The following is a 55104-nucleotide window of genomic DNA, read 5'->3' as shown; positions in this document are numbered from 1 at the left end:
GGGTATTATAATTATATTATTATATTATATTATTTAGGAGACATTTCCGACCCTATATTGATCAGCATCACCAGGAGAGTCGATCTAGCCATGTCCGTCTGTCCGTTCGTCTGTCCGTCCGTCTGTCCGTTTCTTCGCAAACTAGTCCCTCAGTTTTAAAGCTATCTGCTTGAAACTTTTCCAAAAGTTGCCTTTCTATTGCAGTTAGTATACAAGTCGGAATGAGCCGGATCGGGCGACTATATCATATATGTAGCTGCAATATAACTGAACGATCGGAAATGCCACGACTTTGGCGTTTTTAAAGTTAGGAAGTTGGGATTTTCTAAGGGTTTTATTTTTGGCCAACCGATCCCATTTTGGAAAATATAATTTACAGAATATTCTCCAAGGGTATATCAACTTCGGCTCCGCCCGAAGTTCGCTTACCTTTCTTGTTGATATAAAAATCAAAACTTCTTCATAAAAAGGGTTCCCATTAAAAACAAGAAACATTACCATAGAATTTTCTTAACAGGTGAATGAACTTTAATTAACGAATTATGTATATGTTAAAAAAAAACATTCTTAAAATAGGGAGTTAATTTTTTAATTCAAATGGAATGGATTCAAATAAAATATAATAATTTATTTGGTTAAAAACTACATACACTATTTTTTTATCAAACTTATTTACAGGCAGGTATTGATTTATTTAATGTAAATTTAATCACCAATGCTAGTGTCTTGTTAGAAATATCTAGATATTCCCTTGGCTCGACTAATTACATTCAATGCGCGTTTAGCGGCAGTGAAATCACAAGAACCTGCCATGAAAATAGAAAGCGTAATTAAATGATTTGTCTTTTCCATAATTTATGCCACCAATGCCAGGTGTAGCTGCTGCATTATACACACAGCACTTGCAGGTGACTTAACTGTAAGTCCCGGTACGTGGTCCATTTTCCAATGTTTTTGTTCGCAGTAACCTGTAAATTGCTTTTCCGACCAATCGATTCCCTGGTGGTTTATTTTTGGCTCGATTTGGCGCATCCCCAATTAATGCCAGCATTTGATGACCCAAACCCAAAACTGGAACCCAATGCATGTGAAGACGCGGTCTTGAGTGTTTTTAGTGGCTCATTTCGTAACCGTCTCGATAAACCGGACTGGAATCACCGATTCGATACGATCCGATCCGATCCCAAGTTGCAGTAAAAACCTTGAATTGCCAAATCTTTAACTGCTTTTTGCTCCAGGCTGACAAATTGGCGCTGAGTCCAAGATCTTGCATATGGGAGTTGCCAAACCGATGAGCGGCATTATACTTATATTTTTATACCCTTGCAGAGGGTATTATAATTTTGGTCAGAAGTTTGTAACGCAGTGAAGGAGACGTTTCCGACCCCATAAAGTATATATATTCTTGATCAGGATCAATAGGGGAGTCGATATAGCCATGTCCGTCTGTCCGTCTGTCCGTCTGTCCGTCTGTCCGTCTGTCCGTCTGTCCGTCTGTCCGTCTGTTTCAATACCGTTTGCGAGCTCAGTTTAAAAGCTAGCGATCTGAAATTTTCACAATCGTCCTAAAACATGTGTACGCAGATCAAGTTTGAAAATCGCCCCGATCGGACGTCTATATCCTATAGCTCCCATAGGAACAATTGGATATATCTTGCAAGAATTTATGATATTTCGCGCAGTGTAAAAGCTATTGACATTAATCTTTACAAATCGTATTTTTTTATGCATACCTTGATCAGGGTAAAAGCGCGTGGCGATCGGACGTCTATATCCTATAGCTCCCATAGGAACAATAGGGTAAAATCGGTTAAAATTTAATGATTTTTAGGATATTTCGCGCAGTGTAAAATCTATTGACATAAATCTTTCCAATTCTTATTTTTTTATGCGTACCTTGATCAGGGTAAAAGCGCGTGACGATCGGACGTCTATATCCTATAGCTCCCATAGGAACAATAGGGTAAAATCGGTCCAAATTTAATGTTTTTCAGAATATTTCGCGATGTGTAAAAGCTATTGCTGTACATTTTTTCAAATCGTATTTTTTTATGCATTCCTTCATCAAGGTAAAAGCGCGTGCTGATCGGACGTCTATATCCTATAGCTCCCATAGGAACAATACGGTGAAATCGGTCAAAATTTCATGTTTCTTAGAATATTTCGCGCAGTGTATAAGCTATTGACATACGTCTATATCCTATAGCTCCCATAAGAACAATAGGGTGAAATCGGTCCAAATTTGATGATTATCAGAATATTTCGCGCAGTGTGTAAGCTACTAACATAAAATTTTCCAATTCTTATTTATTTACGCATATCTTGATTAGGGTAAAAGCGCTTGCCGCTCGGAAGTCTATATCTTAAAGGAGATAGTAAAAATTGTTAAAGGCTGCGAAAGTATCCCTTTTGTATATGACATTTTTGCAGTATAAAAGCAATTGACTTGAAACGATGCAAATCTAGTTTACTTATGTATACCTTATTCCTTTCGCTACTTTTTCACTTTTAGCAATTTCGTCAAAGTCTGCAAGGGTATTAAAACTTCGGCTTGCCGAAGTTAGCTTCCGTCCTCGTTTTCTTTTGATATTCGCTAATTGCAGCCAAACCAGTCACACACCGCACGGCTGGGACTTAATCGTGATTAGTTTACAAACTAATTTGCCAATTGAATTTTAGATTCGGATTTGTGAGCTTCCAAGAACCACCTCTAGACGAGAGTAAAAGTGTATTTTTAATTAGCCACGCCACGCCGCGAACCTAAACTAGTTTTCCAGCCCGTCTGGTTTTGCCGCATCTCTGATCGGATTGAATCGCATCTCCCAAGGACAGCGGCTTTTGGGTCATTGCGTGGTGTGTTTAGCATATTTATGCATATATTATGTACATATATTACCGGCATCGCTCCGCTCTTTCGGTTTCCATTCCACCTGGGGATGTGACACAGTTTTCCATCCCGATTGTGATGGGTCCGGAGTCCCATGGGCGTAGCCGAATCATTTCGTGCGGCTGATAACTGTGCTTCACCCAAATCCCTTGTATGTTCTGCAAATATTTATCCCGAAACAGGAACCACCTAAAGATTCTTCAAGCTATCTAGTCACTCTTAAGCTGGAGTACCATGTGGAGAGCTTTGATTATGATAGTTTAATCTCAACTCAAACTCTCTTACACTTTTAAATATAAATATTTTTGAAAACATTTCATCAACATTTCAAATTAATTTTTATTATCTGATCTTTGAATTATTATTAGTATTTTTATTTATATTTCGTATTGTGAAGTTATTCTACACTCCGTTTAACAGCTGTTCAATAAGCAATTATTACAATACTTTATTTAATTACTATAAAAATCATATTTGCTTACTTTTTTAATTTGCTTACAAGAATATTGAGTTCGAATTTGTGCAGCTTATATATATATATTTAGTATGTTTTGTATATTTAAGTAATAGGTCAAAAACATCTGATATTGGTCTTACAGCCTAGTCTTAGCTTTTGAGTCTTTTTCCAGAGCGTTAACAAAAGTAAAAAATCAAAACATCCATCAAAACAATTTTCGATTTGCGGCAGTCGAGTATACAAAAAATGCATCAACAAAGAGGCCAAACTTAAAATATTACTTAAATAAATGTATATTTCAGTTATTTTTTAAAGTTTTTTCCTTAATTAGGGAACTGATGGCGAGTCCTTGAAGCCTTGCTCTGCCAACTTTTGGCTTTTTTGGCTGAATTTTTGAACAAAAGGAAGGCGGCACCTCCCGTCTTTCACTTTATCTCATCGCCGATGTTGTTGTACAATTTTCGGCTTAATTTGTTATGGTCTTTTTGAGCTGGCCTTTTATCGCTGTAATGCCATTTGCATGCGCCCCATCAACTCAACCTCACCTCAACTGGCAATCGGCCCCGGGGACCGTTGCCGCATATGAATTTGTTTATGTTCACTTTGGAGTCGTTTTCGGCCACATCGACACACTGATCGCAGGGAACGGGCACTGGCACCCGATCGAGATCGGGAATACCCTTCTCGACCGGGAGCCATTGGACACTCGGTGCAACTTCAACTAAAATTTATAGATCAATAGTATAATAGTTTTAACCCCTTTTTTAAATCAAATATAGTTAACGTTAAAGAGTTATTGAGTTAAATAATTAATCTAACTCTCTTAATAGCGGAGTGCTTCAGAAATCTGTTCCAACCAAATTCAATCCGAGTTTTTTTTGATTTTTATTAAATAAGATCTATGGTTTTGGCGTATGATTTATAAAGCGAAGTATGTATGTGCTTAAGAATTCGCGACTTATTTTTGAGACCACTTTTCTCATCTCTTGGTAAGGTAAAAGTAGGTTTTAATCTGAGAAAATGTGTGGAATCTGGCAGCTTTTGTTTTAAATGAGTACATTGGGTATTTGAAATTAAGATTTTATTAAATGTATAAAAATTCATTTACTTTTTAAAAATATGGTGAAATGTTCCCGTTTCATAGGCGGAAATAAGCCGCACCTTGCTAAACAAAATCAAATCTTGTCGGTATCAGATTTGGAAATGGGTTATTTCAAAGCAAGGGCATTTGGCCAGCGGTTTTCCGGAAATCGTCACTGGAACTTTCTTGTTTTTGTGCCATTACATCTCCGGCTCGCCTTTCTTCGCCGCCTGTGGAGCTCCAGCTCGTTCGGTTTGGCTGGGCTTGGTGGAAGTGGCAGTGGCAGTGGCGGGGGCGGTGGTGGCCCCGCCCATTGGCATCGCTCTGCCGCGGCTGACGCCGGCGTTGCAGTCGACGTCGACGTCGCCGGTAAAAAGTCTTGAAAAGTGCGCCTCTTTGGCGTTCCGTTGTTAGTTTAGTTTAACCATCGCAGCGCTTGAGTCGCGATAAGTTGCTCAGGCCCAGTACCAAGTTCCCAGGATCGTCTCCAACTTGTTTCTTTTTTTTTCCTACTCAGCACCAAGTCGAAAATGAAGTTATTTTTATGTGCCATTGCTGTGACGCTGTGTGTGGCGACAAGTGAGTGTTAACTGGAATATCAATGGATGTGGATCCGTGAGATGTGCCTTAAGTGCCCATTCGAAGTGATTTCTGGTCAATCCGATCCAACCCGATCCAACCCGATCCGACCCGACCCAACCCGATCCGATCCGATCCGTCTGTTTACCTGTAGAAGTCGCAGCTTGTTGCTAATTGCTTTGACACTGACACCAAAACCAAGATTATTTCGGACCGCTGTGTATTTTGCATATCGAGAGTTTTTGGGCAGCTAAGCCAAATGACATTTAGACGTCTCGCAAGATTGCGACCCAACCTAAAATCGAGTCGCGGTTGCGGGTCCGTAAACGAGATAGAGAACCGGCTGGTTTTTCCGTCTGGAAAAACTGGATGGCTGGCCAAGCCCAAGTGCCGCTGGTTATGCAACTCTTGCAGTTTGTTGGCCAAGAGCTGCGCAAAGTCGTGACTGTGAAAAGTTACTCCTCTGAGCCGTTAAGAGCGCTCATCTCTATGGCCAACGGTAGCCACAGGAGTGCATTGAACTCGGACTGGACATCTTGACCTGATGCCATATTGAACATGCGTTCTTAACTGTGGTTATCGGTAAAGACGCCTCCAAAATCTGTCAGTTCTCTTTTAAGACTATAAAAATTTCTGAACACCAAAATATATTTTTTTTTATTTTTTTTTACATTTGCATTTTAACACCAAAATATAATATCAAGGAAGCGAAATAACGCCTTGTTTAACCTATAAAAGGATTCTTGAAGTATGCTGGAAAAAAAAACCGTTATCTTTCGAGATTTATCCATCTGACTTTCGGTTAGCGCAGCATACTTTTCGATAAATAATATACATAATGGTATCTAGATGATGGTACACATAATGGTATCGTTTTCCTGATAATGTATAAGGAACTAATGCTGTTACTTGTTTCAATTTTTTATAACTTGCAATAAACCGGTGTTCAGTTATGAGGGAAGACAGAAGTTGTTCGACGTGATTACCGATTTAATCCTGAATTATAGAGTGGTTGTGCCACAAAAACTCACACGGCCTTTAAATCACTAATTAAGGTGTCTAAAAATATGCATATAAAATAAACGTCGTCTTTCTAAAAAAAAATCCATCGAACTTTCCGAATTCAAACCACATTGTTGTATAAAATTGATATCAACATCCTATTGGTTTTTAAATCATCGTCAAAGGTCTTCGATTTTAGCTCAGAATATAGTTACCCCATATCTTTACTATTGATAATGGCTTACACGTCAATTACTATCTGGTACTGTATTGTGCAGTAGTTCCTTGAAATACCGTTACTCATTTCATATGCATCTCGGTGGCAAGCAGGAAACCGCAGATGCGGAATTGCCATCGACAAATCGACTGTTTGATCTCGATACACTTTCGTGTGTGACTGCGGGGCACCAGGGGCTCCAGAAAAGTGAAAGTGGGAAAAACAGGTTGACTCAAGCTTTTCTGTTTCTGTTTACTCCCCTTAGCCGTAACCGCCGCCAACTTCGAGTGCCCGAAGGCTAATGGCCAGTTTGCCGACGAAGTGCAGTGCGACAAGTTCTACGTCTGCGACGATGGAGTGGCCAAGGCGAAGCTCTGTCCCGATGGCCTGGTCTTCGATCCGCTCAACCGCAAGTTCAACAAGTGCGACCAGCCCTTCAATGTAGACTGCGAGGACCGTACGGAGCTGCGTAAGTAAACTACACGGAAAAAACCATCAGGGCTTGAAAACTCTTGAAAAAGTCTTTTAGAGACAAATGTATCAATCGAACTTCCTGTGATTAGTGCAAATTTATGAGGTTCAATCTCTAGTGATTTAGGTACCAAGCCCGGAAACAATAAAATATTTTTTTACTATTTTTTATATAAATATAAACTATTTATTTAACAAAATAATTTGATTATTATCAGGGTTTGCAATGAAATATTTTGATAATTCATTAAAAATTTACATAACATGGCCTGCGAATATCAAAGCTACCTATTTTTTTGTTTATAATTACTATTAACCATCATTATTACTGAGCCTTCGAGACGAAGAAAAATGATGTGACATCTTACATATCGAAAGAAATATGTCAAGGTAAAGTAGGCAGTAGATATACATATGTATAGCAAATCACGTGTGGTATGAATGTTTAAAATTAATGCATATTCGTCGTTTGGACATTACTTTCACTGCATTTTTTTAGCTTATGTATGGATTATTATAAAGATACGATTAAAAGGCTTTTTTTCGGTGAAATAAATATGAATATAAAACTTAAGCTTAAAGTAACTTAATAATAACTTGGCATGCTTGGATAAATTTTATTCACTTTTTGATCAGACTAGTGGATTCAGTCTCGTTTGTTTGTCTGTATAATGTCCGTACTCAGATGAAGTTTGTTTTCAACTTAGCCGCTCCGTTATTAGTTCCGGTTTTTTTTAACAAAAAAAAAAGATTAGTTTTGATATTTTCTACTCAGATAAATAGTATGGAACTAACAGATAAGAGAGATTTTCGTTAGTGACTTAATTTCGGCCAAATTAAATTGTGGCTTGTTTTTAATAAATGAAAAAACTGGGTAGGTCTTCTTAAAATCATTTTACCACATCAAATTTAAAACTCACAAAAGAAAAAGAAGTAGTTTTAGGTAAGATACGGAAAAATAAGGAAACGATTCTGAAATCTTCAGATAAAACGCTGGATCCTCTAAACAAAAAAGTCTTCTTTAATAGTGAAATAAAGAATTCCTTTCGGTACTTTTGCTAAGCTAGTTGTAGACAATGAATCGGCTGTGTCATCTCCCTAACTCCATTTGGTTTCCATTTACAGAGGAGCCCAAGTCCAGCAAGTACTGCCCGCGCAAGAACGGATTCTTCGCGCATCCCGACCCCGCCGTCTGCAACATCTTCTACAACTGCATCGAAGGCGACGCCCTAGAGACCAAGTGCACCGTGGGCCTCCACTTTGATGAGTACTCGGGCACCTGCGTGTGGCCCGATACCGCCAAGCGCGAGGGCTGCAACCCGGAGCAGAGTACGTACCCGAAACGAGTCTTGAAGCGGTTCCGAGATTAAATATATTTCTCATATTTATAGGAACTTCCGAGACCGGCTTCGTGTGCCCCAAGGATCAGCCCAAGAGCGACGACCGCGGCCAGGTGGTGACCCACCCCAAGTACCCGCATCCCACCGACTGCCAGAAGTTCTACGTGTGCCTGAACGGCGAAGATCCGCGGGACTTGGGCTGCCAGCTGGGCGAGGTCTACAACGATGCCACCGAGATGTGCGATGCCCCGGAGAACGTGCCCGGCTGCGAGGACTGGTACAAGGACGACAAGAAGGACTAAGCCACTTCCGGGTGCCCTTTCTCATCCCATCTACACTCACACTCATGCACACAGCCACACTGAACAAACAAAAACAAAACACGGATTCGCGTCTTAGTCACTTAAAGTTAGTAGTTCTAGCCCATTTCCTATAGAACGTATGCGTAGCAGTTAAACTTCAATATTCTGTTTACTCTCTGACCATCTGACTTTCTATCTCTGTACTTTCCTTTCCTTTCCCTTATAATCTGGCCTATTTTAAAACACTTCCTTCCTTACTCTCTATCTCTGCCTATCTCTGTGCCCAACTGAATTCCACCAAACTGTTGTGTATATATTTCCTATTTTCAGACTTTCACCTAATTATTAAACAAAAGAATAAAATGAATTTTTTATAAACTATACTTACTAAAAGATCTATCTTTCCCACTCCTCTGACTATGATCTCTTTTATCTGTATTTTATTTCAGCTATCCTCTGTGCTTTTCTTTAAAAAGTCTTTGTTATCTTTTAATCCTCGCAACATCAATATTATCTACCTTACTGTTTTTATTTTTAATAATTCCAAGGAATCCTCTGCTCTTTAAATTTTTTATTATGTACGTACTTTTATCAGGACCAATCTGAAATATGACTTTCTGAAATTGTTGGCTATTTTTCCCTTTTCCTATAACTCCGTCCACATTTTTTTATATTTTTTATAATCTGTCATTTTACAATATTACACTCTGTATTCAGACTTCTTCTTTTTCATATATATCTTACGTTATTACTATCATATTTTTATATGCTTAAAATTCTTATTTTCTGCTTGGCCTTCTTACTTTGCAGACCACCGTTTCTTACCTACCTATAAAATCGAAATCTTTTCTATATCTTTATTTTTTCAATACTTGATTTAATATTTTCTAATTCACGATAATTTGGACATACAGGTTGAATGTTAACTTATTGACTTGTCCGATATTTTGTATTATTTCAAGTGCTATGTGTACAAAGCCGTCAACAAATGTCCCAATCTAGTTTCTACATGCACGTTTCACCTATTTTATTAATTAAGTCATCACACATTCGACTTTAAATATCTTACTGTTAGGCAATACTCCTCGGTAACCAATTCCATCCCAGTAATTTTCACTTGGTTTTTAATAAAAGACACTATTTCAAATCTATACATCTCGTTTGGAAATAATAATAATCGCTTTCCGTACCCATCGAAGGGTGTGATCGACTAATCAAGCAAACCTTTCACTCCACACGCAACCCTGGGAAACGAAATATCGGATAATGGCGGTGGGTCCTCCATTATCCATTATAGCCCTTTGTCAATCCAGCGGACACAAAGAGTCGTTAATTACCATTACCAGAGTGGCCAAAGAAAAGCAAGCAAAAGAGCAGCAACCCCACATGTAAATAAAACAAAAAAGCAGTCAAGAGGTGTTATGCAATCGACGCAGCAGCAAAGCAAGGCAAAAGCAAAATCAAAAGTTTTGCAATAGTTAACAATGTAACGGCAATCGGCAAACGGCAAACGGGACCCAATCATGAATGAAGCTTATAGTCTGCGCGAGCTTTACCTTTTACTTTCAATCACACATGTTGGCAGAGAAGCTTGATTTCCTCCTCAGTCATCCAGTGCTGTCGGCTGTTCGGGAGTGAACTAGCTATTTTAGTTGATGGGAAATGGCCAGATGCTGATCCATCTATGCATACATGTAGGGCAGGGTGGGTCCAAGTTGACCGCGCTGAAAACTAGATAATTTGTTCCGATCCTTATCACAAATATCAAATAAAGCGATTCGCTCAAAACGATACAGGAAGTCATTTAAATTAACTCCAAACCAAATTTTAATATTATTCACCGAAAACAACCGACCAAAAAACCAACTAGTCTGCAAATTCAACCCCAATCGTTATGATTTATAGTTCCCGAGATTTCGAAGATCATACCTTTATTAACTACATCAACTCAGATGCTGATTAAAAATATTCATATATACTGTATATAGTCAAAACCGATTACAATAATTATTTACAGTTACCCATGGAAGTTGTCTTTGTGATCAAAAACCGTTAAATATCTTCGTTAAAATCTCTGCATACCTTCTGGCGAAAGTCAATGTCATTATACCCTTGCAGAGGGTATTATAATTTCAGTCAAAAGTTTGCAACGCAGTGAAGGAGACATTTCCGACCCTATAAAGTATATATATTCTTGATCAGCATCACCAGGAGAGTCGATCTAGCCATGTCCGTCTGTCCGTCCGTCCGTCCGTTTCTAAAGATATGTGCTTGAAACTTTCCCAAAAGTTGTCTTTCTTATGCAGGTAGTATATAAGTCGGAACGAGCCGGATCGGCCGACTATATCCTATAGCTGCCATATAACTGAACGATCGGAAAAGCCATAACGTTGGTGTTTTTAAAGTTAGGAAGTTGGGATTTTCTATGAGTTTTATTTTTGGCCAATTCGACCTACCAAATTTCATAAGGATCGGTCGACTATATCCTATAGCTGCCATATAACTGATTTATCGGAAATGCCATAACTTTTGTGTTTGTAAAGTTAGGAAGTTGGGATTTTCTATGGGTTTTATTTTTGGCCAATCAATCCGACCTTCTAAGTTTCATAAGGATCGGCCGACTATATCCTATAGCTGCCATATAACTGAACGATTGGAAATGCCATTACTTTGGTGTTTTTACTGTTAGGAAGTTGGGATTTTTTATGAGTATTAAGAATGCATCATATGAATAATTTTGAGAATATAATTTACAGAATATTCTGCAAGGGTATATCAACTTTGGCTCCGCCCGAAGTTAGCTTTCCTTTCTTGTTTTTGATTGATATATTGGTCCGATTGATATAAAATTTGTTACGTGGAAGGGAATGAGAAAAACTCCTTTCTTTCGAGACTTGGCTGCTACAGTATTTTTAGTTTCGACTAGCGGGCGATTTGACAGAAAAAATAGCTGCATTGGCAACACTCCACAACCCAAATCCCGTTTTGCATTCACACAACAACAATGATAGCTGTGACAACACAGCACCATCCACCATCCACCACCCACCGCCCATCGTCGCAATCCCCCATCCACGCCCCCAAACGATCAAAGGCAGACAAAAAACAAGAAACCCAAAAAATATACAAAATTTTAGTTTTGCAAACCTTTGGTTTTCGTTTGTGGGACTTTGTTTTTGTTTGGTTCGGCTTGGTTTGGTTTGGCTATGTCGGTTTTGACCACGTTTCTTCTGTTTTTCTGTTTTTTGCTGCCAACGCCGCGCAGTCGCTGCTCCGCCGCTTCTTCTTCTTCTTCTTGGAGCGCGGTATAAATCTTTTCAGTTGAGTTTGGAACGCGTAACCGTTAAAACGTACAGACCTCTTGCAGCGGAAGTTTGAAGCTTTTCTGGGGGATATTGAATATTTTTGCGCGTATTGAATATTTGAATTTATTTTTTTGCGGTGCGTGTGTGTGCTTTTGTTTGTGGTTGCTCATTTTGCATTTCCGTTATTACACATTGCTACACTTGTATATCCACACATTAGGAACCATGCAGCGACTCCAAGTGTGCAGTGTCCTAATCCTGGCCTGGATTGTCTGTGGTAAGTAGCTTAATTCCCGATACTTTTTTTCAATGCGCATACATATTGGTTAGGGCCTTGGTTTACCACTCCCGCTTACAATTAGCGCAACCTTTCAATTACTTGCGTGTGTGTGCCTCCAAATGGAAGCTTTTACTTTCAAAAATTCCATTGCAATCGCGTGGAGTGACCAAATGCGATAGGTGTATATAGTATGTGCACAGCCCCTTCGAATCGGCGACCGTTAGCTCTTTTGTTCTCACCTCGAAAATCGAGTTCGAATCTTAATATATTTTAATTACTGGTTTCTGAGCCGAAGGCTAGGCCTCAGATTAGCAGCAACCCGCCTGCTCCACTGAGCCCGCGATACACCCCGATCTATGGCCATATCTATATGGCTATAGCTGATTTGGCATGCAGATCGTGTGCAAACGGGGCTTGATCACTTGATCACTTTTGCTTTTGTTTCCACCGCTGAGTCACTTGGCCGATCGGCAATCTTGGTGCTGGGCGCGGATTATACACCATATATCAGGCATCCGATCCGATCCGACAAGTTAATGAACTAAATAAAACAAATGCCAAACCCAGGCCAAAGTAGAACTTGGGCTCGTCAAACCAGTTGACAATTAAGTGCGAAAGCGATCACATTTAACGATCTAGTGCTGGGTTAACCAAGGCAACCAGTTTCGACCAACAGAAAGGTTGATAGATCAGATCAAATCGCATCGCATAGGATCGAAAAATTTGCCACACGCGTAAGCTTATCGATAAGCGATCGATTTCACTTACGTCACAATTACGTTCTTTTGGGAAATAACGTCGTTTGAAAAGTAAGAAACGGTTTTATTATCGACTGTTAAGGGTTTCTTGGGAACATTTTCAAAAAAGCTTATCTAGTACACCCCTAATAAGACAATCTATGAAATGTTTAAGATCTACTGTATATGAATTTAATTGATGACAATCTAACGATCGTTACATTATAAACGATCAATTAAATAATCAAAGTTTCCAAATGTCCTATTTAACGATCGTTGCCGATTATATAAAAATAATAACCTGATGCCTAGCGCAGTAACGAGTTATTTCAATTTATTCTATTTAAAGTTGATGATAATGATTTAATTAGTTTAAAAAGATGATGAAATCCTCTAAGAAAACGAGGACAACAACCAAACGATAACGGATCGATAAAATTTCCACCTCGAACTTAGTATTTGTCCGCGACCGAGACAAATTACCGGAAATCTTTAGAGATTTAACTATATGCATGTGTGTCTGCGCTTGGGGTTTAATTTTCGGCTGTGGGCTTCGAGAAAATTGTCAGCAGACAGGCACGCAGTGGACAATCAACAGTCAGCAGGCAACAGACAACAGACAACAGACTACAGACAACAATCCACAATCAACAATCAACCTGTAGCCCGATCTCGATGGCATCGGCACTTCGAGCTTACGTCACACCAGCTCCAAAGCTATTACGATCGCGTTGCCGCTAGACGCGGTGCGAAGATGCGCGAAAGTGTCGTGGTCGTGGCGTCACTTGCACTTGCATCAAAAACAAAATCCAAAACCAGTTGGGCAGGTGGAAAGCAGGGGCTCCGGGTGGAGCGGAATGGGGGCTAACAAATAGACGGACTGGCGGACAGGAAGGAAGTTGACGCCACTGCGATTCGGGTTTGACAATGGTGGGAACAGTGGGTACCGCCTTTAAAGCCCGATGAGATATATCTGTTTAATGGCGTCGCTTACAGCCCATTCAGCCCTTCCAAAGGCTTAGTTCCCAGCCAAATCATTTCACACTTTGACATCATACCCTTCCAGGTGTTACAAAAAATAAATATTCTATATTTCGATTTTATGAGATTATCTAGATAGTTTTAAAATTGAGAGACTTATTTTCGTAAAATTCTACAGAAGGGCGAAAGGTTGAGTAGATCGACTCTCCTGGAGATGCTGGCCAACAACATAAATAACAATTTTTTTCTTAAGCTGCAAAACTGCAATACAATCGGAACAGGTTGACAAACCCTTGTTGTTTTTAAAACCTATAGCAGATAAATCGAAATATTCGGATTCATTGAAAATGCTATAAGTAAATTTCTAACTTCCCAAAGTTATCTTTCTTTCTTGATTAGGTCCTTCTAAGGAAAAAGTCAAGCATAAACTTTTTTACATCACCATCATGGTGATCTTTAATAGGTCTTTAAAGTTTCATTTAGCATGCTATGACTTTTTAATGGTTTAAGTGCACCTGTGATATTAAAGTGATACAATTAAATACAATTTTTCTCAATATTTATTTTAATCATTTAAACATCCAGAGATATCCCAAATTTTTAGAAAAGAAAAACCCAAAATCTCAAATTGTATCCGATGGTTTCTATTAAAGCCATAATATCTACGAGGCTTTCTATATTGATTTCCATACATATATACAAATATACTTCTGACCAAAATTATAATACCCCCTGCAAGGGTATCGTTATAAAAAGGTATCCTCTAACTCATCGCCGTTTCATTCTTTCCGACTCCCAGGACATGCCCTGGCCGTGAGTTCACCGGAGTGCCCGGAGAAGTACGGCGAGCAGGCGTACGCCCACACGGAGAACTGCGACCAGTTCTTCCTCTGCACCAACGGAACTCTGACCCTGGAGACCTGCGAGAACGGCCTGCTCTTCGACGGGAAGGGCGCGGTGCACAACCACTGCAACTACAACTGGGCGGTGGACTGCAAGGGTCGCCAGTGGGATCGTGAGTGGAGGTCCTGCGCCACGGCGAATAGCTTACTGAACAGGTGTCCTTTATTCCCCCAGCCACTCCCATCTCGACGCCGGCCTGCGAGTACCAGTTCGGTCTGTACGCGGTTTCCAAGGACTGTTCCACCACGTACATCAAGTGCGCCCACGGCGAGCCCCATGAGCAGGACTGCGACGCAGGATTGGCCTACGACGAACGCATCCACGGCTGCAACTGGCCGGATCAGCTGCTGGACCATTGCAATCCCGAGGGTAAGGCTTTAAGTCAAACTATGGGGGATGCCACTAGAGATTTTCTAGAATTTTTAGACTGCCAAGAAACACAACGTTATCTTTTGACCATATTCCATAATAGTTCCGGTTTCAAAATGATTGTACAAATTCTATAATTGACACTCTTACAAAAGATTTCACCCTCGTACATCTTAAAGCGAGAACTGCTCAAAGCCATCAAAAATAGTGTAAAAGTCAATATATTGCCAACAACAACCATGTTTGGTAGGTTTCCTGAAAAAATGTATTAAACATTAACACCCAAACGAAATTAAAATTCATATTTTTATAAGAAGTAATTATTTTGTCTCGCTTAGAATACTACCTTGAACTTTTAAGCTTATCAGAAGCTAAGGCTAACATAGAAACATACAGGCCTGTTCCTGTTAGAACGATTAAGTCGATTTCGATTTGCACAAATGATAAAATGTACTTTTGTAGGGAAATGTTATTTTCTTGTTAACTTTCTGATGACATAACGATACTGACCAAATCGCCTTAAAAACTTATGCAAACATCCGCAAGTGAACCAACATGACCTAACTTAAGCAAAAGATCCTTTTCGATTATATTCAATAAAATATCATGTTGGGTCTATTACGACTAGAACTGAAGATGGGGCCTTTACTGTGTATCCATTTCTCACGATCTCTAACCGTCTACCTATTCTCCCCAGCTGTCGTCGGCTTCAAGTGCCCCACCAAGGTGGATCCGAACTCGGTGGCCGCCCGCTTCTGGCCCTTCCCCCGCTTCCCGGTCTCTGGCGACTGCCACCGCCTGATCACCTGCGTCGAGGGACATCCCCGCCTGATCAGCTGCGGCGAGGACAAGGTCTTCGACGAGCACACGTTGACCTGCGAGGAGCCGGAGTACGCCAGCGGAAGCTGCGCCAACTACGGCAAATAGGGATCGCCGATCGCTCTGTATATACATATACTCACGAACATGCTACAGTGAAAGCTCGAAAGAGTAAAAACACGATTATGTGAACGTAAAAATTAAAGAAAAAATGTTTGCTGTAAGACACGAGCTGTTGTTTAAAAGTTTTCGCTGTTTTCGAGTGTGCACTGTATGTGTGTAAAGATGGATGCTCCGACTAACTACTTCTACCCCTCTGTATATCGCATGCACTGTAAAAAACTTCCCAGCCCAACCGCTTGTTAACCGCTACCCTTTTATTGTCAACTTTTCTGTATTATTAACTTGTTTGTTGTTTGGTCTCTTTTGTATATGAATCGCAATAAAGTTAATTTTATTTATTGTACATTTTTTCAAGGCGTAATTGCTTACTAAAAAACAGTTTTTTGGCCAAGGGGAATTGGTCCTTAAACTTTTCGGGCACAATTTTGTAGTTCCTTTCCGGCCTTCAAGGTTTGCGATTTCCGTTTTGGCATATTTATTATTGCTAGGGTAATCTTCGAATAGTTAATAAAACAATTTCGTTTGTAATTATTGAAAGCGCTATATTCAAAATATACTTATCAATTAAACCCTAATAACTATTAAAGTAATAGCAGAATTAAATCTCCCCTATATACTTTTGTAAATAAAATATTTTCCAATAAAAACGAAAGACTTAGTGGTGTACATTAACCTATTAAATATGTTTTTATTAATAGAAATATATAAATTTCGTGCTGTGTAAATCTTAAAATATTAGATTTCTGATTTAAAAAACACTATGTTAAAAAAATTATTCTTGGGAGTAAAAATTCAAGTGAAGTGTGTCAAAATTACTCTTTACAAAGTCATTATCGTTCGGCAGCTGAAATAAAGCACGCGGCAAAATAAATGCAGAATTGGCTACAGCTTACCGATACTAACTGATTTCGGCAAAACAAAAATAGTAAAAGGAATATTAAAACATATCTAATGACAATTTTACATTGCTGGTCAAGCAAACTCATTTTTGTTTAATTGCTACTATGAAATTTCTAAATAATTCAATGTATTATGCCAATTCAAATAAGGAACACAAACAATCCAAAAAGACGTTAAATAAAGAAACTCTCTTTAAATATCCAATGTAATCCGATGTATAAAACAATGCAGAATTAGTTCCCAGTTTGTAAATATTAAATGGGAACAAATTCAGCGTACAGATCAATCAATTTCCATGGCCAAAGATGCCAACCTAAGCCTATCACATCGAAAATACAAAAAATCAGCTAAACTAATTATTGCTCCGGATTCAGTCGACCAGGTGTCGGCCATGGTCCTGCGGCGTGGAGAAGATGATTGCGTAGATGAGGCCGTCCCGAACGGATTCCGTGGGATTGCCTACGTTAAACATAAACTTGACGCGATGGCAGTTCGCGTCGGGCGCACAAGAGTACATAGGATACCAACCGGTCTTGTTGAACACCACATAGATCTTGTAGATCTGATTCCTGTAGATGTATACAGGTCGGTCGAACGTGATGTCCAGCAGGGAGTCGTAGCGCACTCGCGCCGTGCAGTGGGTGTACGTGATCCTTGAGCCATGCATGTCCTGGATGTGAGCGTACAGCACTTCGGTGTATCGCTCCGTGAAGCCGGCGGAGGTCATCAGCTCACCGCACAGCACGCGCGTAGGCACCTGCACGCCCAGGATCCAGATGTTAGTGTCCACCTGGAAGGTCACGCCCGCATCTGTGACGCTGGTGTTGCGGAAGTCAAACTGGCGGGTGAGGGAGCGCATGCAGTATGCGCGCACCATGTCGTTGTGCGAGTTTCCAGCGGCGGATCCGGCTCCACCAGCTGGCGCTCCACCCGCGGGCGCTGGCCCCCCTCTATCGCCGCCTTCGTCCTCGTTGGCGGGCGCAGGAACACTTGCTCCGCCCTCATAGCCCTCGCCGAAACAACGCAGTGTGGCTGGCGCTGGAGCTGGCGCAGCATCGGAAGTAACACCCACTGGTTCCGGGGCGCGCATGACCAGCTCCTCGCCCGCAAAGCCGAATCCCGCGCTGATGGACCCAAAGCGCGGTGCATTTCCCATCATCATCCCGCCGCAGCCAGGCCGGACTGCCGGACCCGGTCCCGGAAAGCACACACCGCCGGTGGGAGCAGCCCCGGTACGGTACGAGGAGGACTGCTCCCGCTGGCCGTGACGGTGACCCGATTCGTAGAAGTTGCGCGTACTGCGGGACACGCAGAAGCCCTCTGGCATGTGGCAGTCGTTGAGCGTGGGACTGGAGATCTTGATGAGGATGGACAGGGCCTCGTGCTGCTGCAGCAGCTTGGAACGGGCGGGACCCTCGGCGAACTGCTGAGGCGTCATGGTGAGGAACCGGATCTTCTTCACGGCCTGGCGAAGCATGGCGCCGTCGAGAATGGTGCGCTGGGCGTCCATGATGTTGATCATGTTAGCGGCGGCATCGGCGGAGCCGTCGCTATCAATGATCACCAGGTCGTCGGAGCCTGAGGCCACGTCCAGTGGCGGAGAACCTGCTGTAGAAGCAGCAGCAGCAGCCGCAGCAGTGGAGGAAGTTGAAGCCATGCCGGCGTCCGTTTCAAAGCTGTCGCCCTCGTCGTCCTGGTGCATGTGCTGCACCATGGCCGCCACATCGGGCTCCATCTTAATCTCCTCCACCAGGACATGGCCGCCGGTGTTGTCGGGCGACTCCTTGGTCAGGACCTGCCCCCCACCAGCGGTCTCTTCCTGGCCAGATTCGTTGAGGATACCCCGCTCACTGGCGAACTTCAGCAGGCAGTTGAACAGATCCAGTTCGGAGTCGATGTTAAGCCGGTTCTGGTCGAGAATGGCCATCAGAGTGGAGACCTCGATGTCCAGGAAGCTGGGGTCGGACAGGACCTCGCGCGTATTTGCCGCGATCAAGTCCATGCTGCTCTGCATGAGCCGGGGCTCATCGAATAGCTTGGCGAACTCGTACGCCCGACAGGCGTTCTTCGGACTAAGGTCCGCCCACAGGAAGTGGGTGCAGCGGGTAACCACATGGGGCAGCATGTACTTTTTGGCCACGTAGCACAGCTCGCAGGCCTTGTCGAAGGATCCGATGGTGATGCGGTCCGTGTAGATGTACTCCAGCATTGCCTCGAAGGCCTCCGGCTGAACGTCTGGTATGACAATCGGGTCCGTCTTGTCCGGCAAATTGCCGTAGAACATGCGCTCAAACACTGGCGAGGCCATGGCTAGTAGCAGCTTGTGGCCGGCGATGAGGCGCTGGTTAGGCGAGGATCCCGATCCCACTAAGAATCGGCAGTCGGCCCATTTTTCCGAGTGCAGCAAGTACTGTCCGCGATCCTTCAGCTCGGTGAGGCTGTTCTGCCAGTCGAGATCCATTTCCTGCGGGTTTGATGGTCTAACAGGGATCTTGGTCACTAAAAGTCAGGCCTTTGCTTACCTGTTTTGTGCGAAACTCCTCCTTTTTTGCGAGTTGAGTTGCGGATTTGCGAATATTGTATTGCCGCCAGTGTTGCACACGGCGCACTTTGCGTGCTGTTTTTACTCGCCAGGGTTGGACAGAGCTGGCCGATACGGGCTGCCACATCGTGCAAAATAGGGCTGTCACAATTTATGAAATATCGTTTGGTGACTTCGCTTTTTAGTCCAATCGTTGCCAACATTTTTGTTTATTTATATGTAGCAGAATATGTCAAAATATTTCCGAATAAGTCGGATAAAGTTAAATTTTTTTTTGGAAATTTAAAAAAATATTGTTTGTTCCTGCGAAGAAAATAAGAATATTAATCAAATAAGTATGAAAAGGCACCACTCAAACTATCTCTCAAAAAAGATAACTATGGAAATTTTAAAAAATTAATAATTTTGTATAATTTATGTATAATTTTAATTTATGTATAGTTTTGTTTGAACTAAGTTTGCTGTAATGGAAAATGCCAACCAAAAATATATCATTTTTAGAACATGACAACATACAATACATATGATAATTTATTAAAGCCTTCTTACTGCTCAGTTTAATACGCGTATACTTTCTTAGACTCAAAATAGAGAAAAAATGTATACAAAATTAAATTTTGTTTAATGGGAGTGGCACAGAAATTGGTTAAAGTGTGCACATCATGCCATCCGATTGGCCCTAGAATATAACTATATTAATAAAAAATATTTATTAAATAAATAAGGTTTTAGACGTAATCAAAGATTGCGAGCTAAGTTAAAGCAAATGTTTCAATAATCAGAATGTTAATGGTTGTTCCTTAAAATAATTTTCCTAATGTAAAAAAATTAAATTTTTTTCTTGAAAGTTTGGATATGTAACGTTTTTAACAAATCCCGGGAAAACAGTCGATGGCCGCAGGAAAACCACGATATTGCCAAATTCTGGCAACTTCGCTACTATCGAATAAACACAGATTGTGGTTCCAGCTCTATCTAATAGCAACAATTGCCAGCGAAAATAAAAATTTATTCGGCGCATTTAATACCGGGGACAGCAGAGTTTTAGACCCATAATATAAGTACCCAAAAAGAAGAAAAAGTGCGGGAAAAAATAAGTTTGGATAATATCGCTTGTCACCTACGTGCGTTTGTGTGAGTGAGTGTGCGCGTGTGTTTGTGCTTTGTTCTGCGAGCGTTTCGTTTCGTTTTTAGAAATGGCAAAGAAAACCTACGATTTGCTCTTCAAACTGTTGCTGATCGGCGACTCGGGAGTGGGAAAGACGTGCATATTGTTCCGATTCTCGGATGATGCCTTCACGTCCACCTTTATTTCGACCATAGGTGAGTAACGGGAGCTTACATACATACATATATCAGCTGTACAGCCAGGACATGTGCGAAAGTGTGTGTGAGGGACTGGGCGTGGCACTGCCTTATCGACTGGCGGACGCACTGCTTGCTTCGATCGCCTTTTGACTTCACCTACAAAACAACAAAAACCCAAAATGTGACTATACATAACTCCCTAAACTAAAGTACCAAACCAAAATTGATACACGTAATACAGACGTGCAAACATTTTGTGTGTTCTATGTGCAATGAATCATCGTAATATCACTGGGGACTTTAGTTTCCAAAATAGCGAACTTCAAGCTCCGCGTTCCGCTAACATAATCGATAACACCAATGTGACGTCATTGGTCTTCTTTTGCGTTTGTTTTTCCGCACTATCATTGTGATTTCGGATCCATTTTTCAGGCATCGATTTCAAAATCAAAACAGTAGAGCTGCGCGGCAAGAAGATCAAGCTGCAAATATGGGACACCGCCGGTCAGGAGCGGTTCCACACGATAACCACCTCGTATTATCGAGGGGCCATGGGCATAATGTTGGTCTATGACATAACGAACGAGAAGAGCTTCGAGAATATAGTCAAATGGTTGCGGAATATCGACGAGGTGAGTGACCCGACCCCAGCGAAAGATGTATGAACCCCTTTGCGACTTAATAACCCTGTATTAACCCATTTCCAGCACGCCAACGAGGACGTAGAAAAGATGATTCTGGGTAACAAGTGCGACATGACGGACAAGCGGGTAGTCAACAAGGAGCGCGGCGAAGCGGTGAGTATCCTCCAATAGGGGTATCACCCCCACCCGTGCAGATAGTGGATCAGTTGACACAGCGTTATTTCCCCTATCGTACTTCGTATTCTTTCTTATTCCCTTAGAGGAACTTGCCTTGGATACCGAAATTAAACAAATTATTTTTATTTATAACATTTTTCAATTGTTGACCTCGAGCCGGAAAAACTCAAAAAATTCAAATTATTTAAAATGTAAATAAGAATAAGCCAGAGATCAGAGATCGGTATTCTGCGAATATTCTTATGATTCATCATTCATGTTTTATTTTACCTTTTGTGCTTATAACACTGTCCCAAAACATTAACAACTACAATTACAGATTCTTACACAAATTGCTTTTATAAGTAAGAGAAAAGTACCATTAATTGCATATTAAATGGTATTCCAATGGACGTCGCAGATAGTAAATGTTAATGTTTCTTTAAGACCATTAACATACAAATTTATTGAGTTGAATTCGCTCATATATGAATCATTATCCCGACTAAAAGTGGTCTTAATATAAATAAATGCAACAAATCCTGATGGTTGCTTTATTTTCAAGTTAACAAATCTATTGAATAGACAATTAAACTCACAGTTTAGGGTAAAACACACCAGGCTATTTATTATGATTGCTTTTCAATGATCAAATATGCCCGATGCTTGATCGATCAATTTGTTTACAAAGTCTAAAACCCTCTCTCTCTTTTCCATGTCGCCCAACTTGTAGATTGCCCGTGAACACGGCATTCGGTTTATGGAAACATCCGCCAAGTCGAATATAAACATCGAGCGGGCCTTCTGCGAGCTGGCCGAGGCCATTCTGGACAAGACATCGGGGCGCGAGTCGGCGGAGAATCCGGAGCGTGTGATTATCGATCGCCGGAACAACGAGAAGGCGCCGGGCTACAGCAAGTGCTGCGCGTAAAACGGCGTTAAGGGCAAACGGGGCGTGGTTTGGCCCGGTTTGTGCTTAGATGTGCGTGGGGAAGGCGAAGGATGGAATTGGATCGGATTGGATTGAATTGGAATGCGGTGGGGATCGGTTTCTGAAACTGCTCCGCACAAACGAAGGGAAACAAAGCAATAAACCCGGGGTCACTCGCACGGAGGAAACTTACTTATTACGAGGATACGCAGATGGAACAAGCAACAGAAACAACCTACCTAAAGTTTAACAACAGATATTGTAATACAAACATTTGGAAGCAACTTTACAAAAACCCCGGACGATGGTGGTCAGATAAAATAGGCTACGTTAGTTAACGCACACTCGGCACTTGGACACAGCTCCGTTAGGAGGAGCCACTAATTGCATTTCGGGCCAAATTGTTCAGTTAGCTAGCGTGGACAGAAGATCAGTTCCAGGGACTATCCAGCCACATGACACGATAAAGATAAAGATAACAAAGACGCAGACATAAGCAACTTTTGTAACGTAACTTTTGATATATACATAGTCTTACGATTCCTGTACTCAGCCGTTCGTTCGTTCGCCATCACTCGCACTCCCCTGCCGCCCCACTTAGTGTTTTGTTTTGTTTTGCGTTTCAGCCTAGATATAAATAACACTTATACATATTATACATCGGATAGTATATAGCATATATCTAGCTTGCTTTCGCTTTGTTTGTCGATACTAAGCCAGTGAAGAGTTCGATGGGAAGGTAGGGGGTAGACACTCTGCAGTCACTCATCAAGCCAGAGTTAGAGTTTGAGCTGTTCCGAAATTGTTTTCTGATTATTGCCTATATATATATTTATACACCATAATATTGCATCGTTTTTATGTGCGTTCGCGCCCGTACACCCATTATATATATATGTGTACACTTAAGGGGGCGTGGGTGTGCGCGCGTGTATATCTCCATGTATGTATGTAAGGACGTTGCACGCCATGTAGCATCCGCAAGGAGGAGCGCCCAACCCCAACGCACCATCAAGCGCTTTCCTCCTGTCTCTTGTAATTTTATTTAATATTTTTTTTCGTGTAAACCTATTATTTGTAACTGTATATGGATTTAGTTTAGTTGTCCACACCAAATGATTTACCGATTAAAAATTATAAAGAACAACCTAAACCATGTCAAATAAATCGAATGACTTTTTTTGGGTGGTAAGGAAGTTACGGAAATAATTAGCCAAGCTCTGGTCTGGATACCTAGGAATTTTTTGATTACAAAATGGGGAATCCTTGATTTGTTTAACATATTGATGTATGTATTATTAACAATGTATAAATTATTAACAAGAAAGGAAGCTAACTTTGAAAAGCGGACGTTAATATACCCTTGCAGCTTTAACAAAAATGTGGTGTTCTTTATAACTACTACATCGTTAGTAAAGACTAAATATCTCGAGCTAGATACCTAATTGATTCATGTATAAATATTAAATGGTCGGAAATGTCTCCTTCTCTGCGTTGCAAACTTTTGCCTCAAATTTTAATACCATCTACAAGGGTGTACAAATAGATCAAATTGTTCGTGTCCAATAAATTTATTATTGTTATTGCTCCATCTGATTTTAATTAGATTTAATTGGCTGTGAAGTAAAATAAATTGAAATTAATTAGTCAGTACATATACCTTTTATTTTTGTAGATGCGGTTCATCCTTTACAATAGTATATATAGCCATGAAGTGAATTCATTATCAACATGATCGGACTTTCCAAAAAGAAAATTATTTTTTCATTAATTATGCTGAAATATGCTTCAGCTACTACTGTTAATAATTAATGATGTTAAACTGACTTTTTCCATTTATGGAATGTATAAATTTAACAATTTATTTGGAGAAACTTGGGTATAAAATACATCCTTAAAAAAAAAAAATAATATTTTTGCGAGTTGTACATTTGATGTACTACTTGACAGTCTGATAAACACATGTCCCTGCTATCCAGGTGGATAGCACCCGGAGATTGTCGTCCAGGAGAACAAAGTCCGCATCGGAACCAAAGTCCAATGTTCCCTTCTGCTTTTCGATTTTCAGGCACTGTGCGGGATGCAAGGTGGCCGCTTCAATGGCGTAGACAACGGAGCAATCTGCAAAAATCAAGACGTGGTGCTCAACAATAATTCCAGCTATGATCACTCCTGATCCCACTCACCTGTGGCCTTCTGGAAGATCCGCACGCACTCGTCCATGGGTGCGATGCTGCCGCATAGGGTTTCCGTGCCCGCGATAAATGCCTTACCCTGTTTAACCTGCAGGGGCAGCTGTCCTATGTGGTGCACACCCTCCTCCAGCCCCAAGGCCGAGATGGCGTCCGTGACCAGGATCAGGCCTTGCGGATGCGTGCGGTAGGCGATCCGCAGGGCAGCCGGATGCGTGTGCACTCCGTCCGAGATGATGCCAAAGTACACGGTCCTTCCGTGAGGCACTGCGTCCGAGGCGAGCAGTCCCACCAGGCCAGGGTCGCGGTGGTGGAACGGCAGCATGGCGTTGAACAAATGCGTGATCAGCGTGGCGCCCTGCTGCACGGCACGCTCTCCATCGCTCAGCGAGGCCATCGAGTGGCCCAGGGACACTGTGATCCCCCGGTCCACCAGCTGGCCAATCACCTCCGGGTCAGTGACCTTCTCCGGTGCCAGGGTGATGATCTTGATGCGCTCCAAGGATCCGTACGTGCCCTCCAGCGTGGTCAGTCCCTGTGGTTGGACAAAAGGAGAAAATCTAAGAACGAAGGGTCGATTTATAGAACGGAGTTTTTATAGCCCTGAAGAGATCTAAAACACTTGTGTTTTACTCTATTAACTCTTAATTTGTATTTTAGTAAAAAATTAAAATTTTTCTTATTTTTATACATATATTGGAAGGTACAAAACTACTGAACTAATATCAAACAACGGAATTTTCAGAACGTTTTTCGACTTACCATAATTGTGAAATTACACCCAAGTGTACCTCGAATTCATATAAAAACAAGAGAGAATATATAGTCGGGTGTCCCGACTATCAGATACCCGTTACTCAGGTAAAGGGAGTGCGAGGGAGATGGAGATAGAAACTTTGATCACGCATAACTTTTTAACGAATGGTCCGATTTGATAGGTATTGATAAACACAATAAAACTGCATTTTTACTTTTCCGAAATATTTAAATTTTTGAAATCGTATATAAGCGATTGTGGGCGTTAAAGGGGGCGTGGCACCTTTTTGAAACAAACTTGCGCTGCGTAGGAACTCCTAGAATGTGCATGCAAAATGCCAATCTTCTAGCTTTTATAGTTTCCGAGATCTCAGCGTTCATACGGACAGACAGACAGACAGACAGACGGACAGACAGACGGACAGACGGACATGGCTAGATCGACTCGGCTAGTGATCCTGATCAAGAAAATATATACTTTATAGGGTCGGAAACGCTTCCTTCTACCTGTTACATACTTTTGCACGAATACAATATACCCTTTTACTCTACGAGTAACGGGTATAACAAGAGAGAACGCTATAGTCGAGTGCCTCGACTATTAGATACCCGTTACTCAGCTAAACAACTTAATATAAATATGCCTTCTTGTATGTTTTTCGCCGCTCGAATTAGCACCTTGGCCAGCTGTTCCAAAGTCATCTGTTAGATGGCGCTATTGCATTGCGCCATCTATCCCAAGACATTGGTTCCACGGGCCATGAAAGGCGGAAATGTAGGGGCTAGCTAGGCTTAAGCCTTTAATGGGTTTTTGGGCGTTAGAGTGGGCGTGGCAAACTTTTATTAGGCCAATCGATAGGTATTGACGAAACAAATACATATCAATTAAAATTTTCATAATAGCATCAACACTGTGAAACAAACTTGCGCTGCGTAAGAACTCCTAAAATCTACATGCAAAATGCCAATCTTATAGCTTTTATAGTTTCCCAGATCTCAGCGTCCATACGGACAGACAGACAGACGGACAGACGGACAGACGGACATGGCTAGATCGACTCGGCTAGTGATCCTGAACAAGAATATATGTATATACTTTATAGGGTCGGAAGCGCTTCCTTCTACCTGTTACATACTTTTGCACGAATACAATATACCCTTTTACTCTACGAGTAACGGGTATAAATAGTTCAATCAATAGTTGAATTTAAAATGAAAACTAGATTATAAAAAAGGATGCCGTATCAATAATTTCCCACCTTATCAATAGTCTGTATGCAGTTCTCCGGATGCGCACCCTTCTTCTGCGGATTGATGAAAGGACCCTCGGCATGGATGCCCAGGATTCCAGCACCCTTTGGGACATCTGTGGGAATGCGTGGCAATATTGTATGGTAGCTGTCGCTGGGCGAGGTCACCAGCGTGGGACAGAAGGAGGTGACCCCGCTTTTGACCAGACCGCGAGCCACCGTGGTCACGCCCTCCTCGATTGTGTCGGTGTCGTAAGAGAAGTCCACTCCATAGCCACCTGTAAAACATATAAATAAATTTCAAAAATTACATTCTTATAAAAAATAATCTAATAATCTAATGCCAAAATCAGGGAGTAAAGATAAGAGTTATTTGAAACAATTTGAATCAAAAAGTCATCCCAAAAAATTCTTATAAGAATTAAAATTGCACCCAGGACACTATTGTTAATAATATTTTCTATCAAAATAATAAAACAATATTTATATATTATTGTTATCCTATCTCTTAAAAATAAGCGTTTAGCTTTTTCTTGCCTTTATTATTTAACAGTTATTCCGGATTTTTAAAAATAAAAATCAAAAAATAAAAGTCTTCCAAAGACTATTTTTATGACATTCTGTAAATAAAAGTTATTTTTTTTGCTTCTTAAATAAAAGTTATGCTGGATGAAATAATGGCTAAGCCTACCACAATAATAACTATCTATTTTTATGTTATGCCCAGGTTCCAGGAACCTTAATGTTTTAAAAGAATGTTAACAGCGAATAGTAGAGTAATTATAAATAATGATTTTCATCGTCGCCTAAAACCCGTTTTACGTTTTCTTTCATAACGACCCAGTACATTTCCAACCCTATAAAGTATACGTACTCTTGATCAGCATCACCAGGCGATGTATCGCAAAATTGAAGTAGTGTCATATAGAATATTTTATTTTGGTAACCACTTTCTTGTTTATATTATTAGGGTGGGGTATGGTCTTAAAATGATCATTGAAATGTAGTAAATGTACATACAATTTCCAAATGAATTTGGAAAAAATTTCTGTGACCCCAATAACTTATCCGAAAAGATTTCTGAATCTTTGCTTAGACTTTGCCTAACAAATTACTAGTTACATTTTAATGAATATTCCTTTGGGCTTAAAGATTTTAACACAATTCGAATTGATATACCCTTATATAAAAAATTACAAAAAGTTCGAAGTGTTTCAACAATTTTTTTTGGCACGGGCTTAATGATTAATAATCTTTATCAAAAAAATGCTCTAAAATTAAGAAAACGATCTTTAGATTAAATAAAGATAAAAAAAAATAAATAATGTTTTTTACTTAAAATTATTTATAAATTAAATTCGATTCGGAACAGAAGACCAAACCGTTTTCTAGCCAGTGTTTGAAACCGGCACGAAAGAGAGCAGCTTAGTAACTTTAAAAGTTATGAATTTTAAAAGAATAAACTGATAATGGAAATCAACTGACAATTGAAATAAATCTATTGGTCTTTTTAAGACAAAGAACCCGCTTATCGCGACATTAAAGGCTCAACCACAGTGCATTTTACCTAGACCCACTGTGGTTAAGCTGCTGCCTGGGGCCTGTGAAGTCACGATAAGATTAACTCGCTCCGATTACGAGTGCTCCATATTGAGGCTCATCAACGGGTAAACAGAACTGCGGTGCCTACGACCTTGGCGACTAATTGAACTGCGAAAGAGGCAATTATTGGCATCACAAAGAGAAAAATAACAGCCCATTTCTCTAGTAATAAACTCTCCTAACTTTCACTTTTTTTAACTTTGATATGTATAAATTATATTCATGAGTTTAAAAACATCGCTTTGTAATGAGCTCTTTATATGTCTATTTTGATGTTAATTTAAAAAGTTGTCTATAGAAACGGCAATTGATTTCAAAAATTGGTGTATAAATTAATACATTTTTAGAATTAACAAAACACAAGCACATAAGCTATCTTATCTCCTTTTTATATTAAAAATTGTAAGATAAATTTTTAAATTGAGAATAATACTCATATTATGCATTGATGTTGTAGGGTGTCTTGAAAATCTCCGATGACTGATTTAAAATTCCACCAAAAAATCAAATCCTGCGGTGTCACAAAATCTATAGTTTTTGATGTGTTTCTGTGTACATTTTTAAAGATTTAAATAAAAATGTTTTTAGTCTACTCTTAAGTTTGACTTGAATATTTCAGTTGAAAATTGAAGTGGTTTCTGCGACACCGGGATTGAAATTAGGGTTGAAACATGATTGAAAAAACTCCTGATTTTCTTCAGTGTAATGGGAAAGTGATGGGATGGTGAAGTCGGGACTCAGCTCACCGTTGATCTGGAGGTCGATGTAGCCGGGGGCGACGATGGCGCCTCCGCAGTCGATCCGACAGTGGGCCTTGGCCTGTTCATCGAAGAAGACGGGCTCCGGATTCACTATTCGGCCGTCACGCACCCACAAGTCGTCGTGAATGAGCCGGTGGCCTCGAACTAGGCGGCAGTTTGTGAACTGCAGCAGGCGGTGGCTCCTCTCCTGGTTTTCCTTGCAGGTGCACATCATCCGGGTGTCCATTGGGGGTGGGAGGCGGGGGGCGGGGCAGGCGATCCGAGCGGAATGAGCGATTGATCGCAAATAAACAAGCAAAATGTAAACTAAACGAAACGGCAAAAAAAATGAACTTAATCTGCCATAGTGTGGGACATGTCAGATATTTTGTAGCTAGATTTGGCTCTCGGCATTTTGGCTATTTTTATTTTATGGCTTTATTTAGCCATTTTTGACATTATATTCTAATCACTCGTAGAAAAATACATATCAAAAAGAGAATATACATCTTTTAGTAGTTACTGTTGACATATTTTTTTTTCGACAGCGCAGTTGGAAACACTGATCAGCTGGCGTGTGTGCCACAGCAGGCAGCTTTGAGACGGGTGCATTCGATTGGCGCCAATCGTTATCGATTGAATTCAAATTAAAATAACGCAAGCTAACAGATTATTAAGTGCAACAACAAGGCCCTGGGTAACTGCATGTAGCACCATAGCGCCCACGACCCCGTCCAATTTGTTTTTATAGCCAAAGTTCATGAGGGGCAACCTGTCCTCTCGCCTCGCCACTTTTTACACTCCTTGTCGCCTCCTTCGATGGCATCTCGTGGACGCTGCATAAAATGGCAATATTTACCCAACCAGCCGACAGTGAGCAGGCCGAAAATGCAAATGCAAATGATAATGACGACACGGCACCCAAATAGCAACAGCAAAAAGCTTCAGGTAACTATGTTCACTCGCAAAAAATTCGTATAATAAAACTTACTATTAAAATTTATCTTTGGCTACAAGAAACGTACGTTATGTGGTCCTAATTTTAGTTATATATTAGTATGTTATTTATACATTTAATTCTATATTACTAGTTTACACAAAATATTTTTAATTTCTTGCACAATCATGTCATGGAGAAAAAGAACAATGAGCTGGGAATTGGCACACCTGTATTAAAATATAATAGATTATTGGTACACCACCTTCAGATCGTATAAAGTTTTCGGCCGTATATTTATGCACTCATATAAATACTTCTCCAAAACCGCTGTATAAACGAAAAATGACAAACTTTTAAAAATATGGTTATATTTTTTCCATTTTGTAAGCTAAATTAGACCTGAGCCGTAGGAATAACTTTCATTTTAGTGTTAATTTTCTCCAATGTTGTTAATATTTTTCTACTTTCAAAGGAAAATCGCAATTCCAATTCAAAAAAAATCATGTGTGGAAATATTGGCTAGATTTTGGCGAACAAATTTATTAAAGCTAGCTTTTACAAAATGGATTTTTAATATACGATATAAATTTTAGAAAAAATTGGTTACGAGTGGGGTTTCTTGATAATCGATGGGATATTTTTTCAAGTGTCGTGTTTTTGACATGCTCCTGGCTGCTTCTCTGTCTCAGCTAATCCACAATGGCCGACATTTTAAATACAAATTGCAGCGCTGTTGCTGTTGCGCCCATCCAGTCCATCCAGTCCATCTAGTCCATCTAGCCCATGCAGCCCATCCAGAACAGGACACCTTCCCACTTCCAAATGAGTTGCAGTTTCTGCACACACCCTGGCACACACGTACACCCGGGAACATGAATTGCACTCGAGGTGGGATAGGTTCGTTCTTTTTTGTCTATTGGCAACTGATTAGCATTTAAATTAAAATGTCGCAAAGTGGCCTTACCAAAATGTTCTACTCTTTGTGTGCTCGCCCCATGTTGCCCTTTTATGGTCACAGAAATCTCTAGTGATTTGAAATCACTTGAAAGTGTGTATAAACTAATGCTTTAAGCATTCCACTACGACTTTTAATATACAAATAAAATTTGTAATTTCAAAAACAACATTGTACACTTTCTGAAAACAATATTATTAATTTAAAATTTAAAAGATTTTATATCTCTTGCTCGGTAAGGTAGATTCATATATGGTATTCATAAAAAGTATGTAACGGGAATAGAAAGCAGTTCCGACCCTACAAAGTAAGATATGTATATCATTTATCCCACAGTCTGGGCACTCGAATATAGAGCTATTCCTTGTTGGGCATATTCTTCACTATTTAGAGAAGAAGTTTTGGTTAATTTTTTCCAAATTCAGATAAGTTTGCTGGGGATTTGGTGTTTTGATAGATATGTGGACTACTCAATAACTGGTCTCTAACATATTAACATACGTTTCAACGGGTATCAAAAATTGCATCATTACATTTCGTAAATAGGTGATATTAGACCCTACTTTTATTGCCCAGCATTACCAGAAGGGTCAATCTCTCATTTTCCAAAAGTCGTATTTTTATTGCATTTTAAATATTATTAATAATAATAATAAAGTAATTATTTTTAATTTCAGAATTACAGTTCATATTTTATAAAAATTTGGAAGACTATACCAAATAGCTATCGAAAAAAGTACCCGAAAATCGACACACCCTTACTGTTTTTAGCGCAAGGATATATAAATTTCGGTTTGCCAAAGTTTTCATACTTTCGTGTTAATTCATCCTTTAATATTTGTAGCAGAACGATTGTGTTTGCCTTTATTATTTTTGTGACACTTCAAAGAGCTAACAGCATACAAGCTTAATTATGACAATTTATTATTTTTGAATGAATAATGTTAATTGATTTGTTTCGCAAATGACATCATATACTCGTATGTATGTACACTTTATGTACTTTTGTATACGCATAAGCATATGCCTATCTATTAATGTCGTTAAATTCTCCTTACCAAAATCTTCATCTGTATGTGTATTCGCTGAAAATCACTAAATAATTAGTCCATTTCATTGCTGTTGGCGAGCACAGAAATCACATGAAAAATAATAATTGCGATTTTAAATAGGTAGGTAAACAAGTTTTTGATGGAATGTTTTGACTTGAGGTAAGTGGAACCCAAACATTTGCTTAAATATGTATGCAATTTGTTCATAAATACAATTGGGAACATTTTTTCAAAGTAAAATTCCCATAAATCTATTCAAACCAACAGCACAAAGGTTATTTGCATACATTTTTACGTTCCCGTAAAAAAATTCGTTAAGTCGAGGTTTTGGTATATTACAAGTGAGTGCATCTCCATATAGCAATAAGGCATAGCTGTTCCTAGAATGAATTGTAATCCTTCTGGAATATATATTAACCGGTACAACATCCTTGAATAACTTGGAGTAAAACAAATACGTATTTTTAAATCATTACTATGAACACCATCATATTTATTAAAAATTGAAAATACATTTAAAATCGTCGCAACATATTTCTTAAGCTGGCTTTTAAAGTATATGAATTTCATATTTATGGCACATTGTTTCAAGGGGTGATGGCTCCCTCCTCGGGTTTTTCAAGCTGCAAGGAGAAAGGTATATTGAGATGGTTATTTTCTTTTGTAACTTGTCAAGATTGAACCAACCAAATCGGTGAATTTATCCTGGCAGGCCATTCGAATGTGGGCCGAGGTGGCAGGTGCCTCCAGCTGAAGGTCTCCACTCAAGCCCTGATCCTGGCGAGCAGCTCCAATGGCCTCCTTGATGGCAAAGAAAGCCGATGCTCCTATGAAGAGAGGGGGCTCCCCTACTGCCTGTTGAAAGATTAAAGATATAATATGCAGTTGCAATTTTTTTTTGGGCACAGTGCTCTAAAAACAGACACCAGACAAAAGAAACAGTTCCATTTAATTGGGCTAAGAGCTCCACACAAAAATGAATAAACAAAAACATCCATGTTTCTAATTAACATTCAAAACGAGTGTGTTTTTTCTTTTTTTAATCTATTTTAAAACTTACCTTAGAGGAGTACACAGCCCGTGGATTGGGGGCACCTGTCAGAAGGCTTACATTGAACTCTCCGGGGATATCGGCAAATCCTGGAACCTTGTACATGCCCGGACCCTTGGTGCAGAGCATCCCTTGCGGTGAGTAGACCAGTTCCTCCATGGTAAACAGGCCATAGCCCTGCATGAACGCCCCTTCTATCTGGCCAATGTCAATCGCCGGATTCAGACTCGACCCGATGTCCATGACGATGTCTGTGCTGAGCACCTGATGGTCGCCAGTCAGGCAGTCGATCTCCACCACGGTGACGCCCACTCCGTTCGTGTAGTAGCTGTAGGTGCGGCCACTGGGATTCGTCTCCGGGTGGTAGCCGATGTGCGGCATCGAGTAGAATCCGGTGGCCGAGAGGCTGATCCTGTCGAGGTACGCCCTTCGAATCCACTCCTGCCAGGTGCCGCCGGGCAGGGCCGCCCTGATCGGCGCCAGTCGTCGGCTCAACTTGTCACAAGCCTCCAGGACAGCCATGCCGTTCAGATCCGATCCCACACTGGCCGCCGTGGCCGAGGTGTTGGGCACCTTGTCGGTGGCCGTCTCCGAGATGTGGATCAGCTCGGCCGGAATGGCCAGGGCCCTGGCAGCGCACTGGATCATCTTGGTGTTCAGTCCCTGGCCAATCTCCACGCCTCCGTGGGACAGCAGGACGGATCCGTCGGCATAGATATTGACCAGGGCACCCGACTGGTTCAGGTGCGGCACTCCAAACGCGACGCCGTACTTGGTGGGCACCACTGCCATCCCACGCTTCCTCCAGCGATTCTCCCGATTGAATCGAGCGATCTCCGAGCGCCTTTCGTGGTATCGCGACTGGTTGAGACAGTTTTCCAGACACCGCTCGATGGGGAAGTGCTCCAGCTTCTGCTCGTAGTGCGTGTAGTAACCCGTCTTATAGAAATTCAGCCGCATCACGTCCACCAGATCGCGACCCACGACCCGGGCCACATCCCGGATGATGTGCTCTCCGGCGAACATGCCCTGCGGTCCCCCGAAGCCGCGGAAGGCCGTGTTTGTAGCCAGATTGGTCCTGCACATCCGTCCAAACACACGGATGTTGGGTATTCGGTAGCAGTTCTCAAAGTGGCACATTGCTCGCTCCATAACCTAAAAAGTTACGTAAGTCAGAGGAACTTAGTTTATGGCTTGAAATGGACGGATTGCGACGGTTTTCAAACGTCTAGATTTTAAATATACATTCTGAATTAATTGAAGGTGGGATTTCACTTCTAGTGAATCAAACTTAAAGAGGTAAAAAAGTCGGGTCGAACGAGAAAATATTAGAATGTTTAGTGTAATGTTATATCATTCTTCGTCACAAAATTATATAAGAAGTTTTGCATGTTAAAAATTCGATTTTTATACCCTTGCAGAGGGTATTATAATTTCAGTCAAAAGTTTGCAACGCAGTGAAGGAGACATTCCCTTCAGCATCACCAGGAGAGTCGATCTAGCCATGTCCGTCTGTACGTCTGTCCGTCCGTCCGTTTCTACGCAAACTAGTTCCTCAGTTTTAAAGATATGTGCTTGAAACTTTCCCAAAAGTTGTCTTTCTTATGCAGGTAGTATATAAGTTGGAACGAGCCGGATCGGGCGATTATATCATATAGAAGCCATATAATTGAACGATCGGAAAAGCCCTAACTTTGATGTTTGTAAAGTTAAGAAGTTGGGATTTTCTATGGGTTTTATTTTTGCCCAATTAATCCGACCTATCAAATTTCATAAGGATCGGCCGCCTATATCTTGTAGCTGCCATATAACTGAACGATTGGAAATTCCATAACTTTGGTGTTTTTAAAGTTAGGAAGTTTGGATTTTTATGAGTATTAAGAATGCATCATATGAATAATTTTGGAGAATATAATTTACAGAATAATCTGCAAGGGTATATCAACTTCGGCTCCGCCCGAAGTTAGCTTTCCTTTCTTGTTTTACTACGTTTTGATTTTAGATAGACATACTTCTCATAAAAAGGAAAATACATTTCCTTGCTATTAAGGGGCTAAGAAGACCTATCCCTCTTTTTGATCAAGGTGAAAATCTTAGTTCTTTTTGGAGTATTTGTTAAATTAAAATTTGTTATTTTATATTTTCCTGATCAACTAAACTATGTAAGAACACTAGTAGTTGGCCAGTATATTTAATTAGGAGGAATTAGAATAATAATAAGATATTTTTATAAATTACATTTTGTTCGTACTTGCTTTGTTTAATTTTAAATTCTGAAATTCTGTATATAAAGTTTTGGATACCATGGTTTTAAATATTAGAACTCAGTTAGTCAGGAAAGTCTTATATGTTGGCATTTTGGCAAATTTATCAAAGACCTAGCCATTGACTTCAAATGGTCAGGCTTTTCTTTAATTATAGCTGCGATGTCCAACCAAACTTTTTAAACTATCCTACTCGCCTCTTCCCAAATTTGCACAAAACCTAATTGATATTATTCACTGAGATAAAATGTTCAAAATACAAATAATTTGTATTTTATGTTAGCCACATTTTCTGATCTCGTCTATTGATTTCTGAAATATTAAGCAAAATTGACTGCAAATTAAAAAGCTAATATTATGCGTATAATCGTACATATGAAATACATGTATGATATAGTCATTTCAAGGGGTCTTTTAAGGAAAAATCATTGAGAAATTCGCATAGTTCTTCGAAAACCACGGAATTTTAATACAGCTCCAATTCTCGGAAATATTTGTTATATGTTTGTATATAAAAAGAGGGAAAATCTGAAAAGCTGTAAGAGACTAGAAAGAATCGGCGGTGGCGATCGGACCATCACAACAGATTTTCTACTCTGCTGCTTTATGTTGGTAGTCGCTTTGTACACTCTCGCGGTGCGCATCATCACTAGGTTTACTGCCGTCCACAGTGATAAGTGGGTTTATCTTGAAACTTTTTAATTTTTGTGATGAATACAAATTAAAAATGAAGCAAATAACTACAGCAAGCCCACAATAAAGTGCGAAGCCCAAAAGACAATACAAATAATAGATAACGGTTTATGAGCTATACTTGGCAAGTCGGTTTCGTCTCACCAACCCTATTTATTGGCAGAAAGGCCTTGAGAAATTAAGAAGGACTTACCGCCAAGGACACGTCCAAGGAATAGCCGGCGTTGCTGTAACACTTTATGTCGCAGGCAGTGAGTAGGCCCTCCTTGGTGAAGCCCACCTTGTATTTGAACAGGAAGGGGTGGCGGGCGCCGGTGATAAGCATGTCCTCATCCCGGTCCAGCATACAGCGCACAGGACGACCCATCCGGTGGGCGGCCAAGGCCACCGGGAGGGCGACCGAGATGCCTCTGGACTCCTTGCCGCCAAAGCCACCACCCAAGCGCTTGGCTCGACAGACGACGCGGTGGGCAGGAAGCGAGGTGACTCGCGCCACCAGCTTCTGAATCTCGGAGGGATTCTGGGTGGAACAGAAGACCTCCAACTCGTCGCTATCCTGCGGAACAGCAAAAGCCGCGTGGGTCTCCAAGTAGAAGTGCTCCTGTCCACCCATTCGACAGGTGCCTTCAAAGGTATGATCCGCCCGAGCCAGGGCCTCCTCCACATTTCCCTTGGTCAGAGTTCGAGGATGATTCGGGAAGAAGGAGTTGTGTTCGATGGCCTGTTCTATGGTCACGATAACTGGGCTCAGATCCTGGTACTCCACCTTCACCATCCGTGAGGCTCGTTGAGCCAATGCCTTGTTATCCGCAACAATGGCGCCCAGGATCTGACCACAGCAGTTGACCACACCGACGGCAAACACGTGCTCATCCTGACGCAGACGACCGACTTCATTTTCATACTCTGTTAAGTCCTCGCTCGAAAAGAACCGATGAACTCCCTGAAGAGCTAAGGCTTCACTGGCATCCAACTTGGTGACCTTCGCCCGAGGTCTGGTGCTTAACACCAATGCCAGGTAGACTTCCCCGTCCATTCGAGGAATGTCGTCTGTGTAGATGGCTTCTCCAGTGGTTTGTTTCAGAGCAGCGACGTGGACTTTGGGTCTGCCAATGGGATCACAGAGGGGCTGATCGCTGCACACGCGCTCGAAGAGCTGGGCGCTCTTTAAGACGGGAGTCTCGAAGACAAGGGCACCACTTCGCTCCTCGGGGGCTACTCCATTGGAGGATATAATACCAGCCTTGCTCAGCCTTTGGGAGATGACCAGGAAGGCCTTAAAAAACAAGCTCATGACCAAGGCTCGTCGATAGGCGATCATTCCCCCGGGAGCAGAGCTGGACAAAGGTAGTTCCGTACACAAACTCTCGGCCACGAGCTCCACTAAGTGGTGATTCCACTCCCGACCAGTCATCAACTGAGAGGTCTTGGGTGCCAGCACTGTTGTAGGAGCCATTCCACCAAAGGCCATCGAAATCTCCGCTACCACGTTTGACTTCTCCTCAAATCGAACGTTGAAAGCTGCATTCACGATGGCTATGTCATCCACCCTTCGCCTGGCCTGCTTGAAGGCCACATAATGCTGATCCGGGGTAGTCCTCGGAAAGTGGATGCCCAGAAGGACCTCCTGGGCTCCGATAATGTTGCTGCGATAGCCGGTGAAGAAGCCAGTTCCCATGTGGACGGTCCTCCTTCGGAACACTCCGTCCACAAAACTAGCCACCTCCAGTTGAGCTCCTGCAGCGGAGAGCAGCGGATTCATGTCGGAGATGGGGCTTCCGGTCATGATGTTTCCGCCCAAACAGGCGACATTTCGAATCTGCTTTCCGGCAAAATAATGGAGCGTATCCACGGCGCATTGGAAGAAACGTGTCTCCGTTTCTGCCAACTGCTCTATTCTCTGTCGGAGATGCAAGTCGATCTCCATTAAACTGACCGCGGCCCCGAAATAAATGCCCTCCTGGGATTCCCTCACCTCCAGCAGCTCTTCCACCCGGGTTGGGTTGATCAGGTGAGGGTACAGGAAGTGCTTGAACTTAACCTCGATGCCCACCTCCGTATTGCCCACCACCAGCCTGGCTTCCGGATGCTGGGCCTTTAGTTGGAGGAGCTCCACCAGATGGGAGGGACGATACCAGGTCACCCGTTCGGAGCTGAAGATCAGGCTCTGGGAGTCGAAGGCGTCACTTAGCTGGAGTTCGGGTGGAAAGATGGGTTCCTGGGTGGGATCCAATGGCTGGAACTCGCTGGGTTGGTAGAGCTCGGTGTCGGTGCATCCATCGCCACCAGCCCTGCAGCACTTCTCACCCAGGCCGCAGGCGAACTCCTTGGTGAAGGTCCTGAAGCCCTCGAGGATGGGTCGGTAGCCGGTGCAGCGGCACAGGTTGCCCTGAAAGGCCACCTCCAAGTCCCGCATGGAGGGCTGATCCTGATTGCGAAGGAGGGCGTACATGGACATCACGACGCCCGGAGTGCAGAAGCCGCACTGGGAGCCATGTGCTTTGGCCAGCCGCTCCTGCACTGGATGCAGCCGCGTCCTGGTGCTCCCGATGCCCTCCACCGTGGTCACCGCGCATCCATGCATCGCGCACACGGGCGTGAGGCAGGCGTTGACGGCCAGGTGGCGGATCCGGTGAGCACGGCGGTCCAGGCGGGACACCATCACCGTGCAGGCGCCGCAACCCCCCTCCGCGCATCCCAACTTGGTGCCGCACAGGTGAAGCCGCTCCCGCAGGAACGTTAGAAGCGTACATTCCGGATCCGGAGAGGTTTCCGTGACCTGGAATAGGGCAATAAACCGTTCAGGATGGTAGTGGTATTCAGGCCAATAAAAGTGTGTAAAAGTAAAAGTTAATTTAAGTATTTTTAGGTACCTTTTTTCCATTCACAAAAAACACTAGTAACGAGGTGGATGTACATACATATGTACTTCCAGACATGATTAAAACTCGTATACTAACCGAAAATTGAAAGACACCGTTCAGGGTGTTAGTGGTATACAGGCCAAAAAAAGTGTGCAAAAGTAAAAGTGAAGTGCACACTGTTCCCTGTAAGGTATATAAATTCTTGATCAGCATTTTCAGGCGAGCCGATCTCGCCATCTTTGTGCTAAAAGTATTGATGCTGCGAATTAAAATGTGCACTGGTTTTTCAAAATATATTGGGAACTTAAAACTTAGTGATTTAGGTTACGTTATTGTTTTTTTCAGCGATTTCAGAAATAAGGTTTTAATTTCATTAAAATCGGAGACCCGCAAAATATGCTGCCATAGGAACAATCGGGAAAAAGGGAAATAAAACTTTGACTTCGTTGTTTTTTTAAATTTATACCCATATATTTCGAGACATAGTAATTTTTAACGATTTTAAAGTTATGTTTTTACTTTTATAAAAATCGAAAGACTATATTTTATTTCTAGAGGGAACAATTAAAAAATGTAGAAAAAAAATCGAAGTAGCTTAATATAGAATATATAATTTTGGAAGAAGGGTATATAAGCTTCGGTTTGCTTTTTTTCTCGTTAACTTTGTTTTTGAAGTGAAACTTCTTTAGGCGCGTTACGGATTTTCGGGGACGGAGTAAATGACCGTCACGAAAAAAGCGGGATCCCCTGACCCTCTCTCACCGCTGACGAACGATCTCTCTCTCCTCTTCTATCCTCTCTCGCTCTCAGCGCGCTCGTACAAATTCGAGAGCTTAAGGCAGGCTTGCACCTTGTTGGCGCCCGAAACCTGATTTTTTTCTGAAATTTATTTCTTGGAAAGTATGGTAGGTGTGGGAATAAAATTTTAGCCAGTTGTAGGGTACAGTTTATTGAAGCTACACAATTTTTTTGAGTGCGATCCAAGGGAAGGGGGAAGGGGGAGTACCCAACAATGGCGGCATGTCCGCGAAAAACTCGTCCTCATGGCGGATTTTTTGGAATTTTAAGAAATAATCTGAAACGCAAAAAACGAATATATTCTTAATCTGTACACTTGCTCGCATGGCTTGAACTAGGATAATTGAAAAAACATAAAAAATTCAAAAATTATGAGCTTTTGAAAAAAAAATCGGTTTTTTCTTCATTTTTTCGTTACTCATTATTTTTTTAAATAAACAATTTTTAATATTTTCAAAAGATCCTAGTCTATGCCATGCACATACTTCTGAGGAACATGTATAAAAAATTTCATGACGATTGCTCAATTTTTGCGGCTTGTACGACTTCCGCCAACTCGGAAAACATGGTTTCGAGAAAAACGCGTTTGAAAATTTGCACTTTAATGGCAACGCGCTTGACACCGGTCCACCAAACGGCCGATAACTTTCGTAAATCAAGAGATTTCGACTGAAATTTTAGGAGAGTAAAATTGAAACATGTATGTATCCGAAACTGCAAAAAAAAAGAAAGTTTTTTTTGACCTCACAAGGTGCAAGCCTGCCTTAAAAATCTAAAAATAGAATGCCCGAAAAGACGATTTTAAGCCGAAATCATTTCTGTGCCAAAACGAATTCATTTACAGCAGTAGAAAAAAGGGTGAGAGGTTTCACTTCTGTCCTGCGTAGGCTGGACACACCCCTTTTTTTCTTTTTGAATCAAAATTAAATTTTTATTGCAGCTTTAAAAAAAAAATATTTGAATTTTCGGTTACCTTTATTTGCTAGTTCTTCTTTTTACCTTTCTGATTTTTTTTTGTTTTTTATTACAGACGTATTTTGAAAAAAGGTCCTCACAGCACAAATGTCAAAAAAACAAAATAAATTTTTTATTCTTAAAAGAAAATTAAAGAGAGAGGATGAAGTGAATCTGACTTGCCCCATATGTATATCGCAAAATGTGGCTGCCGACAGAATTGTCAGTAATACCAATAAAAAGATCTCGTTATATTATAAAGTGCCATCCAACATCGTTATCTGCATTGCATATGTTTATAAGTTATCGTCTTTATTGTGGTGTTATTCAAGGCTCTTGGGCTTTAAAAAAAGTAAAGCAAGCGATTATTTGCAAATTATAATGCTCAGTATAAACTAAGCCATTTGCTGTATAAGTGTACGCTGAAGGTTAGTAAAAATCGACCTGCTATAAAAAGATACTTTAAAAAACACTTGGCACTCGCTTAACACGGGGATTACGTTCCTTGAAATCCTCGTGTTAACCGAAATCGTGATAAGTGAAACATGGATTCAGTACAAAATAAGGGGTTAAGTTCCCAAAATTCAAAATCGGCAGCAAAAAAATTTTTTTATTGTTCAAATTTGGTCTGTTTTTATTAAAATTTCATACATTTGTTCAAAATTAACCGAAAGTTATTATGAGTATGCCTTTAATAAATGCATAACATTCATATTTTCAAAATTAAAAGTTGGTATGAAATGAAAAAGTTGTTTCCTATAATTAATTAACAGGTTAAACTTTATAGAAACTTAAAAATGTTAAAAAGTAAGGAGATCATATATTTCTATTCATATCATATTTGAAATGCATTTGGTGGCATATATAGTTTAAGCCAGTTTGTTTCAACATGTTTTCTTTTTTTGTGGCTCCTTATAAAAAAAATCAGTAATTTTCGATTGTTTGGTGGATTTTAAAGCTTCTTTAAGGGGGTCTTCTAGTCTAGAGGCTTGAATTTCGAGCTTTTTTTTAACAATTAATAAAAAAAGCAATATATATTTTTACTATCCGTCTTTTTCTCATTTGTTTATTAAACTTAATGGAGTACACAAAATAAATTTAAAAAAAAAAAAATTTGTTTTTATTAAGTTATTCGTTCTTGAAAAGGCCGTGTCCTCGTCGTCATGATTTCTATGCTTGTCGTTATTTGAAAAATAAAACAATGATAGATTCTTAATGAGTACGAATGTCGCTATGGCATGAAGCACCAAAAAAAAAAAACATTTTTATTCCCTTGCAGAGGGTGTTATAATTTTGGTCAAAAGTGTGCAACGCAGTGAAGGAGACATCTCCGACCCTATAAAGTATATATATTCTTGATCAGGATCACCTCCTGAGTTGATATAGCCATGTCCGTCTGTCCGTCTGTCTGTTTCTACGCAAACTAGTCTCTCAGTTTTAAAGCTATCGAATTGAAACTTTGCACACACCCTTCTTTCCTTTGCACGCAGTATATATGTCGGAACGGCCGGGATCGGCCGACTATATCCTATAGCTGCCATATAACTGATTGATCGGAAATGCCATAACTTTGGTGTTTGTTAAGTTAGAAAGTTGGGATTTTTTATGAGTATTAAGAATGCATCATATGAATAATTTTTGAGAATATAATGTACATAATATTCTGCAAGGGTATATCAACTTCGGCTCCGCCCGAAATTAGCTTTCCTTTCTTGTTTTTCATGAAATGGCGGCTACTCAAAAAAAATGTCGATTTTTTTACTAATTTTTCCATTTTATCAAATTTTTAAAAATATTATAAATTTAAAATTTTTATTTTTTGTTGCTTCCGGCGATAGAGATATATTTAAAGAATATTCATGCAAATTTTCAAGTAAATCGACTGATTTGATCTTGAGATATAGTGGCGACCGCATCAAAAAAAGTAGTTTCGAGAAAAACGCGTTTAAAGTTTTACGTTAAGTTTCGGGCAGCGTATAAATTACATTCCCTTAATCAGCTATCCCAGCTCCATACAATGATCTTCAAACGATTAGTGTAGTATACTGAAAATAAGGGTATTGTTATAGAAAGAAGGAGAGAAAGAAGGAGAGAAAGTTATTCATACTAAGGTAGCCCGGGCCTCCAGCCATTTATTGTTCCATTCGTTCGCTCAACCGGTCTAGTGGCCACGTCACTAAAAGGGCTCGTGCTAAAAGAGTCCGCTTTAAGCGAGGGCCAAGTGTATATTATATTGATCTAACAAAAAAACAAAAACTCATCACCACAAAAAGGACTACAAGCATTTGTAATTCAGTCGGTAGGAACAGGAGTCGAAAACTTTTCCCGAATCCCATACGTTGCCTATCATATAAATGGTTCACATTTAAACGGAGTCAATATTAGTTCCCAACTAACTTTTAAATGGTCAAAATTTACGTAGACATATTTTATATTACATATTTGTCAAATCTTTAGTGTATTGAATTTAACAACCCGTAAAAGGATATGATTTTCGAAACAAAATGAATTTAAGAATTTTTAGGTACCTTTTTTCCATTCACAAAAAACACTAGTATTGAGGTGGATTTACTTCCAGACATGATTAAAACTCGTATATTAACCGAAAATTGAAAGACCCGCCGAGAAAGCACAACCGCCTAACTTCGTTGGAGAAAGCACAATACGCGGGCTGCAGCAATTTATCCAAAAGTTGATATCACTGGACAGTTAAGATGCAGCATATAATTTAATCAGAAAACTGATATGATAATGATATAAACAGCAAAACAATTCCGGTGACTTTTGCACGGTGCTGTTCTTGCCGATCTCATTCCAGTATTATCTGGTCCGTAATTGGATTCGCTGTGATTGGGACTCATCGCCAAAATTGATTCGTCTCCTTGACATTGACCGAGTCCTTTTCAAAACGCTGTCTCGACTCCTGGCCATTTTTCATGGTCAGTTATTGTCCCTTGGGCTGGGACGCCCTCTGCTCCCATGCCAATATCCTTGTCCCCCAGTGCTCCACTCTCCACAAAGGACCTTATGCATATGTATGCGCTACTTATGCCAGTGTGTGTGGCTGTTTGTGTGTGTGGGTGTGTGTCATCTATGCTCACGTATCAATAAGTGCTCGAGACGTGAACTGAATTTTTTATTAGAGCTTGTGTATGCACAATAGTTAGTGAATGTCCCCGGCCAGGAGCCACAGGACCAATGCCAGGACCAAGGCGAAGACGTTGCGCGTGGCCGTATGTGGGGATGCGAAATTGCCTGTGAAATATTTCTTGAATACACACACATCGGGGCATTACTGTCACCCACAGCTGCGGATATGAGATTAGCATACTGATCAAATAAACTTAAGAATTCTATTAAAACTTTAGATTAAAAAGAGCACACCGTCCGATAAACGGATAATTTCTTAGCTGGTTTATTTTAAATTTAATTGAATTGAAGTTATTAAACCCTCTTCAAAAGAAAATTGCTTTAGAAAGAGAACTTTATCTTGGCCTTAATACGGTTGAGGTCACGAGTTTCTTTTAACTGTAAAGTAAACTTGAAATATGTTATCCTCGTTAGCTTGGAACATTTTAATCCATTCCGAAAACTATTTCCCTCTATTTAATGCTGTTATCGGCACTGTCCATCCTCATAATTGTTTTCAGTGCTAGTCTTGTGACCTCGTTTGTGCCGATAAGTCCTTTTTGGGGGATGTGGTGGGTAGAAGGAGTGTTTTTAAGTCGTTCTCTTTGTTATGAAGCGCTTAGCTGTAGGCGTGGCAGGACGCCCAGCAAGGAAAATTGGCCGAGATGAAATCAAATCAGTTGCAAACTTAACCAGCCATGGCTAAGGATATGACCGGCAAGGAGCCCGGAATAGGGTGAAGGGGGTAATACCCCGACTCAAGGACAATTGGCCGTAATGCGAGGAGCGGCAATTCAAAACTAATCCAGATCGGCAGTCAAGTCAGGGGATTAGCTATGAACTCTGAAAGTGTCCTGCCATATGATCCCATCCCGGGTTGCAGGGCCACAAAGTTTTCGACATTTCGGATCCGAAACCGCTTTCAGGTAATTTGTCTTTATTAATTAAGGTCGTCGCCGGCGCTTTGGATTCCCCATTGATTTATAAATCAATGAAACGTCTTGCATAAATATTTGCCAAGACAATCTAAATAAATTACAGTGCAGTCCGTCCGTCTGAGCTGAGTATTTCGCCCTAAAAATCTCATGCAAAATGCATGTGAGAGAGACAAAGCCCGGGCGGAAAGGACGGACTTGGACAGCCGGATAAATGCTCCGGCTTACTTATTAACAGGCCTTAGGTCTCCGGTCCGTCTTTCCCCGTCCGTCTGTCAGATTTACTTTACTTTGGGCCATAATTTGATGTATTGTGCAGTATGGAACGCAATTTAAATATGTGCGCAATTACGTAAAATGTTTGCTAGCCCCCCCCGTTCGCCCGTTTCGTGTCGGAATATCTGCCCCCAGATTTCGGATTTCCAGGAACCCGGTAAAAGCAATGCCAGTGCGAGCGGACAGGCCCAAAGCCCACATCCGTAGCTGTGTACGGTTGACCAAAACGATTCCGACCATGCGGACGTTGCAGATGATTGAGGCAGGTGCCAACTAATCAAAAATGCTAGCAATTATAATTGATTAAAACGGTACGGATGATGACCACGATGATGGGTGTGGGCTGTCCGGGGAATCCGATGATGGCGTTGAAGGTTCCTGGGCTGCGAAAAGGCGCAGGGAGGGGGGAGAGGTGGGTGTGGAAAATGCAATTGCATCAGCACTGTTTACGGTTATTTCTGGTCGGACGTTTAGCCATCGGATGGAGTAACCCGATTGCAAATCCATTTTTTGGGGGCTGTTTGAAGCGGTCCGGCGGTTTGTAATATTTAGTCGCTCTTAACAACATAAAAGTGTTTAAGTCAACACACCCATTTTTAAATTGTTATAAAAGATTAACGACCTCGCGCAGCTGCAAAATTTAATTACTGTCAGTATTAAAATCACATTCAATACACCGATAATACAAATATAGTTTGAGTTGGGTTCAAAATGAAATGCCTAAAATAAATAACAAAAGAAGAAACGCGTTAATGGGGGCCCCGACTATGAGATACTGTAATAAACTAATAACAGAACTTCTTAAAAAGAGAACAAACGGTTAAACGCTTCTTTCTTTTAAATAAGTGTAGAACGTTGTTTTTTCTCAGTTTATAACTAATTGTAATAAGTCAAAACTAAGTCATTCTGTGGGTTCCTAAGACTTTCTTAAATTAAATGTTTTCAATCAAAACTCATTAAAAAGAAAGTAAGAAATCGAAATAAATCGAAAACTCTTCCAATCGACTTTTCAATGGCAAATAACATTTTTAAATCAATAGTTGCTTAATATGAAATGAAATGTTATTAGTCAAGAAATAAAGTTATTTTAAATATTCCTAATTATACTTAATAATAAAGGCTCTAACGCTCTTAAAGTATTGAAAGTTCGTTTTTAAACTGATACCATAACTTCTTATAAAGAAAACAAAGAGTTTAACGCTTCCTTTTTTTTGGTAAAGTTTTTTTTTCAAGTTTATAACTAATTGCATTAAGTCAAACTAAGTCATTATGTGAGGGGTTCCTAAGACATTCTTAAATTACATGTTTTTAATCAAACCTTATTAAAAATGGGCGTACAGTGCATTTGAGGGAAGGGTAATTTAAGAAGGCAATAATATCTCCGCCTATATGAATTTCACAATTATTAAAGTTACAGAAAATATAATTTATGTGCGTAAACAGGGCTTATAAAACTTGAGAAAAATTATATATATTAAAAAAATATATTAAATATGCTTGGAACACAATCAGAAATCGATCAGATCAGATTGCAGATATAGGCTATAGAAGTTGCGCCTTTTGGTCATTTAGGTTCCAAAGCGTTTTTCTTGAAATTCCTGTTTTTAACCCAGTAGACACTAATTGTAACTTTGCGCTTTAGTTACTTTTGCTGTTAGGGGTCGATTAATAATAAAACAAAACAACAAAATACATGAAAAAGAAAAGTTGTTTGCCTACTAATTTATTTTTTATAATAATCAATTACCCCAAAAAATAACAAAATCGTATATAGTAAAGTAAAAATGGGTTTTAATGGCTTTCGTGTGTACCCTTTCATGCTTAAAGCTATGTGGTTAACTGTTTCATTTTTTCTATAGGTAGAATTACTATATGGGACGGGTCGGATATCATATCCGTCATAGGAACGCTGGGAAAACTAATTAAAAAAAAAAAATTAAATAAAATATAATCTGTCAAGAATAATAGATTTATGTTGGTGTAAATATGTTTGCAAGGGTATAAAAACTTCAGCTTAGCGAACATAGTTTCCTTTCTTGTTCTATATGTAGTTGCCCTCACCTTCGTTTTCTGATCAATGGTCATTGAAAATGCTTTGTGTCCGCATCCGCAAAAATGCCGTGGAATCAATTTTGCAGCAAATACATTTCAATATGCAACAATCGAGCGGCGCGGATGCCGCCCACTCAGCACTTGGCACTTGTACTTCTGCCACCTCCCGTAGTCCTTGCATGTGGTCATGGTCGCTTTTTAAAGGACCACACCCGAAAACGAAAATGTAATTGAAAAATGATTTTGTTGCACATGTCCCACATAGGCCAGTAGCGGGTCACGGACTCGGACGCGGGCCCCAAAACCAGGACGGGGCACTCGAACTGGGATTGCATTTTCCGCGCTGGGCTTTGGTCCTGTGGCGGCGCTTTTCGCCAGTTTCGTGGCCAGGCGAAAAAGTTTAATTAATTCGCCGAGCGGCAGGAGCCAACTTGGAAATGTTGCAGCGCGGCAGGACCTCCTTGAGCCGGCCGTAATTAGCATATAAATGACATTATCGCTCTAGCGGAGCGGCAGGCTTGGGCGTCCTTTCAAATATGTTGTGTTTGCTTATTGATTTAGCATTAATTGTTAATAACCGGCGGGCGACCGCAGCGGGGACCGCACAGTTTAACGCACCTGACAAACCGCAACGCACTCGACACCATCAACAGGGACATTTGCCGGCAGCAGGAAAAGGGGCAAAAGGATACAGCTGGCGTCGAATGAAAGGCATTGGAAGTTGGGAGCATGAATTACTAAAATCACTCAATTTACTAGCTTGTTCAGCGAATGTGGTGCCACATATCTGCACTCAAATACAATTTTTGAGTTTTTCCAACTCTCGTGTTCTGAAAATGATATTCACAAAGCTGTTTAATAATTTATTCGATGGTTATACCACACTATCATATTAGTCAAAAACAACGATAAATTGGCATAAATTATTCGAAAATCGAAAAAAGTACAGACAATTTTACCCGATTCTTCCATAGGATATAGACATAATCAGTGTTCACATTAAAAAACACTTTTTGGTAAGTTTTATGTTGAAAGCTTTTACGTAGCGCGAGTAAACTGCATAAAACCTTATGGCTAGTATGACAGATATATGGCAGATATAGGATATAGTCATCCGATTTTAATAGAATTCAAGTTGTTGGATAAAATTATTAAATTAGACAAAAAACCAAAAAACAAATTTGACTCAAACTTTCCTATGGCAGCAATATGAAAACTGAATTATAAAATTATTTTCTATTTCAATGTTTAAGCCACATTGTACCTATTTTCTTAATGAGTGAATAATTATATTTACAATCAAAAATATATATGTATTTTACACTTTTCTGTTCGCTCCGAAACCTCAATTAAAAAAGAAAGGGACATTTAATTTATATAATAGAAGTATACTTCAAAAATGAAAAAATACCCCATAAGAAGATAACAAAAATAAATTAATTTTTTGAGATTCTAAGTATTTATTTCCATAAAAGTAGAACCCGGATTATCTTACATTTAATACATTTTTGGAAACCGACAAGAAACTATTTGTTTTCAGTGTTAATACCATATATTGACCGCAATTGTGGGTGGCGTGTCGTCGCCCTGCCTTCCCTTGGCCATAAGGTTTGTTTTGAGGTTTCGGGCCGCGTCTGGTTGGGATCGCTTTCGCTCGCTGCCTAAACACGAAACTCAATTAACTTGTTAATTTATTTGAAATTTTCTTTGTTTGTCCTTCGCCATTGAAAACCACTCTGGGGTTACCAAGGTGACGGTTCAGATGGAAGAGAGAGACGTTGCTTGGATGACGGCGGTTGGCTGTTCAGCCTCTGGTAACTTTGCAATCTGTTTCTCCAAAAGGGGTAAGGCACATTGACAAGCAAATAAACTGAAAGTTTATGAAACCAGTTTGAAACTGTGGATGATTTGGTGTGGCTGTTATCGAAAAATAAACCACAAAAATATGATTAGGGAATTTGAATCTACAAATTCTAATAGAAGAAAGTTTGTGCAACTCGAGCCAAGTGTCGATTTAATTGTAGCAATTGGTTTTAAATATTGAAAACACTTTTGCACATATACCACTTTTAGGGAGGTAACATATATGTATGTAATTTAAGATATTGTAAAGAATGTAGGTATGTGTGTACAATTGAATTTAGCCATAGCCATAGCAAGATATTAAATTCTGTTGTTTTATTTTTGGTCAAGTTTATATTAACATCACAATTAAAATCGTAACAATCGTTTTTCTAAAATGTACTATTCTAAAAAGTATATTACTTTTTTAAAAGAAAGTCGAATCTTTACCTCTTAGAAATATTTAAGCGACAGTGGCTCAATGGTCAGAGTACCAGGGTAGTAATCTGTGGGTCGTAAGTTTAAGTCCTGCTCTTCTAGTGAATATTTTTTCACATTAAATTATATTACCTTCTGCAAGGGTTTAAAAAAATTATAATTTACATATCTAAAGTACAATTATTTAGGATAATTAGTACTTAAACATTTTATAAATACATTTTTATTTTGATGAAAAGTAACTAGATTGAGGGAGCTTTAACAATATAAAGGGGCAATTTTAACATAATTTTTTTTAAGGAAACATTTCTTTAAAATAAACTTATTTGCCCTATTTTTATACAAATCTATAGAAGGTTGAGCCGCTTTACAGGTTTTTATCTTCAACGCAGTGGTGGCACTTGGGTTACGCCTCACTCCATTTAAATTTGCAACTAGCTAAGCAGTTCTGTCAATAATCTCTAACTTGGAGTTCCCCTTTGGCCGTCCTGATGCTCTGCGTCCAGTAGACGAGGATGAGGTGCGTGATCATATTAAGCGACTGATTATCAGTTAAGCTCATCATATGGACGCGATTGGCGGATAAGTAGCAAAGACTTAGCCCAGCTCCACTTTGTCCAAGATTTTTGAGTGGATTTTGTTGTAACGCCTTTGAAAAACTTTCAAAATGCCATTATGCTATCGAGCAAGTGCACAGAGAAGTTAACAATGTTCTGAGTGCTTTTAAAAATTACAAATACCGCTCAGCCCATTAACTTGGCGTAGGACAGTCATTTGATAGGGTTTGGCACGAAGGCTTATTCTAAAAACTAAAGCCACTTTTGCCGGAATGACTTTGGAAGCTCATTGTGTCATTCTTGGTTAAACTACCTGGACTACGCTCAATTCGTGTTGGTGTCCCGCAGGGAAACGTCCTTGGTCCGGACCTGTATACCATTTACACGTGGAATCTTCTAAGGTGCGGGTCTTCAGGGCCATTGTCCACCCGTCGTTAAACTGGGGAATCACTTGCTGGGCACTGCCTGTGATTCATCACTAAGCCGGGTACAGACGATTTTTGGGCGTTAGAGTGGGCGTGGTTTTTTGCTGCGTTGGTATAGCTAGAATCTGCATGTTAAATCCCAAATCTATAGGTCGTATAGTTTTCACGTTTTCGACATAGCTAGATCGACTCGTCCAGTGATCCTGATCAAGAATATATATACGAGTAACGGCGATAAAAATGCTCCTTTAGACCCCTTTATATATATTATCCGTATACATGGCTAGATCGACTCGTCTAGTAATCCTGATCAAGAATATACATACGAGTAACGGCGATAAAAACGCTCCTTTAAACCCCCCTTATATTTATAAGGTGTCATTCGAACAATTAAGGTTACTAACAAATAATTTATTGGAGCTGTGGGAGGAGCGAATAAGGAAAAGATAACAAGCCGGACAGATTTTTAAATTAGAAAGACTAAATTTGGAATTTCCAATTTTATTCGATAAATCTTCTTAAAAATGAGCTGCCAAAACTTTATTGTCTTTATTGTCAAATAGAGCTGACAAATGTTCAATTGATTAAATTGTTAGTTGGGGTTTTTTTGTGCTCATTTTAGTGTAGATCCGGTTGATTCTAGAATTTAGGCTGCCTTTTCAGCATTTGCAGTAAGATTAACTCGGATCTCTTAAATCGCGGCTTATCTAGTTTCCTGGTTGTTTTAACCACAATTCTTGAAACTTTTGCTTCAAAGTTAAAAGTTATCTCCCGGTTTCATTTTATTTATAATTGTCGTTTACCGTATTTTCTTGAGATTTTGTTATATAAATCAGCTGTTTCACAAATAAACCTTAAACTCTGTATAATTTGTTTTTAATTTTTCCAGTTTTATTTTAAATTGTTTCAAAAAATTTAAATATTGTTTTAACAGTTTCCATTTTATTAAAGTAATTCGCCCCGTATCATACTAAATTAAATTAAAATATTAAAAAAAGGAAATATAATTTTAAAAAAATGTTCAGTGCACTAATAGACTTTAATTTCGGCATCTCAATCGATGTATTATAAGTTACTCCTCCAGAATATTGTCGTGGTGTTTCATTCGGAACTTAAAAGGGTGAGTAATTTCCATGTGGATTGGGGATTTTGGTTAGCTAAAAATCGTTTACCGTTGCTCACTTTAAACTTTTAGGACGACTGGTGAAGGGGTGGTGGGTGGTTGCGCGGTGTGGGCAAAGTTCGGGCAAAGTTTTTGCTTGGTATAATTAAAACTAGGCAGGAACAGCGTCAAGACAAACGGAATTGTTTACATGTGTCTTTGTTACAGTTACAGTTATCCATTGGTGGCTGTGGATTGCGTGGGCGGTGGGTGGTGGTTAGTGAGTGGGGCTTTGAGGAGGTGTGACGAGCAAAGGAATATGTTATGTTTCAGCCTACAATTCAGCTGTTCGGTTTCAGCTGGAGGCATGTTTTTTCTGCCGGTCTGTTTATCCCTGTCAGTGCTGTCATTTCGTCATCTTTCAGGACAATTGCCCTTCCTAAGGAAATTTGTGCGCTTTTAAGAAGTAAATGAACACCAATTAAAAGAATGCCAAAAGGATCTATCAAATCGATGCATATATGCACATAAAACCACCTAAAAACATGTTACACCAACAATTTATATTTTCAGGAAAGCGAATTCAATCATTTTTAAACATTAATTACGGGCCAACGGATTCTTGTTTTATTTTGCTTATAACTCCACTCCAACAAATTGTACTCTCCAACTAGATCCAAATAAATGATCCAAAGATATTGAGTCATTAATAATTAAATTGAAACGCGAAAATTACTTTTCGTCCTTCATTTCAGTTTCTTTTGTCAACACTGATCCCGCTCTTTCTTTTTCTCTTTTCTTTCTTTTTCTCCTTTTTATCGCAGTTGCATATGTAAGACTTCCTGCTCACTCCTTTAGCGTCATCGTCATCGTTATCGTCATCGGCTTCGCTGAGTCATTTCGTTCACGCCCATTTTATTTAGCATTTTGTTGTTTTTTCGGTTTCCTGCGGTTTTTAATTAAAATTAACTTTGTTTATTTTGCGCTTTTACCCACGCCAACTCTCTCCCTCGTACATTCTCTCTTTTTGGCCTCCTCAGACAATGTGATGTTGACTTTGCCCGCGTCTTTCTTTTGCTCTCTCTCTCTCTTTGCTGATGTTGTGTTATTGTTGATGCTGTAGCTGCATGTAATTGCCGCCATTTGCGTTGTCGTCGCCTCTTCATCCTTTCCCATTGCCCTTCATCCTGCTCCCGCAAGTGTTGACACTTGACTATTCGGTGGCCAGAGTTAGCTATAGTAGGCAGGTGTCTGCAACTTTGGCTATTTTTGGCTCATTTATCTACAATCGAATCTTTAATGGACTTCGAGCTATAAACGATTTTACCTACATATGTACATATATTTTAACTTTCTATTTATTTAGTCAAGTATGTGAAGTTAGTATAAACAAGAAAGGAAAGCTAACTTCGGGCGGAGCCGAAGTTGATATACCCTTGCAGAATACTCTGTAAATTATATTCTCCAAAATTATTCATATGATGCATTCTTAATACTCAAAAATCCCAACTTCCTAACTTTAAAAACACCAAAGTTATGGCATTTCCAATCGTTCAGTTATATGGCAGCTATAAGATATAGTCGGCCGATCCTTATGAAATTTGGTAGGTCGGATCGATTGGCCAAAAATAAAACCCATAGAAAATTCCAACTTCCTAACTTAACAAACACCAAAGTTATGGCATTTCCGATTAATCAGTTATTTGGTAGGTCAGATTGATTGGCTAAATATAAGACCCATAGAAAATCCCAACTTCCTAACTTTACAAACACCAAAGTAATGGCATTTCCGATCAATCAGTTATATGGCAGCTATAGGATATAGTCGGCCGATCCCGGCCGTTCCGACTTATATACTGCGTGCAAAGGAAAGAAGGGTGTGTGCAAAGTTTCAATTCGATATCTTTAAAACTGAGAGACTAGTTTGCGTAGAAACAGACAGACGGACAGACGGACAGACAGACGGACAGACGGACATGGCTATATCAACTCAGGAGGTGATCCTGATCAAGAATATATATACTTTATAGGGTCGGAGATGTCTCCTTCACTGCGTTGCACACTTTTGACCAAAATTATAATACCCTCTGCAAGGGTATAAAAATTCAGATTCAAAGAATTCCTTTAGGATAAAAGGCTATCGTCAAACAACTATTTTATGTAGCTTAGGCTGGGTCCATAGTGAGTTAAAGGAAAAGTAAAGTTAAAAGGAGGTATGTAAAGTATCGACTTATGCAATATATAAGCTGGCTCGTTTGGAAGAGGTAGAGGTAGAGGTTTGTTAATTATATGCTCTTTGTTCTGTGTGAATATACTAAAATTTGTTATGTTAAAACTATAATCAACACCCCACTAACATTTTGCTATCAACAAATTATATATCTCTGAAAACAAGTTAATAAAACAAATACCATTATCACAAAGAATTTTGGTCAAGTGATACAAATAAAAATCTCCTCCCAAAATGTCTAATAACATAGTTGTTAAGAATAACATGTATTAAAATATTTTTTTTTAAGTTTTTTAACAAGTTTTATGCAGGTATCTTAAGCTAGTGAGTTGAATTTTGCCCGCGATAGCTGGCAGCACTGACTCCAGGTCCACCCCTCTCGCAATTTGTTGTTGTTAGTTTTACCTGTTGGCAGACAGACAAAAGCTTAACCAGCGGAAGAGAAGAGTTTTGCAATCATCGTCATCATCTCTCAGCGAGAGCGAACGGTACCTCCCCCCTCCGTCTCTTTTACTCGGCTTGTTTAACTTTTGTAAGTTTGTTAAAGTTTTTGTTATGCCTGCTGGTATTTGGTATTTACCCCGCTGGCCACCCCGCTGTCATTTTGATTAGTGCATTTTATTTGCATTCTGATGCAATTCACTTATTTGCAAAACTGATAAAGCTTTAGAACAGAGTTAACGGGTAGAATGGAAAGGGGAAGGATTGAGAGATGGTATAAACAAGATCTCAGTGATTTTGAGCTAGGGAAACTAGGGAACAAAACTAGTAGAATTAATACAATCGATGTTAGCACCTTATTGTATATGTAGCTCAACAAGTTCCTTATATCTTTTTATAAATAGATGAAACTAGAAAAAAAAAGTTCCGTAAGTTATGTTCTATAATTTATTTGACAATTTATGGTATTCGGAGTGTTTTGAAAGGTTCACTTCCTAGGACTGCACTCGTGGTAAAAGCGATCCATCCTCATGATCTCGTCGTTATACATATATGTAGTTAATTTATATGTTAGTGAACTATTCAGCGTGTTATCGCCTTTTGTTTAATATCATTTGATTTATTTGTCCCTTATGGAATATGACAATCATAGAAATTAGATACAGTGTCTTGGATTGGCACCAAGGGAATGGATCAAGACCAGATCCTAGGCCTGGCTCTCGTGGTAGAAGCGATCCATGCTGATGATCTCGTCGTTGGGCGCCATTAAATTAAGAGTCGGAGCCGTGGGCATCGCCTCCAGTCGAAGGCTGCTCACTGTGCGAATTGAGTGCCGATCGGCCATTGGATCGAACCCAATGCTGCAATTACGGCTGGCACTCCTTTCCAATTTAGGATGGGAGTGCGATGGCTCCTGCGACAGTTGTTGCGAAGGATGTTTGACCTCCAAGGACGGGTCCATAGAGCGTGCCTGCCTTTGCTTGACGTAGAGCTGCTCGAGGAGTTCCCGGAAGAGCGTGGGATTTACGTTGATGCTTACGCACATGAGCACAAACCAATCTCCGTATCCTGCATTGGCAAGGACCTCGCGAACATGCGCCTTGGGCATGCCGCGCAGGTGGGTGCGCAGCAGCTGGAGCCGTAACTCCGCGCAGCAGAAAAGCAGAAGCCGGTAGCAGATATTGATGGCCGCCAGCATCGCGATGAACAGGAACCACACGTACAGCACCGCG

At 40.2% G+C, this 55104-nt stretch overlaps 7 protein-coding genes across 10 annotated transcripts in view; 3 read left to right on the top strand and 4 right to left on the bottom strand.

Moving 5' to 3' along the window:
- Positions 1-4836: 4836 nt before the first annotated feature.
- On the top strand, positions 4837-9487 carry LOC108047734 (protein obstructor-E). Its single transcript, XM_017128056.2, has 4 exons — positions 4837-5004; positions 6489-6692; positions 7820-8023; positions 8086-9487. Exons 1-4 carry the CDS (start codon positions 4956-4958, stop codon positions 8334-8336), a joined length of 708 nt encoding a protein of 235 aa, XP_016983545.1. The 5' UTR covers positions 4837-4955; the 3' UTR covers positions 8337-9487.
- Positions 9488-11646: 2159 nt separating this feature from the next.
- On the top strand, positions 11647-16196 carry LOC108047725 (protein obstructor-E). Of its 2 annotated transcripts, XM_017128044.2 has the most exons (5): positions 11647-11777; positions 11862-11918; positions 14439-14654; positions 14717-14911; positions 15609-16196. In XM_017128044.2, the coding sequence occupies exons 2-5, from the start codon at positions 11867-11869 to the stop codon at positions 15836-15838; spliced, it is 693 nt and encodes a 230-aa protein (XP_016983533.1). In that variant the 5' UTR covers positions 11647-11777; positions 11862-11866; the 3' UTR covers positions 15839-16196. The 2 variants fall into 2 exon arrangements, with proteins under 2 accessions (XP_016983533.1, XP_016983532.1); XM_017128043.2 differs by lacking the exon at positions 11647-11777 and having other exon boundaries at positions 11795-11918.
- Positions 16197-16508: 312 nt separating this feature from the next.
- LOC108047724 lies at positions 16509-19406 on the bottom strand. Its single transcript, XM_017128042.2, has 2 exons — positions 19276-19406; positions 16509-19217 (listed from the first exon to the last, which is right to left on the bottom strand). Exon 2 carries the CDS (start codon positions 19212-19214, stop codon positions 17124-17126), a length of 2091 nt encoding a protein of 696 aa, XP_016983531.1. The 5' UTR covers positions 19215-19217; positions 19276-19406; the 3' UTR covers positions 16509-17123.
- An 829-nt stretch (positions 19407-20235) lies between these two features.
- On the top strand, positions 20236-23501 carry LOC108047723 (ras-related protein Rab-10). Its single transcript, XM_017128040.2, has 4 exons — positions 20236-20618; positions 21036-21235; positions 21311-21400; positions 22137-23501. The coding sequence occupies exons 1-4, from the start codon at positions 20492-20494 to the stop codon at positions 22332-22334; spliced, it is 615 nt and encodes a 204-aa protein (XP_016983529.1). The 5' UTR covers positions 20236-20491; the 3' UTR covers positions 22335-23501.
- Positions 23502-23977: 476 nt separating this feature from the next.
- LOC108047722 (N-acetylglucosamine-6-phosphate deacetylase) lies at positions 23978-29376 on the bottom strand. Of its 3 annotated transcripts, XM_017128037.2 has the most exons (4): positions 28881-29376; positions 26542-26810; positions 24521-25061; positions 23978-24455 (listed from the first exon to the last, which is right to left on the bottom strand). In XM_017128037.2, exons 1-4 carry the CDS (start codon positions 29119-29121, stop codon positions 24274-24276), a joined length of 1233 nt encoding a protein of 410 aa, XP_016983526.1. In that variant the 5' UTR covers positions 29122-29376; the 3' UTR covers positions 23978-24273. The 3 variants fall into 3 exon arrangements, with proteins under 3 accessions (XP_016983526.1, XP_016983527.1, XP_016983528.1); XM_017128038.2 differs by lacking the exon at positions 28881-29376 and having other exon boundaries at positions 24521-25086; positions 26542-26755; XM_017128039.2 differs by lacking the exons at positions 26542-26810; positions 28881-29376 and adding an exon at positions 25289-25409.
- A 2952-nt stretch (positions 29377-32328) lies between these two features.
- Positions 32329-38784, bottom strand: LOC108047736 (xanthine dehydrogenase-like). The gene is made up of 5 exons (XM_017128058.2): positions 38703-38784; positions 36023-38608; positions 32882-34027; positions 32509-32676; positions 32329-32444 (listed from the first exon to the last, which is right to left on the bottom strand). The coding sequence occupies exons 1-5, from the start codon at positions 38766-38768 to the stop codon at positions 32409-32411; spliced, it is 4002 nt and encodes a 1333-aa protein (XP_016983547.2). The 5' UTR covers positions 38769-38784; the 3' UTR covers positions 32329-32408.
- A 15794-nt stretch (positions 38785-54578) lies between these two features.
- Positions 54579-55104, bottom strand: part of LOC108053520 (innexin inx6) — a 4023-nt gene continuing 3497 nt past the window's right edge. The window contains exon 2 of the mRNA XM_044461262.1: positions 54579-55104. This exon is cut by the window's right edge and continues 230 nt beyond it. Within this exon, the coding sequence (XP_044317197.1) occupies positions 54579-55104 (526 nt within the window).

This window comes from Drosophila rhopaloa, unplaced genomic scaffold (assembly GCF_018152115.1).
Source record: "Drosophila rhopaloa isolate 14029-0021.01 unplaced genomic scaffold, ASM1815211v1 contig_3, whole genome shotgun sequence".
Taxonomy (NCBI): Eukaryota; Metazoa; Arthropoda; class Insecta; order Diptera; family Drosophilidae; genus Drosophila; species Drosophila rhopaloa.
This window is presented reverse-complemented; position numbering and strand designations above follow the sequence as displayed.

Coding starts and splice junctions, on each gene's coding strand:
- LOC108047722 (XM_017128037.2), bottom strand. CDS start 29,121: ATGGACACCCGGATGATGTGCACCTGCAAGGAAAACCAGGAGAGGAGC. Junction 26,811..28,880: donor CATCGACCTCCAGATCAACG/GTGAGCTGAGTC, acceptor TATGTTTTACAG/GTGGCTATGGAGTGGACTTC. Junction 24,456..24,520: donor GATCTTCCAGAAGGCCACAG/GTGAGTGGGATC, acceptor TGATTTTTGCAG/ATTGCTCCGTTGTCTACGCC.
- LOC108047725 (XM_017128044.2), top strand. CDS start 11,867: ATGCAGCGACTCCAAGTGTGCAGTGTCCTAATCCTGGCCTGGATTGTC. Junction 14,655..14,716: donor CAAGGGTCGCCAGTGGGATC/GTGAGTGGAGGT, acceptor TTATTCCCCCAG/CCACTCCCATCTCGACGCCG. Junction 14,912..15,608: donor GGACCATTGCAATCCCGAGG/GTAAGGCTTTAA, acceptor TATTCTCCCCAG/CTGTCGTCGGCTTCAAGTGC.
- LOC108047734 (XM_017128056.2), top strand. CDS start 4,956: ATGAAGTTATTTTTATGTGCCATTGCTGTGACGCTGTGTGTGGCGACA. Junction 5,005..6,488: donor GACGCTGTGTGTGGCGACAA/GTGAGTGTTAAC, acceptor TACTCCCCTTAG/CCGTAACCGCCGCCAACTTC. Junction 8,024..8,085: donor GGGCTGCAACCCGGAGCAGA/GTACGTACCCGA, acceptor TCATATTTATAG/GAACTTCCGAGACCGGCTTC.
- LOC108047724 (XM_017128042.2), bottom strand. CDS start 19,214: ATGGATCTCGACTGGCAGAACAGCCTCACCGAGCTGAAGGATCGCGGA.
- LOC108047723 (XM_017128040.2), top strand. CDS start 20,492: ATGGCAAAGAAAACCTACGATTTGCTCTTCAAACTGTTGCTGATCGGC. Junction 20,619..21,035: donor CACCTTTATTTCGACCATAG/GTGAGTAACGGG, acceptor TCCATTTTTCAG/GCATCGATTTCAAAATCAAA. Junction 21,401..22,136: donor ACAAGGAGCGCGGCGAAGCG/GTGAGTATCCTC, acceptor CCCAACTTGTAG/ATTGCCCGTGAACACGGCAT.
- LOC108047736 (XM_017128058.2), bottom strand. CDS start 38,768: ATGTCTGGAAGTACATATGTATGTACATCCACCTCGTTACTAGTGTTT. Junction 34,028..36,022: donor CCTTGGACGTGTCCTTGGCG/GTAAGTCCTTCT, acceptor GTAACTTTTTAG/GTTATGGAGCGAGCAATGTG. Junction 32,445..32,508: donor AGGATAAATTCACCGATTTG/GTTGGTTCAATC, acceptor TTCTCCTTGCAG/CTTGAAAAACCCGAGGAGGG.